The sequence below is a fragment of the Cavia porcellus genome, unplaced genomic scaffold (assembly GCF_034190915.1).
Source record: "Cavia porcellus strain 051 isolate PalLab524CR breed Dunkin Hartley unplaced genomic scaffold, mCavPor4.1 scaffold_19, whole genome shotgun sequence".
Lineage (NCBI taxonomy): Eukaryota > Metazoa > Chordata > Mammalia > Rodentia > Caviidae > Cavia > Cavia porcellus.
Window position 1 is genome coordinate 62,803,723 of NW_026947502.1, and position 72,089 is coordinate 62,875,811.

At 35.5% G+C, this 72,089-nt stretch overlaps 1 protein-coding gene across 1 annotated transcript; it reads right to left on the reverse strand.

Annotated features, from left to right (window-relative positions):
• Positions 1–9,294: 9,294 nt before the first annotated feature.
• Positions 9,295–32,215, reverse strand: LOC100721959 (vomeronasal type-2 receptor 116-like). Its single transcript, XM_003463713.3, has 6 exons — positions 32,139–32,215; positions 25,962–26,250; positions 24,809–25,615; positions 13,726–13,953; positions 13,300–13,423; positions 9,295–10,217 (listed from the first exon to the last, which is right to left on the reverse strand). Exons 1-6 carry the CDS (start codon positions 32,213–32,215, stop codon positions 9,295–9,297), a joined length of 2,448 nt encoding a protein of 815 aa, XP_003463761.3.
• Positions 32,216–72,089: the final 39,874 nt, after the last annotated feature.

Below are 72,089 nucleotides of genomic sequence, written 5' to 3' on the forward strand. Positions count from 1 at the left end.
GGAATGCATGCCTTTGTAACCTATCTAGCTCTCTCCTAATTTTCAAAATTAATACATCTCCATATTAAATTCAGAGTGTTTATAGTAGTTTATGGCTGGACAATTCTAGAATTCTCAAGGCCATGCAAGGTTAATCTGAAAATATCTCCAAAGAAATGGTAAAAAAAATGTAAGAGCAAGAAAAGAAAGTCAACTATTTAAATGCAAACAATCAGAATATGAAAATCATAGCAATTTTAAAAGAGAAAAAATACTCATCAGGGTTTATGACACATCATGGTGAAAATGACCTCATCAAAAATTAGTAAAAATAATTGAGAAAACCAGGATAAGGGACAACATAAAGTAGAATATGTCATCAAAATTAAGCAACAATAACAGAATTGTTGGCAAATTTAGTGAGACGTTAAGAAAAAAATCTCCAAAATAAAATTAAAGTTGGAAAGGTGATTTTTACAGATGGTAGTACCTATAAGAGTAACTATAAGATTATGGAAGTAATTTTCATGCTGTCATCTAATATCTGAATTTAAGGTGCCTCACACCTTATATTTATTTTATATTTATTGTATGTTTCAGGCAGGTTCCTTGGCAGGAAAACTGCAATGAAGCTGAGCAGAGCAAAGGAGCCCAGATATCCCAGGACACAGCAGAAGGTAGTGAGGGAGCCCTTGTTGCACACAATGATGATGTGATCATGCTCAGAGAGTATGTCTGTGTCAATGTAGGGTGGATTTGTTCCCATCCAGATGCCACAGAGAGTGAGTTGCATCAGGGAGCAGATGGAAATGATGTAGTTTGGTGCCCCGCATACCAGCAACTACTTCATCCTTCTGCCTGGGGAAGCCATCTTAAAGGCCAGAATCACAGTTAAAGTTTTGGCCAACACAGTGGAAACAGCCTCACTGAAGACAACTGCAAATATGCTCTTCTGCAGGATACAGGTGGCTGGGTTGGCATGGCTAATGAAGAGAAAATATCAGAGGAAATAGAAGGTGAGGGAGATAACCAGGTTATAACTGAGAGCCCAGCTGTTGGCCTTAATGGGAGTGTCTTGGTGCTTCACAAAGAGCTCAATGATTACATCAGTGAGAATAGAGAAGTACGCAGCCATGCAGACCAGTGCCATCACCCAGGGATCTTCAAAAGCCAGAAAAGTGACATATTTTTGGAAGTACGGTTTCCATTGTTTGTTGGGATACTGAAGATGTGAACACCTGAGCGCTGATTCATATCTGGAGAGCAATGTAAAATGTCATCAGACCAGATTCAGCAATTCTCTGTTGCTCACTTGTACCTTAGAAAAATATATGTCTTCTTTTAGTTACTTAGCTGAATTTTCCTTCATTGTTCTTGTGGACAGCAAGTAAAGTTATGCTCGATGGTGCCAGACATCATGGTACATGCTTGTCATCAACCAACTCTGAGGCTGAGTCTGGAGAATTGCAAGTTTTAACTCATCCTGAACAAATTAGCAACTTTGTGAGGCTCAATTTCAAAATAAAAAAAACATGAATGAATCTGTGTATAAACCTTGTCATGGCACCACACACTCTGTCTTGTTTAATTGTTTTGGTGAACATTTCCAGAACTCTGTTCAACAGAAATGATGATAATGACCATCCTTGTCTTGTTCCTGATTTTAGGTTGAATGTTTTAAGTGTCTGTCCATTTATTATGATGATGGTAATTAGTATATATGGCTTTCATCATATTGAGGAAAAGACAATATATTCCAATTTTGTATAGGGTTTTATCATTAATCAGTGTTGAATTTTCTCAAAAGTTTTTTCTGCATGTATTGAGATAATTATGTAATTATTATCTTGGTCTCTATTGATATGGTGTATTGCATTTATTGAGTTGAATACACTGAACCATCTCTGCATTCATGGGATGAATTCCACTTGGTTGTGGGTTATAATTTTAATGATGATTTGCTGTATTCTACTTGCCAGTATTTTATTGAGAATTTTTGCATCTATGTTCCTTAGAGAGATCATTCTGTAGTTGTCTTTTTGGTTGCGTCTTTCTCTGGTTTTGGTATTAGTACAATAATTGCTTCTAGGAATGAGTTCAGGAGACATTCTTCATTTTCAATTTCATTGAAGAGTTTGATGAGTGTTGACATTAAGTCTTCCTTTGCTTCCTTCTTATAAAATTTACCTATGAATGCATCAGGACCTGAGCTTTTCTTTGTCAGTAAGTTTCTAATTAAATTTACAATTTCACTCACTGAAATTGGATTATGCAGCAATTTTATGTTTACAGGGTGGTCTTCCTTAGCTCCACATATGTGATCAATATTCAACTTCAACAACTTCCTACAAATCCCTGTTTTTGTTTTGTTGTAGCAAAGGATGGGTGGTCAGTTGACCTGGAGGAGTTGTATTTGAACTCTGTAGAAGGTCTTTTCATTTTCAAAGTTTTCACTTTAAGTGCAATCCAAGATTTTAGTGCCTGCGTTTCACAACTGAAACCCTGTACAGTCCATTAATTCATAACAGTAGACAGCAATCAGAAGGCGTTACTGAGTTGAGTTTTTAAAATAATATATTACTTTAGCTGTGTTTTACACATTTTGTGGTTATACATTTCTGTTGGATGTTCAAGACCAAGATACAGTGAGACCTGTATTAAATAAAATCAGTTATTTGTTATCTATCAAGGTCAGTTACATTCCATCAGAAATTGGCTTGGAACCATGCATTGTCCTTCTTATCTCTTCTGTCAGTTTTAGCTTTATGAATGAGTCAGGTCCATTGATTGATCACATTGCCATCTATGAAAGTTTGGGAGATCTTTTGTCTTGGTGACTTTCCTTAGGTACACCACACACCAATGATATTTTCCTTAGTGATCTCACAATCTTGCTGATCAGAACACCAAGAACTCACAATCCTTATTGATCTTGAAGTTCTGGAACCAAAATATTGGCAATCTTCTTAGCACATCTATCTCTCTCTTTAAATTTTTTGTTTCTAAACTTCAGGTGATGAATATCCAGAGGAAAAGACTGGTAACAATACAACATGGCAGACAGTAAGTTTAACATTTTATCCTTATAAATTTCAAAAACCTTAGAACATAAATGAAACTTTTTTCCACTATCAATGGGTGTTTTATCATTTGAACACCTGTAGAATGTTAACAGTTACATATTCTACACAGAAAATTAGAAATCAAAACCATATATGGCATTATAGTTTGACAAATATGATGAAATTTTGTAACATACTTGAATTTCCATTTTTGTAATATCCCCTTTTTGATCAATCATCTCTACCTAATATATAAGAAATGTTTACCTAACTTGATTACCTCCTTTATGGGATGTACATATCATAAGTTTTTATTGCAAAAGGCAGTGGTCTGAGTCTGAAGCAATATTTTGTTACCATAAACAATCCCTGATTTACATTTTGCTAGACTTGCCCTTCTGGAGGCATGAATATATGAATATACCATAAGGTTAATAACATAGCCATATACCTACGTTTGCATCAAAACGTCTTTAAAGCAAAAACCTTTTAATGATAGCCAATATAAATTTAGTTATGTTGTCTCCATAAGGCTGTGGAAATCATTGGAGCCTCAGATAAACAAATACTGTTTAAGATTATTGCAGGCAACTGCATTCTTATTAATCAATTGGAATCCTGTCCAACAATCTTCCTCAAGGGATTTTTGTTTAATATCTTACCAATTTTTGATGACTTTTGAGGACCCAATCACAACATCTAACACATTACTTCTGAACAACAAGAGATTTGCAAGTTATGATAAACAACTATACATTACAATTACACAATCAATTTTAGTGACATTTGGATTAACTGGAAATCCATCTGGCAGCACTTTTTAAACCTATGACCCAAATTAAACTTTGATTAGGTGATCCAAAAATGCAAAAGAAAGAAAGGAGAAAAATCATTGAGCTCAAATAAAAAGAAACAGCTGTTCATCGAACACACAAATGAACAAACATTGTTAAATGATCTGTACAGATTCAAAGAGGTGCCAAAACAAGTATATAGCTTATCAGTATCTGTGAGTTCTCTCTAAGATCCTGGGGGTATTTCAGTCTTCTGTTCTTAACTAGCTCACTTCTTATGCTCTCATATTCTTGGGGCTAAGACACCTGTTCACCTCCAGCACCCTCAGGGAGTTTCTCAGATGATCTGTGCCACTTGGGCACTGCTGTACAGGCAATTGTGCTTTTCACTCTGCACATGTGAATAGTCATTGGCTCACCTTACTCATAAGAACTGCTTAACAGCCTGTACAAACAGGCAAACAGATTCACAGGCAGACTGACAATCAACTAATAAAATCAGAGTACAATCAAATATATTATAACCAAATTGAATCATACTAATTTTTTACACTTGCATAATTTGTAACTATATGTATACCAGTCAGATTCATTGCTGGTCAGTTAGCAGAGATTTCTTGTAAAAAGAACTTGAAAAGGATCAAATTTTATCTATATCTAATATATATTTTTTGTCATAGGACATAGCATACACTTCTATAACCTACTTAGACCTTCAGTTTTATTTTTGATTGTCATCTCCCAGGCACCCTGAGTCAGTTAAGGTTGGTTCTGTCTTCATCCATTTCTATTGGTTGAGCCATGGTCTGCGTGGCATCACGGTCATAGAACTGAGTATTGGCTTCTTCAGCAATAGAATCAATTCTTTCTCTGGGTTTAGGTCCATGATACAGCCAGACTGCACACTCTGGCACTCAAATGTGCTGTTCAATATTTTCTGGAAAGACACAAGCATACCCTTGACCCCAAACTGACACTGAACTGGGCCTTTTCTTTGTCTAGTATGAAGATTTTTCTGAAGGATGCTTCCTAGCTTGTTTATTTTACCTGATTGAATTGTCTTGCTGCTTCTCTAATTCAATCCTTAGTGGGATTTAAAACATTAACAGTACATGTTGCCCAATGAAATCTAGGTAAAATGCTTCTTTTTTTGTAATTAAATTTTGAACAATTTTAACAACTTTTACCTTGCATTCAGGTTAATTGGAATTGTTTTCATGAAGCAGAAGCATTTTGATGAAAGGAGGCATGGGAAACAGAAGCCTGTTGGACAGTGTTCGAGGGACTAACAACTCATGGCAGTAGAAGACAGCAAAACTAAGAAGAGCAAAGTAGGGGAAGCATAATCCTCCTTTTCTTCCCTAAGTGGTAAGCAGGATCTCCCTCCAGGATGGGTGCCACAGGCACACAACTTTTCTGTGTTACTCTGTTAAAGTACAAGTATGCTTACAGAATGAGAACCCCACCACCACTCACTCAACCGAACTTCCCCACTTCAAGATGACATAATATATCAACTGTTCCAATCCACTGTTGTCAACTTGGCAACAATACGTATTTCTTTAAACCAGATTCTAGCTACAAAGACATGCTTATTTTCAAAATTTTAACAGATTTAATAATCCTTCAGAACCAATACTATCAACATTACATTATATTAGAATCACTATTTCACATTTGCAGCTCAAACAGGCATTCTTCATCATATGGGCCCACCTCCAGCCTCTGTGGAGTTCACTGGCTTCCTCCTCTGCTTGGAGATAAGTGATGAGAGGAGTAGAAAGCAGCAGTTTCTTCCTGTTAAATAACCCTTTTAAAGTCTGTAGAGGTTCAGATAAGTTTGTATGGTTTGTTTTTTCCTAACCTTGCTTTAAGTTGTTTTCCTATTTCCTCCCAAGTATGTAAATTTATAATTCTTACTTCTGGAAATAAACAAGTTCAAGAAATATAACTAGAAATTTAACAAGAGTAGTGTCAGTATATTGAAAGCTAAACATTTATATAAAAGCAAAAGAATACGCAAATAAATGTAGTGTTACACTAATCATAAACTTGAAGCAAGTTCCCCAAATACAATTTTGATAAATAACAAGTTTGAGAATTTACACTACCAGATAACCAACACTCACTAAAAAGCCATAATGAGACAGTGATATGCTGGAGCTTAACACCAGCTCATGAAAGTGAATTATTGAAGTTTTAGAAGTTTTACAGGTTATCATTGTATTCGTTTTTTGAAATTGTCTTTTTTGAGATTATCTTGTAAACAGAAATCAGCAAATTGCATCTCAGGACCACATTACCCATCTAACTATTAGAAGCTGTCAGTTTAAGCAGAGCTATACTGTCTCAGGGAAACATTCCAAGATGCAGCACCCCTATTTGCTGGCAGTGCTGTGACAGACCTTGTTTGAATTTTTTTCCTGAAACAGAATGACCTTCAATGTCAATACTGAATTTACATCGAGTGTCCCAAAGACACTGTCATCTACACTTTCAACAAATAGAAGACTTTGTTGAAGATACAGATGGTGACTGCATTGCTCCCACAGGTGTAGCAGTACAACTTTTGGAAAAATATTCCTTCTCCCCACAACAAAAACAAGTGACTTTGTTTTTAGTCTTTTCTTAGGCTGAGAACTGATGATTTGAATGGTTATAATTTGACTCAGTCTACTGGTGATTTGAAGTTTGGTAACTGGGTAGACATGCTGAAAGCCCTCCAATATAACCTCCCACCCATCTTTCTTCTTTTAGTGTCAGTTGCAAGGGAGACAGAGAAGATAGCTCTACTTCCTTAGAGGAAGAGTTTTAACTTGTCAAGCAGCAAAACTTCTCTGAGATAAAAATGTGGAGATGGCTGTTTGTGGCTCAGTTAATTTTACTGGGGTGGCTGTCAGTACACCATTGTTTTCCTGCTCAGGACTTAATTTTAAAATAATGCCTCAAGCCAATTCCATTGTTCTTTGTTTCAAGAAGATTATGATTATTAATATCTTGTCCAGTCCAAATCCACAAAATGAATGTTAACACTTGAATCAAGCATGCAACAGTTTTTTTATACATTTGTGATTCTTTTAAATATATTTGTTCCATGGTTAAACAGCTAATGGAATAAATATATTGTTTGTTTTAACTTTAAGCAAGTTTATTTATTTTCTCCATACTCTCCTAAAGAATAATGTCAATTTCAACCCGTCTGCCTAACAACTTGTTTGCCGGCATGGCCTTGGCCCCTTACCTTCTTGGAGCTGGAACAGCTTGTTTATACAGTTTGTTTTGGGCTCTATGTGTCTTCAGGGCTTGTCTGGATTTAGCCCCAAATATGTGATTAATCTTCAAATCCAATGACTCTCCCTACATTTATGTTCTTCTATTTGTTTGTTAACATGTTCTTTAGATACACTCAAAATTTCTTTCATAATGTTCGCCATTTATTTTCTTAACTGAGAGATTATTTCCAATCTGATTTCCTCTATAACTTCATAGAGGTTTTTTTTTTTTTTTACTACAATTGCTATCATTTCAAAAAGCTCATTTGTATGATTTTCAGCATCTTCCATTTCAGTGTCTCCTGAGATTGTTCATGTGCTGGACGACTGAGACTGCATCTTGCTCTTTCATTTTGTCATTTTTCTCTGGGACTTGGTTGGCTGATCAGGCCCTCTTCTGATGGATTGCACCAGGATGCTGGGCTGGGCAGACATTTGATACTCTGATACCCATGTGGCTATCTGGAGTCTGCCTCCAAACTATAGTTCCAGAACCTTGTTCTGTGATGATTAGAGATCAAAATCTCCATCTTGGCTGGTTGCTCCCTGAAGGACAGCTCTGGTGTTCTTGGTTGGATAAACTTTCATACATATGGGACTTGTGTGGTTGACCTGGCATTACTCTGATGGATTGTGCTAGGTAACTGGGCTGTACAGAGCTTTGGTTCTCTATGAAACTAACCAGAATGGACCCTTGTAGTGTGTTGTTGGGGTCTTGTGTCTGGATGGATGGAGTTCAGAACCTCTGAAACAATGTGGTTAGCAGGCAGTACCACCAAACTATGGTATCTTGGCTTTGATGACAATTTTAACCTTGCTTGTCCCACTCAAAATCTTTGCCCCAGTCCCTAGGACATTCCTAAATTATGGTAGACAATTTCTTCTATATAAATCTGTTTAGAGTTAATTTGACTCTCTATATGTGATTTAATGCAATTCATGTAACTAATCATGTAATAACCTGATATCTACCTTGCACTATCGGATTGAAAACTGTATTTAAACTTGATCTGAAGCATCATTTACCACCACACATGTGATTAATCTTCAACTTCAATGACTTCCTAAATTTATGTTCTTCTGTTTGTTTGTTTATCTACATCTTTTTTTGAAACACTCAACATTTCTTGGGCACTGATTTGGACACTGTTAATTTTCCCCCAGCCAGCTGGCATTAAACACAACGCAGTTGCCTTCTAGATTCCTTGGTGCAAAAGTCTTTCATCCAGCTCAACATTGGTTTTTTCTGAATAGTACTGGCAAGTAATTTAATGTTGAATGAGTACAACGATGTTGGGTGACCTTGTTCCAAAGTTGGGCACACACAGTCAGAACTTACATGGACGCATAGATAGCAAACATGGTCCAATAAAAAAGGATGGTATTGTAGCAAGTGGTTAGAGAACCGTTTTTCCTGTAAATATTGTTCACAAATCCTAAAACTATTCAGGAAAATCACAGCATGAAATGGTAAATCACTGCTGGACATGATCTATCTCACTAATTCAAAAATAGGAATTGAATATGTATACACAGGTCTGACACAAATAAAGGATGATTAATTGAGAATGACAAACAAGGTACACCCATTCAGGATAGAAAATCTCGCTTCAAGATAAAATGTTAATCCCAAAATTAATGTGTGATTTTGATAATAGACTGCCTAAATTCAGAGTACTTGCTACAGCAATTCTAGAATCCATATAGTGGAGAAAATGTGCAAAAGTAGCTTCAGGACTATAGCAAAAACCAAATGTGAAACACAAAATTTCAGTCAGGTATTCAAAGATTATATAACAAGCATATAAAATCCATCAAACATTCTAAATAGAAAAAAAACCAAGTATTTAAATTCCTTAGAAGCTCCAGCATTATTTATGGATAGATTAAATTGTGTTAAAAGTTACCAAAATAATTGAGAAGTTGAAGAGAATGGTAAGGAAAAATTTAATAATATAAAACTTGGGCACAAATAACAATATAGAGTGGTGATTTAATGAAATAAGTAATTCAGAATAAAATTAAAATTCAAAATGTGATTATGACAAATAGAAGTGACACAGGTTAACAGAAAAAATAAGAATCTCTTGTCATTAAAATAAATACCACATTATGATATCTGACTGTAAAATGGGTAATTTCTTCAGAAACTGCCACTATTCAAAGAGAAAAATACATGTTTATAGTTTAAAATGGATTCTTTCTCCCAGAATATCTTTGATTTCTAAACTCATGCAGGGAATTTCTCTCTGGTTTTAACAAAATAATGTAGCATTTTGGGAAAAATATACAGCCTAGAAGCCCTGAACTGGAAGCCAAGATGCAGAAGACCTCCATAGTTACCATCACCTTCCCCTTGCTGCTGTGGTACACGGGGAGGAAGGTGACCCACACACTGCAGAACACCAGCATGCTGAACGTCAGGAACTTGGCTTCATTGAAGGCGTCAGGCAGGTTCCTGGCCATGAAAGCCACTATGAAGCTGATTAGGGACAGGGACCCCAGGTATCCCAGGATAAAATAGAAGGCAGTGAGGGAGCCTTTATTACACACGATGATGATGTGGCCATGTTCAGAGTGTGCATTTGTGTCAACGAAAGGAGGACTTGTCCCCATCCAGACTCCACAGATAGTGAGTTGAATAAGCGTGCAGGTGGGGATGATGTAGTTCGGTGCTCCTGACACGAGCAACTGCCTCATCCTGCTACCTGGAACAGTGAACTTAAATGCCAGCATCACAGTAACGGTTTTGGCCAAGACAGTGGAAACAGACACAGTAAACACAACTCCAAACGTGGTCTGCTGCAGGATGCAGCTGATTGTGTTGGGACAGCCAATGAAGAGCAAGGAACAAAGGAAACAGAACATGAGGGAGATGAGCAGGGTGTAGCTGAGAGCCGGGTTGTTGGCCTTGACAATGGGAGTATCTTGGTGCTTCACAAAGAGTACAAGAACAGCTGCTGTGAGACTAGTGAGACTCAAGGCTGTGCCAGTCAGGGTCATACCCATGGAGTCTTCATAAGCCAGAAAAGTGACAGCTTTTGGAAGGCACTGATTTCTCTGAATGCTGGCATACTGATGATCTGGACACTTCATGCAGTTCTTCATATCTAGTAGAAATGCAAATTATCAAATCCATGTTAAGTATTCCTTTGTTGTTTGTTGCCCTCATGTGAAGTAGTTCACTGGATTTGTTAAGCCAATTATAAATATTTAAAGGCAGAAGTAAAACAAAGTTTCATGGGGAATCATTTTTAAGTAATATTACCTATCTTCATTATGGTGTAATGAAAGTATGTTTATGGTATTCACTCAATTATTTGTCATGTTCAAAATAATGTATTTTTGTTTTCACAAAATACTTTAAAAGAACTTCATCTAAACATAACCTCTTTAAATGATGGCTTGGGCATTTATGCAGTCATTGACTAACTGAAAAATCTAGATCATTACCTGTGTTCCAGAAAAAAAAGTTATGAGCACTAATATTTACTTTCTGGTAGAATAAGCCTTCCTTTGTAAAGAAATTTGTAGCTTTATTGTGGGGGAGTAGAGTGAGAAGTCAACAAGAAACTAAGACCTCCCTGTAAGTTGGTGCCATCCATAGGCTGACTGTGGGCTAGCCAGATAGATGTCAGTCCCTTGCAGAGAACAGGCAGGGAGACATGAAAACTAATATTCTCCCTTTCTCTCTAAGTGTCAAGCTGATCTGGAGAAACATAGGCTGTGATGATAGCTAATGTGATAAAATACAACTTAATGCTTGTCGTGTCTAATGTCTCACTGATTTTGCTGGTCAGAAGCTGATAACCTGATCATCTATACAGAGGATACCATATACAATGTGGCACATATAGGGGATCTGCTTCTGTAGGTGGTGGCCATTGTTAATTCTCTATTATTTTGTCTCAAAACCCTGTGTCATTCTCACTGTTTCATTTGGTTGAGTTTTATTCTGTTTTATCTTGCTTGATTTTGTTATACCTCATGGCATGTGCAGCTATTTCAAGGATAGCTAGATGTATCATTTTTTTTTAATCAGTACCAGGGATAGAACTCTTGACCACACACTTGCAAGGCAGGTGCTTATGCCGCTGAGCTAAATCCCCAGCCCCAATAGCTAGATATATTATGGTGGCCATTTTGGATTTATTATTTTTTTCTTTGAAGTCCTATATTGCATTCATTTTTCTGCTTTTACTGATGCTACTGTGTTTCTATTTGATGGATTGTACTATGTCTGAGTTAATGGACAGCTATTTTGAGGACAACAAGAGGCATTTGTTAACTGTTGTTGGTTTTCTATTGCCTTGCTTTGAAATTTTGTATCATTTACATTATCTTGGTCTGCTTAGCTTCATTCTCTTTTAGTTTGATTGTCTCTAAAATAAAATTTAAAAAGTAAAAGTTATCATTTTTAATCACAAGTCATTTGAAAATAATTATTTTCTTGCAAATTGAGTTTTGTTACTTCCTAGCTTATATTTTCTATGTCTTCAATATCATCTTCTTTTTATAGTCAGTAATATTTTCAAAATAAAAGTTTATGCCTTTTTGAATTGAAATATACACAATAAAAACAAGTACAAAATACAGAGGTGTCTTTAAATATAGTTTTTAACTTCAGTAAGCAAGATTTGATAAGTAATATAGTTAATTATCAACATTTTATGCCCTTCATTTTAATCTCCTCTATCAAGTGCATTTTGCTGAGGAGTAAATTTGTCAATGCAAAAGAAGAAGCAATTAATGTTGTAAGTACCATGTTCTCTGTGAACACAGAACACTTACATGTCCAATCAGGATAAGAACATATATCTAACTTAACTACATTGTGTGCTATATAGCCATTATCAGTACACTGCAAAATAAGTTTTTATAAATATGCTAAATATGGTATGAAATCCAAACAAATATCAACCTCAAAAAAAGAAGAAAATATTCCACAGAAAGGTGCTTCTTCTATGTCATTGTTTATTATCATAAATTCAGATATTTTCCATATTGCAATTATCATATTTAGAAATATTTCATAATAGTTGCCGTTACTGATTTTGTACTAGTTTTCAAATCTCATTGTCAGAGTCTCTGTGTATTTTTAAAAAACATTGAATCTCATTTTCAAAATGTGAAGTATTACACAACGTAGGAATGCCTTGTTTTGCTAACTTTGTTAAGTATAATAGAGATTTAACCCAATCTCAGTCTTCTGATACAGTTCAGATGGTACTGTGAAGGAGCTATAGCATTCTCCATCAAGCTGTGACGTCTTTATGAATTCTCCAAATCAATGTCCATGTGATTGATTTAGTTTTCGAGCAAAATTACATATTACATGACTTTATGAATATTCCTGTAGGAAATCAAGGAGTGCAGAGAAAAAGAGCTAATGGCTGATCTCATATCAAGCATGAGCACCTGCACTACGAAGTCAGATCTACTTTTTAAGCCAAAGACAACCTCTCAGTGCACAAGTTCTGTGTCAGACAAATCTAGGTAGTAACTAAGAAGATGCCTGATCCTTTTCTTGTACATCACCTAATTGCATTGTTTTTTTTTTTTTTTTTTTTTTTTTTTTTTTTTTTTTTCTTTTGGTTTTTTATCGGGACCGGGGATTGAACTCAGGACTGCCTGCTTGCAAGGCCGGCGCTTATGCCGCTGAGCTAAATCCCCAGCCCTCTTAATTGTATTTTTAAAACGTATTAGTGTGTTGGAGGCTAATCATCCTTGGTTACATTTCATGACGGTAAAGGAAATTAGAAAATGTAGGGTGGAGTAAAGAGGTTTCTTTAAGAATATAAAAGAAATCAAAGAAACCAAGTGCAGAGTTGCATGCTTGTAATGTTCCGTTTAAAAAGATATAGCAGGAGAGTCATAAATTTGAGGCTAGCTTGAACAACTTAAGGTGATGGAATCTCAAGAGAGAAAAATAAGGATTGCTAGACATGTAGCTCATTTGGCACACATCCCTGGGTACATACTGAGGAGAACAAAAGCTAAGAACAGAGAAAGGCAACAAAAATATCAAAGGAGACAAGATTTATTGTGCATGGGGCAATGGTATTAGGGACAGAAAATAAATCACTAACTAAAATAACAAAGGAATTAGTTTTTCCCATCTTCAAAAGTTTTATTCATCTTTGTGTGAATGAGTAGATGTAAAGGAGAGCTGCCCATAGGTCACACTCATACCTGTGTCATTGGTTATCTCATTCTCTGGACAAGGTGTACAATCAAAGCAGCAGGCAGCCTTTCCCTCCTGAGGACTTTTCCGAAATCCAGGATTGCAACTATCACTGCATACTGAGTGGGGTGTCTGGGGAAGTCAGATACAATTTGGTAACATTTTAGCCTTTCTTTTAATCTTTCATAAATAGATTGTGAATAACTTCTAACTTAACATATATTTAATATCAAATATATATGATAATATGAATGGTTTCCTTTCGCATTCATCAGAGTAGTAGTTAAATAAGAGCATTCTCTCCATTAAAAGGGATATAAGTGTTCATTTTTGACCATTTTATGATGAGTACAAAGGCATTACGTAGTTAGCTTTTAGGTGTTTACATTTATGTTTATATTTACTGAAATGCATTGTGATTGATTTTCACATACCTCTGTATGTCCTGTAGCCCATTGTATCATCTCCTGAAATAGAGACAATTGTTGCCCATGTATAGCATAAGGGGAAAATTCTCCTACTTTCACCTTCAATCTGAGGCCTTCTGGAAAATTCCAAAAGTTGAGAATGTCATACTTTACATCCAATTTTATCTTCTTATCCAAACTCACATGGTGCCCAGCAGGATTGGTAAATTGGATGCTCCTCAGAAAGGGGTGCAGCTGAAAGAGACACATCATAAAACAATAAAGTGGATATCACAGAGGAAACTGGGATACCCAGTGGTAAAGTTTATCAGTGTCTTTCCTCCTGATTTCCTGTTGGAAGTCTGGTACAGAAAGCCAATGAAGTAGAACAAATAAAACCTATGGTGCACTGAAGTGTCACAAGGTTTCTAAACTGTCAGTCATTTTCAAGAGAAAATATTGCATCCAAAATCATCTAAACAGACACTGGACATTAATGTTACATAAATTCCAATTCAGTGAAGTAGTATATAGTAAAAGCTATAATGTAAAGCATCAAATAACACAAACATAAGCTAATAAGAATAATAATACATTTCTCAATAATAACTGTGAAGTAAAATTCTTTCAAACTTATATTTTTCCAATGGTTCCCAAGTTTCCTGTCTTTAAATAAGAGTTTCAGGAGCAAATACAGTTTAACACTTAAACTTGGAAATGTTTTGAATGCATGCACTACAGAGCTTAGACCAGTTAGATGTATAAATATTTTCCCTCTATTTTCTATAAAATCTTCAAGGGGAAGACTTACTTTTTCCTTATAAAACCAGGAACTTGGGCTATTTTTATGTAGTCTTTGCCAGTGGTTCCTTTCTTTGATGCCAATATTTAAATATGACATCAAAAATCAAACTGGGTATAATTCCATTACAACTGGCTAGAAAAACTAACAAGTCACTGGTATGTGGAAATGTGTTTAAATATGACATCAAAAATCAAACTGGGTATAATTCCATCACAACTGGCTAGAAAAACTAACAAGTCACATGTGGACGCACTGGTATGTGGAAATGTGTTGTGGGCTGACAGAGGCTCAACTATGGAAAGACAACATGAAAGAGGAATCCCCTCCCTTTTTCCAGCATCAGGGGCCATCCCTCAGTGAGGGTGAGCTGGCACTGCCATAACCTGATAAAATCAGACTACAAAGAGAGCCACCAATCCAAAAGGGAAGATGATGAGATCCATGTTGACAACTGGTCCACTGTGGTTACTGCATTTCTAGGCAGCTGTCTTTCATGGCTCATGTTTTTGATCTCCATCTTCCCCAGGAGAAATAGTCAAGCAGATGGATATTTGCAGAACAAGATGCAAAGAAATCAAGAGTCAGAAAACAGTTGCCAGGTTGAGAACAGTCAGCCCTGAAACAAATGTGTAGACACATTTAATGGCCCTAAAATAGACTGCAAGAGAGACCTATGTCAGTGATATAAGAGATTCGGATCAGCTGTGCATATTGTTATACAAAAGGAGGCAAACACCTCTAATTGTACACCCATATACCTGCACACTTTGCACCAGTACAAAATCCTGTGTGTTTCTGCTATTCTATTACAGTACAAGATGCTTCTTGTAATGGAAATCCCAACAAAAGAGATGCTATGTTTTTCAATCCCTGGAAACCACTGAATCTGAGAAATGATAGTGATTCTTTGTGAAATTCAGGCAGAGTTTGGCTCCAGTGGATAGCCAGAGAAGAGCAGCAAAACCACAAAATATTGTGCAGTGTGTTTACCCAGAACAGAACAGAACAGAACAGAACAGAACAGAACAGAACAGAAAGAACAAATATAATCAAATGCAGGAATTTTCAAAGTCATAATACAATATAGATTGAGGAGTCATTTGTAGAAACTTGTGGAAGACTGGGATTTGACCAGCAACATTCTACCCCTGTTGACACCCTTGGAGATATCCATTCATAGAACAGAAGCAAAAGGCTTTAGCTAGTCAGCCATGTTCACAGAAGCATAAGCAGAGCCAAGAAAGCATTTAGTGGAGAGAATGTGAGAAGTAGGCTCCCAAGACAATTCAGAACCTCAGGCTCTTCACACAGTGGCAGAAAAGAGAGCAAATTGTATGAACACGCAAGACCCAAAAATACATTGAAGTTCCTGGACCCTTCAACAGAGGACAGAAACTCAGCCACCAACAGATTTAACAAACAAAAATTTCCTCATTTTTGAATGTAGGGGAATTGTGACTGCAGAAATTGAGGCCTAGAAGACTCTAAAGTTTATTGAAGTGTGAGTATGTTTTGGTTTTTATTCCCCTCTGTTCAACAAATTCATAGCAAAAAAAGTTTTTAAATGTGAGCAAACAGCTGAAGTTATAGACACATGTAGAACTCCAATTTATTCAAGATCACAAAGCAAATTCCTAATGCTATATCATAAAATTCACAGAAATTCATCAAAGTAGTATATAGGAAAGCTGTAATGTAAAACATCAAATAACATAAAGGTTAGCTAATAAGAATAATAATACATTTTCTCAATAATAACCTTAAAGTCCAAATGAGTTTGGTGTGAATTAGTTCAAGCATTAAAGAAAACACTTTCCAGGGAAGATTAGTAGATCTTCCAATGCCATCTTTAAAAATCGATGGAGAAACAAATATTTTACATGAGATAGAGATTCTAAAAATTTAGGAACAGAAAACTAATATTGTAGAAAATACAAGAATCCTAGTCAGTGATAAGCAAGCATCAGCAAGAGTCATGAAGGATATAATGCATCAAATGACAGAGTAGTTTTAAAAAAGGAAAGCTAAAAGGAATCAGCATTGGAAAAATAATAGAATGAGAAAATTTAGTAAAAGTCATGCATTCATATCTCTTAAGGGAAATATTCTTCAATCCCTAGTCAAAAAACAGAGGCTGGTATATTAGACATAAAAATAATCATTATCTATTACTTATATAGAAGGGATATATCTTATCCACAAAATAATCTCCCCCTAAAAAACAAACAAGAAATGAGTGTAGACAAAACTGAAAAAAAATGTAATAGAAGCCTACAAGTACAAGGTATAGCTCTCCTAAACTGAGACTAAGTTGACATAAAAATTGCTCAGAAGATACTAAGTTCAATTATTACTGGTAAAAGGAACACGTAAAAAGGAGGAGAAAACATCTGTAGAAGTATATACACCAAACACTTGGATACTTTACTTTGTGAAACAAATTCTACTGGGCATCAAAAATTCCAACAATAAAATGAGTTGAATTCAGCAATTGAAGAAAATGGACTTGACAGGTACCCACAGAGTGTTTAATGCAACAACAGAACCCATACTTTTTGCAGCAGGACAAATACATTTTTCTGACATAAATCACATCTTAGGCTATAAAGAATAATTGAGAAATATGAAATAATTGAAAAAAAACCTATGTATGTTATCAAAACATTCAGCACTGAAACTAGACATCATTGGCTAAGAATTTATTGAAAATCACTCAAGCAACTGGAGATTACTACTCGTAATCAATGGCTCACTGAATTAACAATGGAGGAAGTTGAAAATTTCTAAAATATCTGGGAAAATGTCAGAATGGTGAGCCGCCAGGTAAACCACATGCATCCCACCCACAAGCAACCATAGGAGGCCCTTGCTTTCTTTGGTAAGCCATCACACACCAGAAGATTCAGACAAACACACCCTTTTGTGCCTGGTATCTTTGCAGGAGCCCCAGTGTGGACACACAGGCTGAGAGAAGCAGCCTCGACATCAAGCACCCCTGGCTATTGAGGAAGGGCCAGTGAAGCTGCACAGACTTGCAGAAATCTGCTGCATGTCTTGCTACCTTCTTGTAAAGGAGTTCAGAGGAATACAAGTGCCTGTGCCATTCACCTACACTACATAGTCCTGTGAAAAGTGCCCAAGACACCACAACCAACTTGTTGGGAGGAACCCAGGAGAATGTCAAGATGAAGGTACAAAAGGTAATATTAGATCTCTAGCCAATACAGACTAAGTCTGGAGATACACTCATGGAAAAAATGGAAATGACACACCTGAAACTTATGAGAGGATAATAAATGAACTAAATAAACAAGTTCATGTGACAGTAAAAGTAAACAGAAAGAGTATCTCAAGTAAAAGAAGAAATGAAAAACATAATGAAAGACTTGCTCAGCATATCTTTTCCATATGTAAAAAGGAGCAGAGGAAAATGGTAAAAACCTAAATGAACAATATAGAAAGCAATTACCGTGCTGTGGTTTACCTGGCAGCATGTCTCTATTACCACTGGTTATCAACAGGAAGCATCCTATTTATTGTCAGCAGCCAGCAGGCAGGTGTTGATCTAGGGCTTTCTCTGTCTGTGCTGGCTGCCTGCAGGAAGCATCCTCCTGGTGGCAAGGGCCAGCAGTTAGATGTGAATCTGCTGCCTCTCTATACCCATACTGACTGCCCACCGGAAGCAGTCTTCTGGTGGCAGTGGCCAGAAGGTGGAGGTGGATCTGTTGGCTCTCTCTGTTCATGCTGGCTACCTGCAGGATGCAGCCTCTTAGTGGCATGAACATCAGGTGTATGTCTCTGCATCTGTTTCTTAAAGTTGGTGTGGTCTTCCTGTGTTGTTTACCTTGCTTCTAACCTCTTCCTCATCTATTTCTCAATATCCCCTCTAACCCCTCCTAAATTTTCTTCCCTGATGGTAAAATTGCTATATTGAAGGCTTACTGACTGGATAGACTTTTCTGATTTCATTTAGACTTTGGCATATAACCACAAATCCTGTTCAAATGGTTAAAGGAGGTAAATTATTTTTTACTTCAGTTTGTTAATTTGTAGACTCCATTTGATGCTGTTGTTATTGTAGACTGTTCAACTTTATCCGAAGTGACATAATCAGCAGTTACCTAACCGGTAGTTTTTCCTGTTGTACCAAGACTGAGAATGAATAAGGGTCCTAGAAAATACTGTGGGCCAGTAACAAAGACCTAGGAGCTGGGCCAAGCAGGCAGGAACTTCTCATCAAGGCAGTAACATCTCACCCCCCAATAGATTGAGAGGTAGAATCTTAGAATTGTCGCAATAATCAAAAGTCAGCTACACGGGAAGACACATATGAGAGGTATTCATTTCCTAAGATTTTAAATAGCATCAATAAAACTACTCATCATGAGCAATTCACAAGCATTTACCCAGGACTTAAAGTAAATATAAAAAGAAAATGAGAAGACACTTAAACAAGGTGCAACTGCAGGCATGCAGGTCAGTATAGTCAAATTGAAAGGGGTGATGATGTGAAACAAATTGCAAGCCAGTCACCTAGCTTCTCCTAAACAGCAACTAGAAATAATCAAGTGATTGAATGAGGCTTTAGGAAAAATCAAATAATAAACAATTTTTCAAATAAATTCAAAGTTGATAACCATAATGAAAGACATACTTAGTGATTTTAAAGCATATACACATTTAATAAATAGTATAGGACCATACAAAAATGATAGAAACTTTAAATGCCACACATAAGAAAGAAAGGGAATCCATAAAAAAGACTAAAATACATATGTAGGAGTTTGAAAATTCCATTGAAATTGTATATAGCAGAATGAACTAATACAAAGATAGAATCTTAGGTAAAGAAAACAGATCTAGGTTAGTGATCATGAAAAAAAGGTTTACTAAAAATAGTGAGGGACCATGAGAAGTCAATACAACAAATGCTAGATGATGCTAAGAAGAAGAACATAAAGTCAATATGGGTCAATAAAAAAGCAAAAGATATCACAAATTATGCAAAAAATTCTGTTCACAGATGTCACAGCAGAAATTTTCTTGAGCAGGAAAAAATGACGTATAGATAAGTTGCATGATTTATGTCACTGGCTCCAAGCCTCATGCAATTATGCACTTGTGATTGGCTCATTGTCTAGCACTTGGATTGGTGGTGTGAGTGCTACACCAGCCTAAGGGTGGAGCCAGGATATGATGTAATGGCAGGATGAAAGTGTGTCTCTCCCTCTCTTGTCAGTTTCAGCCTTGCAGTTTGTGGCCGTCATGGACTGTGGCCCTGCCATGCCCCATTTTCTTGGAGCCAATTGAGTATGGACTGAAAGTTCCAAAAACTGTAATAAATAAAGCTTTCCTCCCTCCATTTTGGGTATCAGGTGTTTTGCCTCAGCAACAAGTAAAAAGGGACTAAGACAATAAGTGAGGCAAATAGAATTCCAATTAGCCATTATCAAAAATAACTAAAGGAAGGCATATATTAGTGAATATTTAAGAAAAGTGGCAAAAAACAATAGTGTCAAAATGTATAAGGAAAACCATTAAATAAAAGCCCATCAGGATCATAGAAGACTACTCAACACAAACCTGCAATGGATATGTGGAGTAAAGTATGTCAACCCCTAAAAGAAAACAATGTCTGACCCATATGGATAAACCCCACAAAATGTTCTTTCAAAGTTGATGGTAAAATATAATACTTACATGAAAAATAACAGTGGAAGTAATTCACGAATACCAACACTCCAAAATGTTTACAAGGATGTTGAAAGACGAGCTAACAAGGATTAATGCTCAGTCAACCCCAGAAAAATAAATTCAACAGGCAAAGTAAACAATTAGACAGTGGGGGACAAGGGGAGCCAACAACTAGAAAATCATATAACAAAAATAAATCAAAACATATGAGTTATGGCTATAAATATTAGTGGTCTCTGTTCACCAACCAAAACAAACCAACTGTCAGAATAGATGGAGAATCAAGATCCAGCAATATTCTGCATAAAGAAAACATATTTACCCAAAGAAGAAATTCATACACTGAAAACAATGCTCCAAGTGACAGGAACACAGAAAAAAGCAGAGATAGCTATTCTATTTGCACATGAACTGAGCTCCAATATAAATCTGAAAAAGAGATGAAGTTCAGTGCATCCTTAGAAAGGGGACAACACAAGAAGAAGATATTACAATCACAAATATATATGCACCAAAAACCAGTGCACCCAACTATATTAAACAAATTTTAACACACATGAAAAATCAAATAAGCACTGCTATAATTGTATTGGTGAATCCAATACCCTAATTGGATGATAAAAATAACAACTAGACACATTTTTAAAAATGATACATTAGAAATAAATCAAACTTTTGAAACAGTGAAATTAGTAGATGTCCACAGAATGTTTCCACAACATCATGTACACATTCTTCTTGGTCACACATGGGACCACATACCAATTCATGGATCATGTGTAAATAGTTGTAAAGGAATTGAAATTACCCCATGTAAGGTAACTGAATGTATTTTGATAAAATTAAAAATCAATGCAATAGATAGCACAAGAATGTCATAAACACATGGAAATTAAAGAACATTCTCCCAAGCAACCAATGGGCCATGGATTAATTAAATAAGAAATTAAATAGTTTCTGTAATGAAATTATAATCCAGTAGCATATACTAGAACTTATGGGACACAAAGAACATGCACAGTGGACAATACCCATATCAGGAATACATATACATACAATACCCATATCAGGAATACTTCAAGCTTCTAGAAAGAAGTAAGCCAGTTCCAAAATTTATATAAAGGAGGAAATTGTGGAGATGAGAACATCAATTAATGCTATGGGATAAGAAAACTACAAAGAATCAATGAAACGAAGAATTCATTCTTTGAAAAATTAAGTAAATAGAGAAATTCTTAGCCAAATATATTTTTTAAAAGGATAAAAATCACTCAGATCCATCCAAGTATTAATTAAATCGGTGAAATCATGACAGATTGTATAAAAATCCAGAAGGTCATCTGCAACTACTTTGAGAATTTGGGTTTTCTAAATAGAAAGTGCAAAACAAATGAACAGATTTCCAGATACATATGAATTACCAAAATGGAAACAAGCAAATATATAAGTTTGCAATAAACCAATGAGTCAATGAAATTGAAGACATAATAAAAAACCTACCAAAAAATTGCCAAAGTCCTAACAAATTTACTGTTGAATACTACAAAAAATTTAAATAAGACTTGATACTGCTACTACTTAACTCTAATGAAATAGAAAGGAAAACAAAACTCCAAAATTTATTCATGAAAGAGAGCAATACCCTGATAACAATACCACAGAAATACTTATTAAAACAAAACTACAAATCAATATCCCTAATGAAAATGCATATAAAACCTTTAAAATACTGGCACAGAATACAGCAAATGAATAAGAAGTTTATACACCATCACCAAGATGTATTCATCCTAGGGTTGCAGGACTGGTTCAACATATGAAAATTAACAAATATAACACACCATATGAATAGAGAAAAGGACAAAAATGCATGATCATCTCAATAGAGGTAAAAATGCATTCCACAAAATCCAGCACCTGTTAAATATTTTAAAAATACAGAAGACTGGAATATATTGCATTTATCTCAACTTGATAAAAGTTATGTATGAAAAACCAACAGTCAATGTCATATTAAATGGCCAAAAACTGGAAGATTTCACTTTAAATTCAAGAAAAATGCACACTCTCACTACTCTTAGCATTACAGATCTTGGAACTTTAGCAAAATCAAATGTACAAGAGAAATAAATAAAAATATTAAGGATGGTAAAGGAAGATGCTAAATTGCCAATATTTGCACATTAGATAGTATTCTATATAGAAGATGCAAAAAAAAGTTTAACAAAAATTCTTCTATATTTAAAACCAAATTCAGTAGTGAAGCTCTGAACAAAGTCAACACAGAAAAATCAATAGTCATACTGCACACTAATAACAAACTCAGTGAGAGAGAACTTTCAAAGCACTACAAAAAAATGAAATAGTGGGGCTCAGCCTAACAAATGAAGTAAAAGAGCTCTACAGTGAAAACTGCACTATCCTAAAAAAATGAGTTCAAAGAGAATATTAGAAAATGCAAGGATTTGCTCTTGCATAAGAACTATCATACTGCCAAAATTGTTATTCAGATTTAATGGAATCCCATTCTAAACGTCAATATCCTATCTTATAAAGTTATAGAAAACAGTCCTGCTATTTATTTTCTACAAAATGCATAAAAACAAGGGGAATTCTGTACAACAAACTCAAAGTGGGGCATATCAAAATCCCTGTTGTAAAATTATACTAAAGAATTCCTATAGTGTAAACAGCATGACAATGGGAATAAACAAAGCAGAGGATCAATGGAAAAGATTAGAAAAGATTACAAGTCACAGAACCAACTCCAGTACTTATTTTTCAACAAAATTGCCTAAAAATTCACTAGAAAAAGACTAATAAATTGTGCTGGAAAAACTGACTTTGGACATGTCAAAGACTAACACCTATTACAGCCATATATTTTACCATCCAGTGAAATTGAAGTGGACCAAAAATCTAAATGTTAAAGAGAATCAGTAAATGTACTGGAAGGCAGACTATGTAGAACACTTCTAGATATTGGTTTAGGTGAGCATCTTACAAGAAGTAAGTTGACTTCCAAAGAAATACAACAAAGAACATACCACTCGGATCTCACATTATTAAAAAGCTTTTTCAGAACAAGAAAAATTATCCAAAGAGTGATGAGGTAGACCACAGCTTAGGAAAAAAAATTTTGCCGTGTGTTCTGCATACAAAGGACTACTATCTAGAAACTCTTAAAAACTCAGAAAAATCAGATTTCTCAAATTTAAAGATCCAGTCAAAAAAATGAGCATCTGAAATAAATAAACACTCTCATATGAAGAAGCAGAAATGGTAAATATTCAATCGTTGATTATTCAAAAAATGCAAATTGAATTAATACTGAAGTTGCAATTCATTCCAGAAAGAATAGTAGTTATCAAGAAATCAATGAATAACAAATGGCTGGTGAGGAAATGTGGAGAAAGGAAACAGTCACTACTTGTGACAGTGTATACTTGTGCAACCATAGAGGAAATCAGTGGAGAGATTCCTCAAAAAACTAGAACTAGAAGTTCCATTTGACCAACTTATTCTTCTTCTTGGTATCTTCCTGAAAGATTTAAAGGCATCATATCACAGTGATATGTGCACATCAATTTTTATAGTGAAAAAATTTTAAAAGTTAAATCTTGGAAACAACCCAAATGTCTATCAACTGATGAATGAACAAATACCATTTGTTTTTATACACTGTAGTAATATACTCTCATAAAGAATGATAAGCTTGAGATTTCTAGGTAAATTAATATATCTTGAGACAACAGTCTCAAATGAAATAAATGGAGCACATATGTGTAAATACTGCATTTTTAACTTATAATACATAGTGTCAAATAGAAAGTATACAAATGAGCAAGGAAACAGGAGAGGCAGATAGTGGGAAAAATGAAGGGAAAAGAAAAAATGAGAAAATATGGAAAGAATGAAATGAAACTTTCATAAAGAAGGAGAGGTCAGGGGTTAAATGGAGAGTAGAAGGAGAAATAATAGAACTGATCTATATTATGTAGAGGTACAAGCTCCCTATGATGAAGGCATTCAATGTTTATTTAAAATGTACCAATAAAATTAATTAATAAAAACTAATTCATAGAATCAAACCACAATTCTGGCACAATGTAAAAGAAAAAATGATTTATATACACACAATAAAAGTACTTAGCCACAAAGATTCTAAATTTGAGTTATTTGTAACTAAACAGATAAATCTTAAAACTCTAATCCTAGATTAAATAAATTAGACACAGAATGTTACATATTAAATGGTTTATGTAATATAAGAGACCAAAAATCTAAGGAATAAAAAGAGCAAAAGAGAGTTAGTCATAAAAAGTGAGGCAGACTCTGTGAACATAGGAGAAACACCTGGGAATGAAAGAAGGAAGATCAGAAGGTGAAGGGGAGTGATAATGCTCAAGACGTAAAACATGGATGAATCAGTTTAAAAGATGACTATAACTTTTGTGTGTCAGAAACCCATAGTAATGAGAAAAAATACAGTGAAACTACTGGAGAATCCCTTGGTTTTGAAAAAGGGCTCTAAAATATTTGGAATACAATTAGAGTGCTTAAGAAAGGACTTAGATAACAATGCTCACCATCCAGTGGAAGACAGATTACCTGCCAGGGGGAGAATGTCCTCCTTTCCCCACTTCCTGTATTCTGCATTTGAACTTGTTGTAGAGTCATCTCATGGAGGGCGTGGGCCACAGCGTACACAGCGTTGTATATGTTGTAACTCACATCACTCATAGCAGGGTCAAAACGATTTGCAGGCAACTGTGCCAAAGAGGCATTTGGTGTACAGTTCTTCAATGAACAATCAGACTCTGATATCAAGCAATTGAAATTCCAGTACCAAAATTGATAAAGGAAAATATCTTCTGGGTACATGGAGAGATTCACTGTCTGAACAAAGTGTTTGAAACCAGAAATTTCCTCATGGTGATTGGAAAAAATGATTGTCCCATGGAATGAGTCAAGCAAGAACTTTTTCCCAGTCAAATCTGCATGCCATTGCGAGTTTGTTACCCAGACCCTCCATGTCACTAAATGGAGACTTATGCTATAGTTTATATCATTTAAACTGTCAGCATCATAGTAAATGATAACCACATTTACAGCAGAGGATTCTCCCACCAGCAATTCATGTTGTTCGGTATGTGTCATGTATGATACAGGATCAACTGGGATCATTTTCACAAATGCCATGCAGACTCTGTTCCTGTCCATTTCTTTTGTCACATCTGCCAGGAAACGAAGTCCTTTTGGACCTTCTGTAATGGCCACTCCCACCCAAATCCAGCTGAAATGAAGCATTAAGGACACCATGCCTTGGGCCAGAGCTGTCTCCTCTGAAGCCATTTGATACAGAGAAGAGAACTGGTCACTTTCACTCAGGATAGGATCAAAAGAGCCGAAGGTCAGCTACAATGAAAATTGGAACTGATGTGAACAGAATTTAAACAAACCAGAATCATGAGTATAAATGGTAATAAAAAAAGGAGATATTTTCCTGCCCATTTTTTAACTGATCTCACTTCCTCAGAGCTTTAAGCTTTGAATAACTGATTAGACTATGACATTGTGGAAATATCTTTCTTTTCACTTCCCTTCTTCTTACTATAGATGAAGAAAGTTAGGATACCACATAAATTCCTATGTCCTTACTCTTTGAAACTGACAGGTAAAAATAGTCTTTCCTTTTTGCATTTGGAAGGAACCTGAGTCAGGCAACAAACACACCCAGATTCTTCTCATCCATACCCCTCACCTGAGGAAACTTGTAGAGTTCCAGCAGTGGTCCAGATTGAGCAGCTGTTGCCATGGACGTTCCTGTTAGTAATGCTAGAGACTTGCTTTCTCTCCCACACATGTAGTTAGGGATCCTATCCTGTCCTGTCTGCACAATGAGGATATTCTGCACTATATTCCCATGACTGTGCAGTGAGTTATGAGATTCATAGCCCAGAGTTATGTTGGGTAAAAGATGAGGATTCCTGTTGATCTCTTCAATGGCAAAAATGAAAGCAAGAACATTTTGATAACTTTTTAGTATAGGCCTGCATAGAAAGCACAGAGATGCTTATGGAAACGACATGACTCTTGATTGTCCTCAAACCCAGTGCAGTACTCACTTATGTACAGAATTGCTTGTGCTCCACCTTCAAATTTGTACATTAAAACACTAAACCTGGACATGGTGTGTGTAGAAGGTTGGATTTTTGAAGGTAAGTAGTAATAGATGGTTAGGTAAGTCAAAAGGGTGTCTTATGAATGGGACTAAAGTCTACTGAAAACAACAAAAGTTTCATCCTTTTTTTATGTGACAGCATGTTGACTTGACCACCATTAATAAACTAGAATGCATATAGTCTCTTAATCCTCATAACATCTGAAATTTTAGCATAAATGATCATTATTTTGAACGTGCAATTCACAATACATTTATGTGCAGAAAGCTAAGTTTAAGCAATATTTGAAATCAAGAGAAACATTGCAATTTAAATCTGTTCTTGTGAAAGAGCTGGCTCACGTATTTTATTTCATTTAATATGTAAAGCTAACTACACAAATTAGATCATGGAGGCTTGACTCAATTCTTTCTGCATAGAAGAATGGGTCCCAGTTTCCAATGGAATTGGAAGAATGAAAAAGAGATCATATTTATGAGGGGTTTCGTAAATATTCTCTTGTATAACCAGTTAGAATTAATGCACATATTACTTTAAAATTAGATCATTAATTCTTTAAATGTTATACATATGAAGTGTAAAAACCCACAAAGAAGAAGGAGGAGGAGCAAAAGGAGGAGGAGAAGGAGCAGGAGGATGAGAAGAAGTAGAAGAAAGAAGATTTGGAGAAGCCTCTGAATCCAAAGGAAAGACTTGGAACAGCCAGAACAATATGGCATCCAGGAGTAGCTTCTGTTGTAGCAGAAGCCTGGAAATTAAGATGCCTAAGCCTCTGTCCTGTGAAAGTTAACGTATCTGCCACCATCAAAATTCGGGAAGCTCACACTCATTTCAGAGCCCTAACAGAGATGGAATATCAGAAAAGAAAACACGCTTATGAGAAGAACAAAAGAGAGACTTGAATGAAAAAGCTTAAGACACTAAGAAGCAACAAACTGAATGGTTTTAAATTTCTCACTTTTTAAGTACAGGGGTTGGCCTAGGGCTGTCACATGAGTTAGATGACCAAGATATTGTATGTCATATTAATTGAGGAGGAGTTTCACTAAATCACTGAGATTCCTCTTCTCAAATCTGTAATTATCATGCCTCAGACTTTGTGAGTGTTGGGATTTCAGGCATGCATCACTATGTTTGGCTTTATCATTCTTTCTAATTTTACATAAATGCATAGTACCAAGTCAAAAATTACCTTTATGGTGGTGCTTGTTCTATACAGCATAATTTCGTATGGCCTACTTCTTGTGGTCTAAGGCCAATCAGAAGTTCTTACTAGATATCTAATTTTAGCTGTAGGATCTCCTTGTATGATTTTGAATCATCTTTTATGTTGAGGCTTGCTTAATAACTCATTTCAGCGTCACATCTTGATAATGAGTGTTTAAGAATTACTTTTGCCATTTTTTTATTCTCATATTCCAAAGAGAAGCCAGGATCTTTTACCTACAAGATAAGTGTTCTACCACAGAATACATTCCAAGCACTGAACATGTACTCTTTCACTGAGAGAGCACGATTGCCCATGGAAGTGGACAGAGAAGGCTGTGCAAGGACATGGGAAAGTGAACTGTAAATGGGACTGGGAGCATCCTTGGACCGTTTGATTCTGCCATAGCAACTGAGAGAAACAGCGCACTCAACTGCTACACCATCAAAAAAGTTTCAGACTGAACCTTCATCAGAAGAATGATAATCTTCTTAATAAATGATCCAGGGAATGTTGGCTTTCCACATTCCAAGGATAAAAAATTAGAGTCATATCTATCACTGTGCTAAACTATTGTCAAAATGAATCAAATATCTAATTATTAAAACAGAAATGATAAATTCTGCTGAATGAAAGAATAGGTAGTGTTCTGGAATATGTGCAAGCAAAGACTTTATGAACAAAAACCCTGATAACACAGGAACTTGTCACAAAGAATCAGCAATTGGAATCTCATTTTATTAAAATGCTTTTTAATGGTAAAATGAATCATCAGTAGAATGAAGAGATAGCCTATTCTGGGAAAAATCTTGTGCCAGCTATGCATCATGGGAAAGACTAATGTATGGTACACACAAAGAACTAAAAAAAGATACGGCTCCTAGAAATTTAGAGACCCAATCCAAAAATGGGCATCTGAAATGAATACAAACTTTTCAGATGAAGAAATAGAAATGATAATAAGTACATATAACAATGTTCAATATCATTGCTCAGTGAAAGAAGCAAATTAAATCCATCTAGTGATTCCATTTCATCCCAGAAAGAATGACAATTATTAAGAAATAAACCAATTAGAACCCTTGGTGGACTGTCTTTCCCTTTAATGTTCACAATGTATACTGTACATTTTTTATCTTAGTTACACTTTTTTCACTAGAGTGACGTAACTACATTTATACACGTGATTCTGAAAGTGCTCTAAAAGAAGTAAACAATGGGATATGGGGCAGGAGAAAATGAAGGAAAAAGATTTACACACTTATATACATACTTATATGTATGTAAATATGTACAAAATAGATAACTATACTATTCATCACTGTTCATCAAAAAGAACAGTTGTGTTTTCCTTGCCTGATTGATCATTTTTTCTTACCCAAATCTTGTAATCTGAACAAATACTTTCAAGATTACAATATGGAATATATTAACTAGTATTAATTTTTATTTATTTTGTCATGAAATACTGTTTCATATAATCCTTTTTTGTTTGTTTATTTTTTAAATTTAAAAATATGCTGATGAGTATTTTGGAGGAAAAGGAATCCTTTTCCACTGTTGGTGGTAGTGCAGATTGTTGCAACCACTGTGGAAATCAATATGGAGATTACTCAAAAACAACAACTAGAGGTGTCATTCACCTCATATATTCCCCTTATTTGTATCCGCCTGAAAGGATAAAAAATATTATACCACAATGACATATGCACATTCATGTGTATAGCAGCACAGTTTGTAATATCTGGATCTTAGAAACAACCCAAATGTCAATCAACTGATGAATGGATAAAGAAAAAGTGGTCTTTTTACAATACAGTACTATTCAGCCATACAGAAAGGTAAACAAGACATTTCTAGGTGAATAGATCCAAATATTGAGATCATATTTATAAGTGAAACATATAAAACATGCAAAAATACTGCACTCTTTCTCCAGTGTGACAAACCAAATGTGAAAATAACGACCAGAATGTGTGTTAATATTAAGAAATAGATAGGATATGATCAATTGGGAAGGGGAACTAGGTGTAGGGAGGGAAAATGAGGGAAGGGAAAAGAAAAAATGAGGAAAATGAAAAATTGAGCCAAATGTTTTCTAAATGGGAATATGAAGAATTGAAGGGAGCATAAAAAATGGAGGAAAACCCAGAGATAGTTCATGTACAAGTGCCAAGTCTGTATAATCAATATGACCCTTTGTATTTTTAGAGTACCAATGAGTAAACAATTTTGAAAAATAAAAGTGAATTGTGCAAATCAAATATGTTAAGTTAGAGGTTTGTTTTAAGAGGAGAGTGAAAGAGAAAGTGAGACAGAGACAGAAAGAGAGACAGAGAGAGATAGAGAGAGAGAGAGAGAGAGAGAGAGGGGGGGGGGGGGAGGGAGAAAAAAAGAGAGAACTACAGAGAGAAAGAACTATCAAGCTTGCACATTTCACACTTGGCAAGGGAAAAAACAGGAGAAGCACAAGTAGGTAAAAAATCCTTCCTGAACATGACATGGAGGTCATGGTGAATAAGTAAAACTGCACACGGAATCCAACAATTCCGCAGCTTCAGTTAACTCACCATGGGATGCTGCTTCGTGATGAAGTTTGAAATTTTAGCAAAATGCTATGATACATAAAACAAATGCAAACTCAGGAAAAAAAAGTGCATATATACTTTGTGTCAATATGGCCTTCAAAATTTCTGGCAATACAAATTAGTTGAAAGCTAGAACAGAAACTGTATGAAAGTTGAGATTTTAAAATGTAAATCATAGTTAGTTCAGAGAGCTAACAAAGAATAGAAAGCATAAAAAAGATTCACCTATCTTTGGGAGTCAATAAGACATGACTTAGATTGCAGGCTTGTGGTGGCTGTTTCCTTAAAACTGAAAAATTTAAAGATGACCCACCTATAGTTATAGTAGCCTGCTGTTTACCAACACAACTCCAGGCATCACTGCTATGGAAGACAAACATGGTAATTGGCTAAGAAACATGGATGATTGTATAGTGCTCTGTGTTTCAACATTTCGTAGTACAATGTGATGAATTAATAAACCATTTTAAGGTCTATGATAGTAAATTCTCTCAGCCTCTAAACAAAAATATCTGTGTAGAAATTGTGTGTTAACTCTAATTAATCACATACTGGCAAATGACATACAATTGATTACTTAATAATCACAAATTATCTTACCTTGAAAGCAAAGAAAACCAATTATCTTAAGTTTGAAACGATTTTTGAAATCCACATGAGTTCTTAATAATAACTACAACCTAAAATGTCCAAAACTGATCCTTTCATCAGTCAGAAACATTCTGATAGAATGACACTTTAGATAATATGATGTATTTCTAATTCAGTTTTGTAAATCACACACATGCACACATTGTAATTTAAAACATTATATAGATATTTAGTTTCTTTCTGAAGAGGGTCTGTGATAATACACAATATAAATGCTTTAAAATATCAACAAATTTGAACTCAGGAAGTCATTTTATTTGTTTGAATTCACTGACTTTAATTAGAGAGCATATATTTATATACTAAAATCCTGTCTGCAACAAGTAGGTATCTCTTGTACTCCTACTTATGGAAACATGGAAGTAGAACCCATTAGAGAATACATATATCCATATTTTAGTGAGAGTAAAATTCTTAAACTGAAAAGTTGTAATTTGATGTACACAGAAAAATTATCAGTATGGTATTGTATTTTTGTTTGTTTGTTTTGATACTATGGATCGAACTCACAATCTTGCACTTGCCAAGCAGGCACTTACACCATTGAGCCAAATCCCCAGCTTATCAAGATAATATTGATACAAATAGGAATATACATTGCTATCTAAAATTACGTTAAGCCAACACAGGGAAATAATAACACTATTATTGTAATGTACTGATATGTATGTGGAGATACACAGGATGTTGTGAAAATTACCTTAAAACTATTGTACCCATTATAGTTACATACAGTGAGCAGCATCCATCTTTAAAAATATTATATTTATGTTTGAAACAAAGTGTTACTACAAAGAGGCGTATATTTATGTATATACAAGTTTTCATAGAGTTGTTTTCCTTTTCCTTCTGAAGTCAGGAGTGCTATAAGCATTTCCATGAGCATCTAAAGATGTTTTCCTAGTGGCTAAGTCAGTCTGGGCAAAAAGACTTCCTGGAATACCAAGGATATTTTTCTCAGGTATTTATAGGAGTATAGTATCTGCTTCTGGAAAAGCCAGCCTGCTATGGCAGAGCTGTTCTCTGAGCTGGGGGAGGAGTGGCAGCAGTGGACCAGAGAGAGGAAGAGTAGACAGCCGCTTCTCTCCTCTCCTCTCCTCTGAACTCTCCCTCCAGAACATTTGGAATTGCCTTGAACTTGGACATCACTTGATAACAACCAGTTCTTCATTCTCTACTCTTTCTATAGGTTACCTAGCCACATTGTGCTTCCTCTAGCTGGAATCCTCTCAGGACAGTGTAGCCAAAATCCTTCAATAGCCCACTGCTGGACCTTGTAAATATGTTTGTCAGTAACTGCCATGCCTTACTTCGCTTGGCCTGTGAACTCATTACCTGTGCAGAATTCAGAGTCGACATAGATCACCTTCCCAATGCAAAGCCCCATTGTGTGGCCCCTATGCTAAAGCAATGCCATGGTTAGACAAAATTCTTCTTTCCATTTTCAAAATATAATTTTAGCACATTTCATTGGCTTGAGAGCACATTTACCTTTCCTAATCCCATTAAAGAACCCGCGGTTTATGTGCTAGCTAAGAAACAATAATCAGCACCGAACATCAATATCAAAGTTTATATGTTAAACAAATGACAATATCACACATATTTTGGACAATTATGGAGCAATAAGCATCCCAGTTGTAGTGCACATATCTGTATAGGTTTAAACTCACATTTCATTTGAAGATACTGATGTGGTCATTGCTTGTGTCCTATACATTGCTGCCAATCTATGCAAATATATAGGTACTAGTAACCTATCTAAGAACTAAAGTTTAATCACAATAAAAGACATGAGATAAATATAGAAATCAGTATCATAAAGATACTATAAACAAACACTCTGTAAACTCTAATTCCAAATGTAGTCAAACCCCACAGTGTTTCTGAGTTTTGTCATCAGTATGCATTATATCACTGATATCCTCTTTTTTAACAGGAGAATAATCAAGAAATATTCTGACACATTCCAATTCCCATTTGTTAATAACACTTTTAGCTATAGACCTAATTTTATAGCAACTACAAACAGAGACAATGCCTGGAAAATTGATTAAAATTGGCACATACAATCTCACACAATATGGATTTTTTTTACCTTAGTTGCAGCTGTTGGAGTTGTAAATCACCACTGGTATGAAAGCCTTATTAATAGATCAATCATAAGTGTAAATGGATATCTATAGTGAGCAGTCTGCTGATGCAGGTGGGGGCATAAACATCAGTGAGGATGTAAGAAATTTTAGGCATAATTAAATGAATTATTAATGGGCCGTGGTCTTAATGAAATGAGCATTTGACTTCAGCCACATGATACTAAACTTAATCTAGTGATTGTGATTGTTCCTCTAGCAGTCATGGATTTACACTGTGGAGCGGCAGCTCAGGTGTGAGGAGGTGCATGTGCAATATACTAAGGTGGAAGATGATGTCTTCCCCTTTCTAAAGATGAAATCTGAGAAGAGAAAAAAATGGAGTTCTGTTGGGCTGTGAGTGGAAGAGAGATCAGAAGGGATTTAACTATCCAATACAGGACACCTCCAGAATTGTCCACCTGTACAATGAAGCAGAAAATGAATAAATGAAAATCTCACTTACAGCATGACAATGAAGTCCTTTCTAGGTCCTATGTGACTTATACTAGAGAAGTATACACAGAAGAAAAGGGAGAAAAAACCTCCAATCACCACATCTCCATCCTTGTGCACACTGATGTTCCTGTGAAAAATGCAGTCTTCTTTTTCAAAGCAGCACACAAAAAAAGAATGCTGAAAGAGGAAGATGATGAGACTCAAGAGGAACATCATAGAAATGCCTGCACCAGCGTAAGTCTGAGTGAAGAGAGAACCGCAGTCTCAGCCACATAAATGCTTGGACTCAGGTGGATGCTTTAATGACCCGGACTGTTTCTCAGCCAAGCCACCCTGATGTCTTTGGAGGACTTTTCCAACTTATTTCCCTGAAGCTATGCACCTGTGGTCTGGTGTCCAGGTGCAAACCACAAGTTTGAAATTAAATTTGAGAGTCATCTTGTCCCTCTAAGGCACCATTATTTCATACAACTTCATGGATAGGAATGGCCAGGAATCACTTTTTCTTAAGACAAATTTCCATCAACTTAGTGTCTATGGGATAATTTGTATGGATGCCACATGAGATGTTACAAGTGGCTTGAAACAGGGAACCCAACATTAGGTGTTCAAATGATTTGGAAAGACACATGCTCAGACAAGTATATTTAAGAATTACATCATCCAAAGATCAAGTCAGAAAGTTCTGTCCATACCCCCCCAACCAGGTTTCCATGCAGCTCCAGTCATTTCTTGTATGGCCCACACATGCCTATGTCCAACTGACATGTTCTAAAATTTGAAGCTATACGTATCCCCGTTGTCCATGAAAGCAACAACACAATGAAGTTGCAAATTCCCAATTAGCAAGGCAAGATAAATGGAAAAATCAGGTGCGTTTCTGAAGCCTAATTATGACATCTTCTCTATTGTTAAGTTTTTTGAAGCATTTTAAGTCTGTGTTTAACAGATCATGATAATATATTTACCTACCAAACACATGGTATTTCCACATTGGTTAGGCTTCTATGAAAAAAAGGTCACATAAAGAAAATTGCCTTCTTTCTTCATCCTTATGAAAAGCTGAACACTGTGCACAAGATATTATTTTTTAAATGGCACACTTTCTTTAGTTTGATTCATATCAAAAATGGGGTCCTTAATTTTAAGGTTTTTGAGAAGTTTATCTTATTATACATATCAGTAGATAGAATCATAATGTATGTATAGGTCCCTGTGCTCTAAACTGCGTACTTCTGCAGTGATCTACAAATATTTGTTTTACTAAACTATCAGCCACTAGTTTTCCATTTCATTTCAAGCTCCCAGAAAATGTCAACCGTGCAACTCTTAGACTAAGGTTTTAATATTGGTACTAATTCTTCATGTAAGTAAGTAAAAGTAAAGGGACATCAGAAAGGGCGTTATTTCTCAAATATTTTTACATAGAACCTCAAAATTTATTGTTATGTTGACTGTACATTACCTATTAAATAAAATGCAAATATATTTACATCTTCACTGAAATGCAGAGTCAATATTTGTGTGTAGGACCCATAAATCTGCATTTGAGACAGCAATGGAGATTTTGCACTAAGTTGAAAGGGTAAAATGATGTGGTTTACTGTTTCTTGCAAAGTTACCCCTTGCTCACTACATAAACACCAACCTATATATTTGCATTTAAGAAATCATTAAAATTACAATTCAGATCATTTCACCTTATTCTAACTTAGTGGTGTTGAAGCTATGGCACTTGCTTTGTTTTTCTTTTAAGACAAAAGATATTAAGGTATTAATTATTTTTCTAGAACTAAAACCTCAATATTGAATGAGTGAAGTGTTGGTTCTTTGCAATAAATAAGTAGGCTTTGAATTGTAGTTTTGGCACTGATATTTAAAGGATTGCTATCACTGGTCTAACCTATTTCACATGAAGTTGCGTTTTGAAGGGCTAATTAACTTCAAAAGTACTTTTGTTGCAAATATGAAGTCACAACTTGGAATAAAAATGTCTGGGTTCCAAGTTTTATACAAATATATTAAGACATTTAAATCAGGGTGTTCTTTGTTTAAAAAAAACACTATTATGCATTATGGATTATGGTACACATGATAAAATATACTATTTACATATTATTTAAGTAGAATTCTCTGATCAACTGTTTAAACAAGAGGGTCAGAGGTCTGTAAGATAAACACTGGGCTGGGTCATTACTCCATTGCAGATTTCTGAAAGTATATATTGCCACTTTAGATAAAAATACCGACAATGATGATAAAACCACTCCAATCTGGCACTAAAAAATATGATGAGAGGTGTGAGATGATTCCCTATGTAAGAACAGTCATTTCAATTTTGATATTTAAGGTGACAGCATGATATGCATTAAATATTAGAATATTTTTTATGATTTAAACTCAAAATTGAAAAATTATGTCATCTTAGTAACTAATTCTGACCTATTTAAAATGGAAATTTTTTTCTGTTTCCTAAAAAAAACTGAATTAGCCTATATATTATGAAAACTTGCACTTTCTGTTACCATAAACACATAAAGGAATAGTGTTTTGCAATAGAAATGATGCCCAATATACATTTCAGAGTCCTGACTTTTGTGGGCTCTATATCTATTATAATATGTTGGAAGACTGTCTTTCTATACTTTGACAAGTAGCACTGAATACTTTTATTTTACAACTTACAGATTTTTGGGTTGGGAGGGTGAGTCAGACTGTCTCAGAAACTCCAGGTGTATGATTCCCAATCTCTTTCATGTCTTCATCTCCTGAACATGCTCTGCTTCAGTTGGAGTACATGGACGGCCCCCTCATGCATACAAGTAGCCATTGGAAGACATAGATAGCCAATAACCAGCTTGATGTGGTGGCAGCAGGTAGCCCTGGCCTGTGTGCACTACAGCAGTCTTATGGAACTTCCACCCTAGGTAACCACCATGGGTTACAAAAACAGTACCTAGCCCTGTACCAGTATGTTCAGTGGCAAACATTGGATATCCATAGCCATCACTGGCCAGGAGAACCCAGTAGGACCACACAGTTATACTCTAGAGAAATTTTAGCCAATGTGGTAACCACCTAGGACCTGACTGCCTGCTTGTTTGGAAAATTCCAAGAAAATGTCAAGAGGAGGAAGCAAAAAGCAGTCCATGGATTCCAACTCAAGCAGAGCAAGTGTAGGTGATAAAAACATGGAAGAACTTGGGAGTTGTGCATCTGAAGTTTCTGAAGTAATGGCAACCAAAGTAAAGAGATTTCATGAGGCTATAAGGAAACGAAAAGGAAATAGAACAGAAATTCTACCTCAGGGAGAAGAAATAAAATCCATAATAAAAGACTTGTTAAGCATCTCGAAAGAAAACATAGATTAAAAAATAGATGAGCATAGGAAAATGTGGAAAACCTTGGAGGAATAATGTAAGAGAGGTTTAGAATGCAAGAAACAGATTCAAAGAGATATCCCAGAATTTAAATACTCCACTGAAATTTGGCAAAACCACTTAAAAGAAACTCAAGTTAGACTTTCAGACCTTGAAGACATGTGTGCAAGTAGCAATAATGAAAGGAGATATCTCTTAAGAATAACAAGGAAGCAGAAAATAACATTTCAACAATTGCAGAACTACTCAAAACAAAATAACTTAAGAATAACAGGTGTCATTGAAAAATCAAGGGTCGGAGGCTGGGGATTTAGCTCAGCGGCATAAGTGCCTGCCTTGCAAGCAGGCAGTTGTGAGTTTGATCCCTGGTACCAATAAAAACGAAAAAGACAAAAAAAAAAAAAAATCAAGGGTCAACACAAATGACATTAAAATCCTAGTTACAGAAGTAATAAAAGAAAACTTTCAAACATGGCAATAGGACCTGATATACAGATATGTGAAGCATATAGAATTCCAGCTAGCCATATCAAAATAAATCTATATCAAGACATATAATATTCAAGATCCAAGAAATGCAACACAAGAAAAGAATTTTAAAAGCTGTTAGGAAAAAGAAACAGATCACCTGTAAAATAAAACCAATCAGAATCCCAACAGACTCCTCAACACAAGTCATCACATCAAGAAGATCTTGGAGTGAAGTATTTCAACTCCTGACAGAAAAGATCTTCCCTCCTAGGGTGATGTAACCTGAAAAGCTTTCTTTCAAAATTAATGAAGAAGGATGATACTTCCATAACAAAGAACAACTGAAGCAATTCAAGACTACCAAACAAAGCCTACAAAGAAAACTGAAGGATATTCAAGAGAAATAAAAATGACCATGTTTCCAGGGACAGTGGCAGAGTGGGATCACTGAGCATGGTAGAAAACTGAATGGAGGGGAAAAGTATATAGCCAATAGCAGGAAAATACTGTGGCAGAGATGAGCCAGTATGTGGCTATAAATATTAATGAAGATGGCCTCTAATTGACAGAGAATCAGAAAAAAAGTGAGTAGTTTGCCCACCCATCACAAAATGGACAAGAAATATATGGCATTTATACACAATGAAAAGCTATTCAGCTATAAAGAAAATTAATTTCAAGGTTCTTGTATGTAAATGGATTCAACTTGAGATCATGCTCATGGATGAAGTGGCTCAGAGGCATGTCCTCTCTGTAGTATAAAAAACTAAAGGAGTTGATGGAATCCAAAATGCAGAATAGGTGGTGTGAGGGTGAAAGTAGAGGAAATGTCTGGAGGAGGAAGGTCATGTTAATCTATATGCTGATTTTAACCACTGTATTGTTTTCATTGTTCTGTTTAGTTTGGTTTTATTTTATTTTGCTTTGTTTGATTTAGTCATATTTGATGGTATGAATAGATTTTTTAAAAAAAAAACTGCAAAATATATTACAGTAACCATTATTGACTTCCAACTATCGCTTTTGAAGCCATGTGTTGCTTCAGTTATTTTCTTTTGATTTGATATTATTCTATTTTGTTTTGTTTGATTTTTATTATGTCTAATGGTATAAGCAACTACTGGAGGACAACAAGACGCATTATGGTACCCACTGTTGTGTTGTCTCGTTTTGAAGTCCTGTATTGCTTTCTTTTTTTTTTTTTTTCAGATGTCAAAAAAAATTTTTTTATTATTTTGAAGGTAGTAAAACACAATATAAAAAGACAGAAAAAGCCAATTAAGGCAGTGTAGTGAAATTGGTACAAAACTCCACAGCAGGTTACTGGGATAACAGTAATATGTATCACAGTATATCTCGTTATCTTCACAATAGTTGTTCTTTCAATCATGTATAGCAAAATAACATGAATTACAGAACATTATAGAACTTATCAAAGCAGAATATTTAATAGGGAAGTACAGTTAATCAGAATAAAGCAAAACAGTAGCAAAAATATTGCCTTCAAAGAGATGGTACAAGGAAATCCCCCTTATTTGCTATATCGCATATGGTCAAGCTCCCAACATATGCTCAGATCTCTGGTTCCCATTTGCTAATGAGGGGCAGAGGAAGTCGGATATTTGACTCTCAGCCCATGCACCGGTATGCTCACTATTGCTTAGCAGGGAGGCAGGCTGATTGCTTGCTTCCCAGTGCCCTAAGTTCCAACATGTCGCGGATCTCAGGAGAAGCTGGTGATTCTACCCCTGGAGGGCCAAAGCTGGCCACACCATAGCTGCCTACCAGGGAGGCGAGCTGGTTGCTTGCTTTCCCAGTGTCCTAAGTTCCAATGTGGTGTGGAATTCAGGAGTCGCTGGTGGTTCTCCCCATAGAAGGGCTGCAGCTTGCCACACCACAGCAGCTTACCAGGGAGGCAAAGCTGGCTGCTTGTTTTCCCAGCACCCTAAGTTCCAACATGGTGTGGCCCTCAGGAGATGCTGGTCATTCTCCCCCTGGAGGGGCTGCAGCCTTGTATTTGCTTTCGTTGTTTTGTTTTGATTGGTTTTATTCTGTTTGATTTTATTATGCCTGATGATATAGGCAGTATTTTGAAGATAAAAAGAGGCATTATGGTAGCCATTATTGATTTGAAGCCTTGTATCATGTTCATTGTTTTATTTTGATTGACTGTTATATTTTGTTTTGTTTGATTTTATTATGTCCAATGGTATAAGCAGCAGTTTGAAGATAAGATGCATTACAGTATATACTCTTGTATTGTTACTGTCTTGTTTTGAAGCCCTGCATTGCTTTCATTGTTTTGATTTTATTGGTTTTATTTTGTGCTGTTTTGTTTGATTTTAATGTACCTTGTGGTATAGGAAGTTCTTTTGAAGACAGCAAGAGGCATCATGTAGTCTTTGTTGGTTCCTTTTATCTTGTTTTGAAGTCTTTTGTCACGCTAATTGTTTTGTTTTGATTATCTCTATTTTCTTTTATTTCACTTGGTTTTATTCTCTTCCAGATAAAAAAATAAAATGCAAACAAAAAGAAACCCAACAAAAATACTTACAGATTTTCCTAACAAGTTGTCTACTAAATTTACTTGTTTAAATATACCAGCTGAGTAACAGTGGTTGTACTGAAGGGACAAAGTCATGCAATTTTATTTCTTACTTTTTTATGCATTTGCCCTTCAAGTAAGCAAGTGGATTCTGTTTGCCATAATCTCCAAGGACTTGGAGTAGCAGCTATTGCCCCTCAGTGTTTCTCCAACCTTCACAGCAACTGGAGGAATTGTGATAACTTGTCATGTGGATTGGGGGCTCATACGTTATTAGTTAAAATTTCCCTAAGTGTAAAAACATACACACCTTTAGTAGATGGTTTGGATCTCAGTATGAAGACCACTTCACATTACCACAAACACCAGTGATAGAAAAGAAGGTGAAACAGAATCAGGTACTTCCATTTCTGCTGTAATTGTGCTGCAGAATTCAAGAGACCAAGGAGACCATGGAAGAAAAGGAGAATTTATTGTAAGTTTATGCTAGCTCAGTTGACTCGTGTCTAAATGGCTGACTCCTGACCAAAAAAAAAAGGGCTGTAATTTTACTCTTGTTTTGTTGGGGGATTTGGTCTACTCAGTGCCATGAAACTTGTAGGTTTCTGTAAGCAAGCAGACTTTCAAAAGCCAGACTAAGATAGTTTGTCAAGTTGTCAGTGTTTACAACTTAACATATCCCAGTGGCCGTGGTCAGGTAAATACATGATATTGGGAGAAAAAGAGGTCATAAAATCTTATATAAGGGAAATTTACTGCTTTTATCTGTATTACAACAGATAACAACAGATGTTAAGAGATGCAAATCTAAAGTCAAAATGTTTAGGATAGGGAAAATTATTTTTTCTCCTTTTAAATCCTGCATTGTTTCCCATTTAATGCTCTCTATAACTGGGTTTTAATAGACATCATTGCTATCACTATTTATCTCATTGCATGTGGGGATTTATCTTCCTATTGTGTAGAGGGATTATTATAACAAAAAAGGCAAAGAAATGTATGTTGAAACTTCATGTTGACTCTCCAGGTTCAGCTATGTATAGACTACTTAGCTCCTGGAGTGACAAGAGAAGGGCTGCCCCTTCTAGTGTTGGCCTCATGTCATCACAGTATCAAGTAGTTCAGAAGGTCTGGGTCCTGTGGGCTGGTCCACCTATATTTGGGTGTCAGTTTTAACTCACCATGATGAATTCAGGACACAATTCTTTCAATTTAACAATAGTGGTGGTGAACAAGATTAGTGTACAAAGGCCCATTACATATGGGTTCTAAGGTGGTGGAATTCTAGTTTTTATTTTTTTTTAGCTTTTTTTAAAATTTTATTTAATAGGAAAAAGAGAAAAACACAAAACAAAACAAAGGGGTGTAAGGGTACACGTAATACACAACTACAAAAAAAAAACATAACAGTAAGAAATCACCTTTTAATAGATTACATATTATCATCTTGAGAATTCTAGTTTTTAAATAAACAGAATCTCAGGGTATGAAGATGTGCATTGGATCTGTCAGAATTATGGGTACCCTTTGCTGTATCCAGCCATGGATATATTGAATGGCTATCCACAAAATGTGTATCACTCTTTTTTGGGTGACTTGCTGTACTTCACAGAGTTAATACTTGATTTCATCAAGGATAGGTTGGGGAGGGCTGGTCAAACAAGATCTCCAAAGTAGAATATCCAGTACATTTGTTGAGATGCACCTGAGTTGAAGGAGGATTGTGGATAGGACAGGATCTCATTTTAAGTTTCTTGGTAATATTTTTTTAACAATTGTTTGAGTGTCTACTCTCTGTGCTCCCTTTTTAGTTCTTTGTATGGCAGGCTCTATATAGTCTCATTTTATTTTAACATCTTTATGAACACCTGGACTGTCTTAGCCGTGAATGCCATCATTCATCTCATCACACACTCAGAAGTAATCCATACCTTGGGATGATGTGTCTTAGCAGTACTTTTGCACCAATCATGTCTATTTTGTTTGGGTGGGGAGGGATTTTCCCTATCCTGATAGGATACAGATAAGCACCAACATATATCAATAGCCTCCTGCTAAGGGGATTTCAGTAAATTTCATGAGTGATTCTTCACCTGGGCAGTACTTATAGCCTGAGAACCTGGGCATGAAATGATCCATTGTCTTGGTTTGCTTTAAGCATTGCTTGCAAACAGCTTGAATGCTGGCATTAGGTTATATTGCATAAAAAGTACAACCTAGCAACATGCCTTGTCCTGTTTTTCTCATGTAAGACACTTAATGGAACTATCTTACAAGCATTGGGAACAGGCTTAACTGCAGCCATATGAATTTTAAAGTGTTCTCATTTGCCCCATTTTGGTTTCAGATTACTATATTTTATCTTTAACTGGCTAATAATAGAGTTCTAAGTAACTTCTGTCATTGTTATTTTAAAACAGCAGGAAGTGAAGTATAGGTTTACCATGTTAATTGTCATTTAAGAATTCACAGCATACAAGACATATTCTAAGAATATTAATTCAATGATATCTCGTTAATTTGGAAAGAAAAAGAAAATTTATAGGTTAGCTCTGTTTTGTAATTTGATTTTTGTTTGTTCAGAGGAACTTTTCTCATGGGGAAGAGGAATTAAGTTCCCCTTTTTCCCCCCTTCTTTGCTTTTTGGGGAAGTAGAAACTTCTGAACATTTGTTTGGCATATTTTATTTACTTTTTTAGAACAAAGGATATGACATTGTTGCTTAACATTTTCTTTTTTAATTTAAAAATGAATAAAAAATTATGAAACAGGATTTTAAAACAAAATAAGAAGTCAACAGTGGGTAATATATTGTGTACTGTTATCTTCAAAATAGTTGCTTAGATTTCAAGATAGAGGCAGGAGAAAATCTTCAAAATACGAAAAGACAAAACTTTTTTCATTAAACTAATAGAGGCAATAGAGATTACTTGTGTAATTAAGCTGTGCTTTTCCTTTGCTTTTCTTCTTTCCCCCTTTGCAATTGTTCTTTTTGGAGAACTTTCTTTCCCTTTTGTTTTCACTTTTGAGTGTACATTGTGGATCTTACTACTATTTTAGTTATTTAATATATATTTAATATTTAATATATTTAATATGTACATCACATATACTGTGATGGGTGGAGCTCAAAATCTCCAGGTCCTGTGAGTTAGGCTGGGCAGAGTTCAGAGCCTCAGTGACCAACACCACCAGCCAGGGTGCACCCCCAAACTATGGTGCCTGGGCTTTAATGGCACTTTTAACTTTTCTTGTTCCACTAAAAATATATACCTTAGTCTCCAGGCTATTTGTAAATTATGGTGAATAATTTCATTTATTTAAATCTTTCTAGAGTTAACATGCCTGACTATATATGATTTTATGCAATTCATATATTAAATCATGAAATAACCTGCTATATGCATTGCACTTACTGCTTATAAATTATATTTAAACTTGACCTAAGCTGGCTCAAGGCCTTAAATCCACCAACACAGTAATAGTTTTGGCCATCTCAGTGGAAATAGCCACAGTGAAGACAACTGCAAGTGTGGTTTGCCCAAGTATACAAGTGGCTGTTTTGGGAAGACCATTGAAGAAGCAGAATGAGGGAGATTACCCCAGTTCTTGGAGTGTCTTGATGCTTCACAAACAGCACAAGTACATTACAGCTGCTGTGAGAATAGTGAGACTCAGGACCACGCCAGCCACAGCCATACCATAGAGTCTTCATAATCCAGAAAAGGGACAGATGTTGGAAGGCAATGCTTTCTCTGAATGCTGGCATACTGATGATCTGAACACTTCATGCAGTGCTTCATATCTAGTAGAAATGAAAATTATCCTATCCGTGTTAAGGATTCCTTTGTTGTTTGTAGCCCTCATGTGAAGTAGTTCACTGGATTTGTTAAGTCAAATAAAAAAAAATCAAGGCAGAAGTTTAACAAATTTCCATGAGGAATCATTATCAAGGAATAATGACCTTCTTCATTATGGTGTAATTAAAATGTGTTTATTGTATTGATTAATTTGCTCTATTCAAAATAACATATTTCTGTTTTCACAAAACACTTTTTAAAAATCCTCATCTAAACATACCCTCTGTAAATCATGACCTGGGCATTTATGCAGTCATTGACTAACTGAAAAACCTAGATAATTATCTACATTCCATGAAAAAAAGATATGACGAGTAGTATTTACTGTCCGGAAGAGTAAGCCCTTCCTTTTGTAAAGAAGGCTGTAGTTTTAATGTAGAAGAAGAGAATAAGAAGCTAAGACCACCTGTGAGTTGAAGCCATGCACAGGCTTGCTGGGAGAGAGCCAAATGCTGGCCCCTTCCAGGACATGGACAGAGAGCCATGAAAATCCAGTGTTACCCCTCCCCAATAAGTCAGCTGATCTGGAGAAACATAGGCTGTGATGATAGCTAAAACGATAAAATACAACTTAGTACTTGTAGTGTCTAGTGTTTCACTGATTTTGCTGGTCAGAAGCTGATAATGTGATCATATTCAGAGGATACCATACACAATGTAGCATATATGAGGGTTCTCTCCATGAACGTGGTGGCCATTCTTAGTTCTCTATTATCTTGTTTCAAAATCCTGTGTCATTCTCAATATTTCATTTGGCTGTGTTTTATTCTGTTTTATATTGCTTGATGCCATGGGCAGCTAATTCAAGGATAACTAAATATATTTTGGTAGCAAATTTGCATTTACTATTATCTTGCTTTTAAGTCATGTATTTCATTCATTGTTTTGCCTTTATTTGTGACATTGTGTTTCTATCTTATTTTACTATGTCTAAGTGTATGGGCAGCTCTTTTGGGGACAATAAGAAGCATTTGTTAATCATTGTTTCTTTCTTTTTGCCTTGATTTAAAATTCTGTGTCATTTCCATTGTCTTATTTGATTGGCATTGTTCTGTTGTAATTTTCTTTGTTTTATTGTTTCTACAATAAAATTTTAAATAAAATGAAGGTTGAGTTTTTAATCATGAGTCATTTCAAAATAATAATTATCTTGGGATATGTTACTTCCTAGCTTACATTTTCTATATCTCCAATATCATGTTCTTTTTATAATCAATAATAAATATTTTCACAATAAAATTTTAGGTCTTTTTATTGAAATACACACAATAATAAACAGGTAAAACTTATTGTGTTGTCTTTAAATATATATTTTCACTACATCAAACAAGTTTTAATAAGATAATTATTCACACTATGATTTCCAATTTAATCTCCTCTATCAAATACATTTTCCTGAGGAGTAGAATTCTCAAGACAAAAGCAAGAAGTAATTGATATGTTTGGTTCCATGTTCTCTATGAACACAGAACGCTTACATGTCCAGTCAGGATAAGAACATATATCCAACATCTTATACTGCATAACCAGTCTCAGTATATTGTAAAATAATCTTATTATCATTCTAATTATGGTAGAAAATTGAAACAAATACTAACCTCAAAAACAAATAAGAAAATATTCAGTAGAAAGGTTATTATACTGCGTAATGGTTTATTAAGATAAATTGTTATTTTCCTCATTGTAATTAGGAAATTTAGAAATATTTTGTAATGGTTACCTGTACTGGTTTTGCACTATTTGCCAAACCTCACTGTCATAGTCACTGTATATCTTTAAATAACATTGAACCTCATATTCTAAATGTGAAGTATTATACAATGTAGGAATTCCTTGTTTTGCTAACTTTGCTAACTATAAAGGGATTTAACACAAACTCAGGCTTCTGATACAGTACCGATGGTACTGCTTCTGTGTAGGAGCTACAGCATTGTCCACCAAGCATAGACAAAGTCTTTATGGAATCTCCAAATCAATGCCCATGTGATTGTTTCAGTTTTCCAGCAAAACTCTGCTTTTTTTGTGACTTTATGAATATTCCTGAGGGAAATCAAGGACTGCAGAAAAGAATCTCCAGTAACTGTACTCATACAAAAATGGGGACCTGCACTCCAAAGTTGAACTACTTTTTGAGCCAAAGACACCATTTCAGTGCACAAGTTCTGTGTCTGGGGCAGATCTAGGTAGTGGATAAGTAGTTAGATGCCAGATCCTATTCTTCCCTGTGACCTAATTGTATTTTTTAAAAACATAGAGCATTGGAAGCAAAGGAAATTAGAAATTGTAGGGTAAGTTAAAGAGATTTCCTTGCCAAAATAATTTGTTCACAAGACAGAGTAAAAGAAACAGAAAAATCAGGAGCAGAGTTGTATGCATGCAACCTTTGCTACTTAGAAATATGTAGCAGGAGATTACAAGTGAAGGCAGCTTAGAAAACTTAAGAAGATAAGATCTCAATAAAACAAAGTAAGTACTAGGAATGTACCTCCTTTAGCACACATCGCTGGATACATACCAAGAAAAACAAAAATTAAGGACAGAGGAAGGCAATAAAAGTATCAAAGGGGATAGGTTATATTTTTTATGGGGCTGTAGTATTAGGTATAGAAAATAAATTGCTAATTGAAGGAACAAAGGGGTGCTTTTGCTCTTCTTCAAAAAGTGTTCTTTATCTCTTCATGAATAGGGAGATGCATGACAGTGCTGAACAATTTGCCCACAAGTCAAACTCATGCCTGTGTCACTGACGATCTCATTCTCTAGACAAGGGGTACAACCGCAGCAGCGGCCAGTCTCTCCTTCCTGAAGGCCTTTCCTAAGTCCAGAGTTACAGCTCTCAGTCTATACTGAGCAGGTGGAAGTCAGATAGAAGCTGGTAACTGCTTAGCCACACCCTTAATCTTTCATAATTGAAGTGAAAAATTCATATATATGAATATTTTTATATACACACTCCCACAGATACCTAAATGCATGATTAGCTGCTATATTTAATAATAGAAATATATAAATATTTTAAAATAGTTACATGACTTTTTGTTTTCCATCAGGAAGGTGTAGGAATAAGAGCATTATATTCATTAAAAGCAGATTGACGTGCCCATATGTGACCATTTCCTGTAAGTTACAAAGGTGCCAAACACACAGCTAGCTTTTAGGTATTTATTGAAATACATCACCATCAGATTAGACATACTTCTGTGTTTCCTGTATCTCACTGAGTCATTGCCCACGTGGAGTATCAGGGGAAAACTCTCCTACTTCCACATGCAGTCTGAGGCCTTTTGGAAAATTCCAAAATTTGAGAATGTTTTACTTTGCATCCAATTTTGTTTACTTTTCCAAATTCATTTTGTCCCCAGCACAATTTTTAAACTGGATGCTCCTCAGAAAGGGATGCCACTGAAAGAAAATCATCATGCACTTCTAAAGTGGGTCTCAGAAAAAAGACAGAAAACATCATCATGGGAAAGCTTGTCAGTATCTTTCCTCCTTGTTTTTTGTTGGAACTCTGACAGGAATCAAGTGAAGTAGAACAAAGAAAACTTACAATGCATTAAAAGATCGCCATTTTCCTAAATCTAAATCCTAAAACCATTTTAATGAGAAAATATTCCATTCAAATCCATCTTTATACACAGTGTATGTTAATGTTAGCTAAAACTCAACTGTGAAGGAAAACGTTACTTTCATATTTCCTCTGATGGTTCCCAGAAAGCTTACTTTTAAATAAATCTATAAATAGCAATAGTAAATTTAAAGTTTAAGTGGTAACATGTATCTAATGTATGCGCTACAGTGTTTGGACCATTTTGATATATGAATACACCTTTCTCTATTTTCTTTAAAATATACAAGAAACTATTTACATTATTATTACACCATTGACCTTGACTCATTTTTATTTACTCCTTGCCAGTGGTTCCCTTACTTGATGTCTACACAGGAGTAGAAAATGTCCTTAACAATAAAACTTGATCTCATTCCACTGAAATTCTAGCAAGACTCACATTTGAAAGCACAGGTGCTTGGAAATGCGTTGTGGGCTGGCAAAGACCCAATTGTGGAAAGACAACCTGAAGAGAAATCCCCTCCTTAGTTCTAGTATCAAGAATTATTCCTAGAGGCTGAGCTGGAACTCCCTTTTTGCTGTTGCTGCCAGAATCCAGCAATCTCTGACTATATGGTGAAATTGTAACCCTAAAGGAAGAGACCGAGCTCCACGCCACCAACTGGACTGCTGTGGTCATCACATTTGTAGCCAGCTGCCATTCAATGATAACCTTGTAGTCATCACATTCATAAGTGAATAAATATTTGCAGAACAGAACAGGAAATAAACCAAGAGCCATAAAACAGTTGCTAAGTTGGAACAAGTCAGATCAGAGGAAAGAAATATGGTTTAGCCTTGTTACAAGATCTCTAAACTAGATTCCAGTGAGCAGAATAATTCAGAGTCAGCTGTGACTAGTGTTATCTGAAGGAGAAAACCTTCTCTAGAACCTCTGCACTCTTTGCAGTGATGGGATATCCCTTGTGTTTCTGCCACTCAATTACAGCAGAAGCTGCTGCCTGCATGAGCAACAATAAATAGCTTCAGGAAGTTTAAAGAAGAGAAAAGCATGCAAAGTGAGGAGGATCCTGAAGAAACTGTTGGAAGATTGGGTTTTTGACCAGAGATAATGGGCTCATCTCGATACAGTTGTAAGTATACATTCATAAACAAAGTTAAAAGGCTTTTGCTTGCCAGTGATGCTCATAATAACACAACCAAAGCCAAACAAAGCTCTTTTGGTAAAGGGGGTGAGATGGAGTCTCCCAAGTCAACTTAGACCCCAGGATCATTCACTCACTGGAAAACAAGAGAGAAAACTGCATGAGCAGTAAATACCAATAGGCATCTTGAAGCTCTTGGAAGCATCCATAGCATAAAGAACAGGAACTCAGGCAACCACTGCTACTACAAAAATAGTTGCCCCATTTGTGAATGCAGAGGCAATTCTGACTACAGAAAAATAGTGCATAGAAGACACTTTAATTTGTCTCTTTTAGAGGAAAAAAAAAACAGAAACAGAAGGAAGGTTGGGAATAATATGGAATTTCAAAAAAAGTAAGAAACTACTCATTTTTAAATTATTGCTATCTTAGGAGTAGTTGTTCAAGTTACAAAATCAAAGCATAAAAAGTGGACAGTCAAACAATGACAGTAAAAACTATTCTGTATGATGGAATAAGAAACATTGAGTAGTATGAATATCTATTTGCATAATTAGACATACTACAGATATATCTTTATTTTTGTTGTTTTTATTTTAAAGAGATTAAAACAAATGAGGGCATAACAAAGCAGATCAGATAAGAAAAATGCAAGTAACACAGCATTTAACCACAAGACAACCCATAATTAACAGTAACTACAATAAAGATTTTTTTTGAAATAGTTGAGCATAGCTTCATATACAATAGTATCAAACATAACAAAACAGTATAAAACATTCAAGAGAATGAAAGCATTACAAGGCTTTCAGAATCAAATAGCAGAGAATGAACAATGACTACTGTATTATCTCATTTTCCATAGAAAATTTGTTTATACTATCACACATAGTAAAATCCAATAATATACAACTTGACAGGACTGACAGAGACAGAATAACAAAAGCATGGTAAGATTTCAAAACAAGATGATATTAAACCAGTACTGGCTCGCATAATGTGTTGTTTTTGTTTCAAAATAGCTGTTCATACCATCACAGAAAATGAAATCAAACAATGCAGGATAAACCCATTCCAACTAATGAATGAAAATATTATAAGGGTTCAAAGCAGTGTAATGGAGAATCATGATTACCATATACGTATGTATTTTTACCATTTCTTACACTAAGGAGTCTACACTATTTATACATGTGAGTTTAATTTATCTTCCTTAGGAGTGTGGTCTCAAGTTGCATAAATTTATTTTTAAGCATCTCAATAAAATCATTCTTTATAGCTGAATAGTACTCCATTGTAGAAAAATACCACAACTTGGTCATCCATTCCTCTGTTGATGGACACTTACGTTTTTTCCAAGATCTGGCTATTACAAATTCTGCTGCTATAAACATGGGTGCACATATATCATTGTGGTATGATGTTTTCAGTTATTCTGTGAATATGGCTAAAAGTGGAATAGCTGGAACAAATGGGACTTCCAATCCCAGTTTTCTGAGAAATCTCCCAGACTGACCTCCACAATGATTGCACCAGTCTACACTCCCACCAACAGTGCAGGAGAGTCCCTTTTTCCCACAGCTTCTCAAGCATTTGTTGTTTATAGTTTTCTTGATCCTGGCCATTCTTTCAGGAGATGGAATTTCAGTGTGATTTTACTTTGCATTTCTCTAACGACTAATTATGATGAACATTTCTTCATCTATTTACTTGCCCTTTGTATTTCTTCATCTGAGAACTGTGTATTCATCTTGGATGCCACTTTTTGGATTGGGTCTTTGAATTTTGGGGGTCTGATTTTTTTTCATTCTATATATGTTTTGGAGAGAAGTCCCTAGTCTGAGGGATAGATCACCAAGATGTTTTCTCAGTTTGTGGGTTTTCTTTTCACTATGCTGGAGATTTCTCTTGACATGCAGAATCTTTTTAATAAAATGTGATCCCAGCTATTGATTCTGGGAAGTATTTTCCATGTGGTTTGAATCTTGTTCATAAATTCTTTTCCTATCCCTATGTCTTCGATATTTTTACCTAATTTGTCTTCAAATAGATATAGTGTTTATGTTTTAATATTCAGTTCTTTGATCCATTTATATTTTAGTTTACTATATGGTGACAGACATGTGTGTATTTTTAGTTTTTGGCATGTGGAGAGCCAGTATTTCCAGCAACATTTATTAAAGAGTCTGTCGTTCTTCCAGTGAACATGTTTGGATCCTTTATCAAAGATAAGGTTGTTGAATGTGTTGGTATTTGTGGTTGTATTTCTAATCTATTCCATTGATCTTCAGATCTGTTTTTATTCTAATACCATGTTGATTTTATTACATTTGCTTTGTAGTGCAACTTCAAGTCATGGATTGTGATGCCTCCTGCCTTGCCTTTGTTGCTTAGAATTGCCTTTGCTATTCTAGGTCTCTTCTGATTCCAGATGAATTTTAGGATTGATTTCTCTAGATTTATGAGGTATGTTGATGGTATTTTCATTGGAATTGCACTGAATCTGTATAAAAGCTTTGGGAGAATGACCATTTTCACAATATTTATTATTCTTATCAATGAGCAAAGGATGTAGTTCCATTTTCTGAGATCCTCTTAAATTTCTTTTTCCAGGGTATTATAATTTTCCTATATAGATCTTTTACTTCTTTTGTGAGATTAATTTCTAAGTATTTCATTTTTTGGATGTTAGTGTGAAGGGTGTGGATTCTTTTATTTCTCACTCAGTAATTTTGTTGTTAGTGTATAGAAATGCTGTTGAGTTTTGAGTATTGATTTTTTTATCTGGCTACATTACTGAATTTATTTATTATATTTAGGAGCCTTTCAATAGAGTTTTGGGGGTATTCTATGTAGAGTATCATGTCGCCCACAAATAATGTTAATTTTACTTCCTATTTTTCTATCTTTAACCCATCTATTTCTCTCTTGTCTTATTGCTCTGGCTAGTATTTCCAGTATTAAATATATTAAATAGGAGCAGTGATAGGGACATCCTTGTCTTGTCCCTGATTTTAAGGTAATGTCTTTCAGCTTTTGGCAATTTAATATGATAATGGCCATTGGTTTGTCATAGATGGCCTTTATCATATTAAGGTAAAAACTATCTGTTTCAAGTTCTGTAAGGTTCTTAGCATTAATGAGTGTTGGACCTTATCAAAAGCTTTTTCTTCATCTATAGAGATTATTATGTGATTCTTACTTTTGACTTTCTTGATATCGTCGATTAAATTTATAGACTTATGTATGTTGAAACATTCCAGCATGCCTGGGATGAATCTCACTGGGTCATGTTGTATAACCTTCTTGATGATTTGCTGTTCCTGTTTGCCAATATTTTATTGAGGATTTTTTGCATCTGTGTTCATCAGAGAGATTAACTTGTAGTTCTCTTTTTTCATTGAGTCTTTCTCAGGTTTTGTTACTAGAGTAATATTTGCTTCCAGGAATGATGTAGGAAGAATTGTTTACCTTTTGATTTCATTAAAGAATTTGAGGAGTGTCGGCATTAACTTTTCTTTGTGTGTCTTATAGAATTCCACAGTGAATCTGTCTGGGCTCGTGTTCTTCTTTGTATGTAAGAACTTAATTACATTTTCAATTTCATTAATAGAAATTGGATTATTCAGCAGTTTTACATCTTTTTAACCTAGCTTTGGTATTTTATATGTTTCTAGGAATCTGTAAATTTCTTTTGTGTTATTGAACCTATGAGAGTAGAGGTTTTTGTAATAGGTATTAATGATCTTCTGTATTTCCAGAGTCTGTAGTTATTTCAATATTTTTTATCCTTAATGCATGAATTTAAGCTGTTTCTTTCCTTTTTTAAAAACAAGGTTGACTAGGGGCTTATCAATTTTATTTATTCTTTCAAAGAAGCAATTCTTTGATTTATTGATGTTTTGGATTATTTTCTTAGTCTCTATTGTATTAATTGCTTCTCTGATTTTTATAATTTCCTCCATAATTTTGTCTTTGTGGTTGACTTGCTCTTCTTTTTCTAAATGTTTGAGGTGCAGCATAAGGTTTTTTATTTGTATTCTTTATATTTTCCTGATGTGGGAACTCAGTGTAATAAATTTTCCTCTGAAGACTTTTTTTATTGTATCTCACAGATTCTGGTGAGTTTTATTTGTACTTTTGTTTCCTAGGTCTGCTTTAATTTCCTTTGTCATCAACTGATTACTCAAGAGTGAATTATTCAATTTCCATGTGTTTGTGGGGTTCTTGCAGTTTCTTTTTTCATTAATTTGTAGTTTCATGGCACTATGATGTGGTAACATATATGGGATAATTTCACTTCTTTTGAATTTATTTAACTATGTTCTGTGAGCTAGTATGTGGTCTATCTTAGAGAATGTCACATGTACCGATGATAAGAATGATATAGTTGGATGGAAGCATCTTGTATGACCATAAAGTCCATTTGTTCACAGGTATTATTCAGTTCTGTTTTTTCTTTGCTGATTTTCTGTCTGATTGATCTGTCCCTTGGTGTCAATGTTGTGTTAAGGTCTCCTGTTATAATTGTGTTATTGCCAATTTGATTTTTCATTTCCATTAATACTTGCTTTTTATAACTGGGTGCTCTGGAATTTGGTGCATATATATTTAAGATAGTTATCTCTTTCTCTTGAAGTTTTCCCCTAACCAGTGTGTAGTGAGGATCTTTATCTCTTAGGATCATTCTTGGTTTGAAGTTCACATTGTCTGCAAACAGAAAAGCTACCCCCACTATTTTTCAGTTTCCATTGCGTGAAGTTTTGTTTTCTATCTTTTGACTTTCAGTCTGTGAGTTTACTTTTGGGTTAAATGGGTTTCTTGCAGACAGCATATAGTCGGATGTTGTTTCTTGATCCATTCTGCCAGTCTGTTTCATTTAATTGGTGAACTGATAACATTTACATTAACGATTATAACTGCTACATAGTGGCTTATTGTTGACTTGTTATCTTTCTGCTGTTTCATCTTTATCTTTCCATTCTGTTTAGTTGTCTACCTCGCTTAGTTGTTTTTTTTTTTTTTCCTATTTGTGTCCAGAATATCTTTCACTATGCTTTGCAGGGTTGGCTTTGTATTCATGAAGTTTTTCAGCTATTCTTTGTCAAAAAAGTATCTTATTTCTCCATCCATTTTGAAGAACAGTTTTGCAGGTTACATCAGTCTAGGTTGAAAATCATTTTCCTTTAGGATCTGAAATACTTCACTCCATGCTCTTCTTGACTTCATTGTTTGTGTTGAGAAGTCTGATGTGATTCTGCTATGCGTTCTTTTATAGGTTATCTGTCTTTTCTCTATGACAGTTTTTAATATTCTACTCTTATGTTGGATTTCTAGGATGGTGATAATTATATATCTGGGTGTAGTTTTATTTTGGTTATGGCTATTTGGTGTTCTATATGCTTCACTAATCCTAATGTCAGTTTCCATTCTCATGTTTTGGAAATTTTCAGCTATTACTTCTGTAAATAGTCTCTTGATATTGTTTGTATTATCCCTGTCTTTTTCATTTATTCTTTTCATCTTGCAGCTGTTGAATAGTTATTTCTTGATTCCTTGTTATTTTTAAAAGATCTTTCCTTTCTTGTTCTCTAGCTGCAATCTTGTCTTTGTGGTCTGAAACTCTGTCTTCACTTTCATTGAATCTGTTTTGACAACTTTTGATGGAATTTTTGATTTCCTGTACATCTCTTTCAATCTACTTCATGTATTCTGTTTATTTCTTAAACTATCCATCCACAGATTCTATCTTTTTGTTTATCTGTCTCTAATTTTTTATCTGTGTCTTCTTTAGATGTGTTAAGCATCTCTTTTATTACTTTTGTCATTTCTTCTTTACTTGGGAGATTATTTCTAGTTTGAATTCCTTTAAAGCTTCCTGGAGTTGCTTCTTTATTTCAGTTGCTGTTATTACTGGTTTTTCAGGTGTATGGCATATATTTTCTTCTATGTACATGACTCCGAGGCTTTCTTGGGATGTGCTGTAGGTTGCATTTTGGTCTTTCATTTTGTCATTTTACTTTATTTCTCTGTTTCAAGGTTTCCTCTGGATGTGTTGGAAATCGTCTCTGATGTCCTATGTTCCTGGGACTGAGTGGAGGTTTCTGAGCATTGCCCAGTCAGGCCTTCAAGCCCTTCCATACCACCTTCAGTGTTCCAGGTAGCTGAGCAGCCACCTAACCACTGTGGATGATCAGCTAAAGCTCTCCCTGAGCAAAGACCAATACCATGGAACTCACTTTACCTGATGTCAACTCCTCGTAATTGAAGAAGGTTACTGGGCATAATATAGTCAGTTCAAAAATCCTCCAAAGGCTAGTCAGTGTGGCTGGGAGCTGGGCAGGCCCTTGAGCTCTAGGAGCTACGATCTTAAAGTTTCCTGGGACTCAGGATGCCACATGGACTCACATACAGTTATATCTTTAGAGTGCTTTCCCATTTGTTTTAAATTTTTATAAAAAAATTTGTTTGAAGATAATAAAAGCAAGCAGAAAAAAGGGTAAAAAGAATACAGAATTTTTTAAAAACTAAGAAATCAGTAGCTTGATAAATCACATACCATAATCTTAGAAACAGTTGTTTAAGTTACAAAATTAAAGCACACAAAGTAGACTTTCAAACAGTGACACTGTGAAAAGTTCTGTTCCATGATCAAAAAATATGGTTAGCAATATGGTTATCTATTTACACACTTAAGCATATATGAGTTTTATCCTTTAGGGGTTAGAGAAAGTCTTTGAATTTAGGGGGCTTGATGTTTTTCAGTTCTTTATATGTTCTGGATATAAGTCCTTTGAAGGATTGCTGGCTAATATTCTTATTGTGTGGGTTTTGTTTTCACTCTGTTGCTTTAGAGGACTGTCTTTTCCTCTTTTTAACAACAGAAATTATACATTTTAGTTTTGTTACTCCCACAGTTCTTATCATTTTTTACACTAGAGACACAATGTGATATTTATAAATACGATTTTTGTTTATTTCACTTATGAGCACAACTTCAAGTTGTCTCCATTTACCTATGACAGCCTCAAGATATCCTTTTCTATAGCAGAGTAATATTCCATTGTATAAAAATACCACATCATTTTCATCCACTGTGCAGTTGATGGGCATTTTGGTTGTTTCCAAGGTTTAGCTCTTACTAATTATGCTGCTAAGAACATGGGTGCATATATATCACTGTGACATGACCTTTTCAGTTTTTCTGGGAAGATTCCCAGAAGTGGTATAGCTGGATTGAATTGGAACTTCCAAGCCTAGACTTCTGAGTATTCTCCATATTGATTTCCATCCTGGCTGCACCAGTCTACCATCCCATCAGTGGAGCAGTGTTCCTTTATCCTTGCAGCCTTGCCAATATTTGATATCATTTGATTTCTTGATGGCAAGTATTTTTTCTGGAGTGAGATGAAATCTCAATGGTGATTTAATTTGCATTTCTTAAATGACCAGTGATGGTGAACATTTCTTCATATATTTATTTGCCATTTGTATATCTTCATCTAAGAAATGTGTGTTCATCTCAGGTGTTCATTTCTGAGAAAGTCTTTGAATTTAGGGGGCTTGATGTTTTTCAGTTCTTCATATGTTCTGGATATAAATCCTTTATCTGAAGGATTGCTGGCAAAAATTCTTTCTTATTGTGTGGGTTTTGTTTTCACTCTGTTGCTGATATGTTTTGAATTTCAGAAACTTTTCACTAATATGAGATCCTGGTTGTTGATTCCTTGAAGTGTATCCTGTGCAATTTATGTTTTGTTCATGAGTTCTCTGCCTACCCTTATGGCTCCAAGATTTCTACCTACTTTGTTTTCCAGTATTTAGTGTTTCTGTTTTAATATTTAGATCATTGATTCATTTAGATTTTAGTTTTGTGCATGGTGATAGTTATGCATCTAGTTTCAGTCTTTCGCATGTGGCAAGCCTATTTTTCTAACACCATTTTTAAAGAGGCTATCCTTCCAATGAATATGTCTAACCCCTTTGTCAAATATCAGGTGGCTGACTGTGTTTGTATTTGTGTTTGCATCTTCTAATCAGTTCCATTGATCTTGAATTCTATTTCTTTTCTATTACCGTGTTGATTTTATCATTATGGCTTTGCAGTATAGTTTCAAGTCAGAAATTGAGATTTCTCCAGTGTTGCATTTGTTGCCTAGAATTACCTTTGCCATTCTAGGTTTCTTCTGTTTCCATATTACTTTTAGGAGTATTTTCTCTAGATCTGTGAGTTACATTAGTGGTATTTTGATTGGGATTGCATTAAATTTGTATAAAAGTTTTGGAAGTATGGCCATTTTCCCCAATGTTGGTTATTCCTAGCCAATAGCAAAGAATATGCTTCCATTTTGAGTATCCTCCTCAATTTCCTTTTTTACTGTAGCATAATTTTCAGGATATGTTCTTTTACATTCTTAGGTTGATTCCTATGTATTACATTTTTTCAATGCTATTGTGAAAGGTGATATTTCAATAATTTCTCTCTCAGTGAATTTTTTGTTTGTGTATAGGAATGCAATTGATTTTTATTGAGCATTAACTTTGTATCCAACTACATTGCTAAATTTTTTATTACCTATAGGTGTCTTTTACTGGAGTTTTTTGAACCTTGTCATCTGCAAATAATATCATGTCATCCACAAGTAGTGACAATTTAATTTCTTTCTTTGCTATCTTTATTCCTGTTATTTCTCTCACTTGTCTGATTACCCTGGCTAGTATTTCCAGAACTGTATTGAATAGGAGTGGTGATAGTGTGCATCCTTGTCTTGTTCCTGATTTTCAGGGAAAGCTTTCAGTATTTGCCCATTTAGTATAATGTTAGCTGTTGGCTTGTCATAGTTGGCCTTTATGAGATTGGGACAGATAGTGTATGCCACGTTTCTGAAGAGTTTTTATCATGAACAAGTGTTTGATTTTATCAAAAGCTTTTTCTGCATCTATTGAGATGACCATGTAGTTTTTTATTTTGGCTATGTTGATGTGGTATATTACATTTATTGATTTGTGTATGTTAAACCATCCCTGCATTCCTGTAATGAATCCCACTTGGTCTTGATGTATAATCTTCTTGATGATTTGCTGCATTCTACTTGCTAATATTTTATTGAGAATCTTTGCATTAATGTTCATTAGTGGGACTGGCCTATAGTTCTCCTTTTTGTTTAGGTCTTTCTTGGTTTTGGTATCAGAGAAATAGTTGTCTCCAGGAATGATTTAGGGAGGATTGCTGCCTTTTCAATTACATTGAAGGTTTTAAGCAGTATTGGCATCAATTCTTCTCTAAATTTCTTGTAGAATTCATCCTCGGATGCATCACAACCTGGGCTTTTCTTTGTTAGTATGTTTTAATTACATTTTCAATTTCAATTGCAGATATTATGTTATTTAAAATTGCTACATCTTTTTGGTTGAGCTTTGGTAGTTCACATGTTTCTCGAAATCTGTCGATTCCCTGTATGTTTTCCACTCTATGTGAGTCGAGATGTTCAAAATAGGTACCCATGACGTATTGAATTTCCATGCGCTCTGTAGTAATTTCCCTCTTTTCAGTCCTTATTGCATAAATTTGGTTTTTTTCCTTGATAAGGTTACCTAGAGGTTTGCCAATTTTATTTATTCTCTTAGAAATCCAGCTTTTTGATTCATTAATCCTTTGTATTCTTATTTTAGTTTCAATTGCATTGATTTCTGCTCTAATTTTTACAATCTCCTCTATCCTATAAGCTTTGTGTTTAACTTACTATTCATTTTCTAGAAGCTTGAGATGCAGCAGTAGGTGCTCATTCTGTGCTCATTCTGTTTTCTTGACATGACAATTTACTGCTTTATATTTTCCTTAAGACAACTTTCATTCTATCCCACAGATTACAAGATTAAAGTATGTTGTTTCTGCATTTTCATTGAATTGTGGGTATTGTTTTGTCTTTTTAAATTTCATATTTAACCCATTGGGTGTTCAGAAGGTTGTTATAATTTATAATTGTTAATTTTTTCTATTAAATTTTTCCACTACTGAGTATATAGTTACCTTCTTTATCTCTTTTAATCATTTTAGGTTTGAAGTTCACATTGTGTGCAATTAAAATAGTTCCTTCTGGTTTTTTCAGACTTCATGTTGCATGGAATACTGTTTTCCATCCTTTGAATTTGAATCTATGAGTTTCTATTTGGGTTTATGAGTTTCTTGTATACAGCATATTGTGGGATCATGTTTCTTGATCGATTTTGTCAAACTATTTCTTTTGATAGGTGAATTGAGGCAATTTACATTTATGGATACAACTGTTATATACTGGATCGACTTTATCATGTTAGGTTCCAGCGATTTGTTTTCTGCTTTTCCCCCTTGTTTAATTGCTTCTCCGACCTGGTGGTTTCTTTCTGTTGTTCTGGGGATTGTGGTCATTTTATCTCAATCTAATATGTCTTCCAATACACTGTCTAGGATTGGTATGGTGGACATGAATTTCTTTAGTTGTTCTTTGTCATGGAAGTATCTTGTTTCTCCATTAAATTTAAATGACAGTTTTACTGGGTACAACAGTCTGGTTTGGAAGTTGTTTTCTATTAGGGCTTAAAATACCTCACTCAAAGCTCATCTTTTTTTTTTTTATCAGTACCAGGGATCAAACTCATGACCGCCTGCTTCAAAGGCAGGTGCTTATGCCTCAGAGCTAAAGCTTCAGCCCCTTTAAAGCTTATCTTGACTTGAGGATTTGTGTTGAAATGTCTGCTGTGATTCTAATGGGCTTTTCAAGTTGTGTCTTTTCTCTAACAGTTTTCAGTATTCTGTTTTAATGCTGCATGTCTGGGGTATCAATTATTATATGTCTGGATGTAGATTTATGTTGGTTGTGATTGGCATTCTATATGTCTCACTTATCTGCATATCATATTTTTCCCCATGTTTGGGAAATTTTCTGCTATTACTGCTGTGAATGTTTGGAAATATGAGCCTATTGTCTGAACTCCCCTGGAGAATGGTCTGGCTAGAGGACAGTGTGTACCTGATTCATGCCCCTTCATTACATCCTGGAGTGTGGGCTGGCTTGAAGTCAGTGAATTTGTGAGGTTGATCTTATTCATTGTATCTGAGAGAACAAGTCAATTTTAAAACACAAGACTGATGGGAACCCTAAAGACATGGGACAACAGCTTGGTGCACTGATGCACACACATCAATGGAGGGTGAAGAAATCAGTGAGTCCAGTCACATGGAAGCACCTGAAGAAGCAGCAAGGAGTCAGTAGTTGGACTCTAGAGAACATCGTTGAAAAAGCAGCAATCTCAGACCCCACATCCAGAGACCAAGATCAGGTCCTTATCCAGACCATCTCTGGAATGCTACAAAGACATTATCAGAGAACTCTAAACAGAAAAAAAAAACTGAACATAGGCACCCCTAAGGGCCCACCAGCTGCCATCAGGTACTAGTAGCCAATGCCAGTGGCGAGAACCCGCTAGCCAAGCTCGTATGCACCTGCCATCAATGGGAGAGCTTTGATGTACCTATGAATGTATGCAGAAGACAGCCATACTGCACCCTGGGAACCTAGAATAGATGAAATCAAGATACCTGACCCATTCTCATACACTGTGGATGGACACCAAACACAAGTGTCTGAGACCTCCACAACAGACTAGTAGAGGGACCAGGAAAATATCAATAAAAAGAAGCAAAACACAATCTCAGACACCCAGCCCAAACAGTCTAGGAGACATGGAACCAGAATTAATTGGAAGTCACTAACCTGAGTTTTCTTAAAGGATAGCAACCAAAATAAAGAAACAGCTTCATGTCACTATACAAGTATTTTGATCAGAAAAAAAATCTCAGGTAAGATAAAAAATAACACATGCAATGTAATGCTGAGGATATCTGAAGAAGACAGATAAGAAAAGAACATTAAAAATGATTAAAAGAACTACAACACATGAAACATCAGAGAGATATCCAGGAGACTAAAACTCCAGTGAAATCTGCCAAAACCACTTGAAAGAAACTGAAGTTAGATTTTCAGTGCTTGAAACTGGGATGGCAGCTATTGATATGAAAGCAAAGATGTCTTAAAGAAGAAACCAGGAAATTACAATTCAGTGGCTTCAAGATAATCTAAGGTAAAATAATTTAAGAGTAATAGGTATCAGTGAAGAAGCAGGGGTCAACACAAATGCCATAAAAACTTTATTTACAGAAGTAAATAAAGAAGTAGAAAATTTCACAAGCACAGGAAAAGGACCTGATATGCAGATAACTGACCATGTAGAACTTCAACTCACCCTAAACAAAACATATCCACACTATCTACTCCTAGACATATAATAATCAAGGTTCCAGAAATTTAGCAGAAGAACTATGAAAGGCTACTAGAGAAAAGAAACAGATCAACAATGAAGGAAACCCCATGAAAACCATGGAAGACTTCTCAACACAAATCAATATGTCAAGGAGAGCTTGCAGTGAAGTGTTTCAAGTCCTGGAAAAAAGCAACTTCCAACCCAGATTGACACATCCTGCAAAATTATCTTTCAAAATTAGTGGAGAAAAAAGATACCTTCATGATAAAGAAAAACCAAGAAATTCATGACCACCAAACCAAAAATACCAAGAGTGCTTAAGGATATTCTATAGAGAGATAAAAAGACCATGGTTCCAGAAACAGTATCAGAGTGGAATCTAGGTAAAGTTTGGGGACCAATGGCCAGATAGCATGTTAGAGATGATCCAGTTCATGTCAATCATAACCATTATTGTAGATGGCCTCAACTCACCAATTAAAAATGGGTAGATTGGATCAGAAGACAGGATTAATCAATTTTCTGCATACAAGAAATGTATGCGATTTGAAAGAAAATTCATGCATTGAAAGTCAGAAGAGACAAGAAAAATGCTCCAAGTGACAGGGACCCAGAAACAAACAGGGATAGCATATCTATCAGCTATGGAATGTTTAGGAAAGATGGTTATACAACGGAAAACTACATAGATATAAAGAAGGTTAGCCTCAAGGCTTTTGTAGGTAAATGGATGCAACTTGAGATTATCCTCATGAGTGAAATGGTTTGGACTCACATGAGTGAACAACATGTTGTCTCCCCAGTATAAAATGTTTAAGGAGTTATTTAGATTGAAAATGTACAATAGACGGGCCAGGGAGAGAACAAGTCAGCATTCCCAAGAACCAAACATATTGGAATTTCGGGGGTAGATATCATTCCTCCTAGTAAGCAATGGCATGAGTGGGTCATGGATGGACCAGGGAAAGAATAGGTCAGTGTCTACTATGTGCCTACCAGCATACGGGCTGAGAATCAAATGTCCTGTGCCACCCCTGTGGCAACTCTTGGTTAGTAACTAGATGGTTTTGAAGCCAGCCAGAGTTAATAGTCACTAAGGCACATAAAGCAACTAAATGTTTGTATAGTTGGGTTGATTATGCTGATATGGGTCAAGAGTTCTAAGCATCTCTTGGGAGGATGACCATAAGCAATATAGCAAATATGGGGAACTTCCTTCTATTTTCTCTTTGAAGGAAAATATGGTTTTCACTGTTTTGCTTTATTTGAATTCAATGGTTTGTTCTATTCAATAGTTTGTTTTGATTGGTTTTATAGTGTTATTTTTCTGTTCTGATTTTGCTATAACTGACGGAATGGAAAAGTTTTGTGAAGTCAAAATATATCTATTCTTACTTATTCTTGTACTAACAAAAGTACCATAGATTCTGTGAAGATGAAAGTGGAGAAAATGTGTAAAAAGGGAAGGTGGTAGCCATTGTTAATTTCCTGTTGCTTTTTAAAAGTCCTGTATCATTTTCATTGTTTTGTTTGGTTTGATTTTATTCTTTTTTTTTCTTGTTTATTTAAAGAGAAAAAAGAAAGGACATAAAAAGCAAAGCAGTAAAAGGGTACAAGTAACACAGAATTTCAAGAAAAAAATATACAGTAAGATATCACTATTTAATAGGTTACATATTGTCTTCCTAGAAGCAGTTGTCCAAATTATAAAATTAAAGCATAGAAAGTGGACATTCATACAGTAATATTGGAGGCAGTTCCGTTCAATGATCCAACAAAAGCTCAGTAATATGGTTTTCCATCCTACACACTCAAACATACCTGCAGTTATATCCCTTAGTCAACCTTCCTTTCCTCTCTTTTTACACTTTTTAGGTTTTATTACTCCCACAGTTATTATTACTTTTTTTGAAGAGAATAAAGCCAAATGTGACTAAGCAAAACAGGGTCAATTAGAACAAAAGTGTAGGCATAGTACATGATGCAAAAATAGAATGCCAGGTGATCAAAAGTGGTTATCATTGCGCCTCTGGCAATTTTTAAATTGAGTTGCCTATATCATCAGGTATAATAGAATTGATCAAAACACTACAGAACAAGACCAATAAAACCTACACTGGAGACCTTACAGGACTTCAAAAAAAAAAAAAAAAAAAAAGATAAAAGTCAAACCATAATGGGCATCATAGTATATCTTGTTGCCTTCAAAGCAGTTGCCTATACCCTCAAACTTGATACTATCAAACAAAATAGGATCTAGAATAATCAGACAGTACAAGATGGGGAGAGTAATACTGGGGTTCAAATCAGGTTAATAGGAAAACACAAAAGTTACTAAAATGTGTTCCGCTATTTTTTTAATTTAGTTTTCCCTTAATTATAAAATGAGAGAAAATAGATTAATTTTAAAAAAGGGAGGGGATTCAGATAAAATATGACATTGTAACAGAACAATACAGGTCAGAACTGAACAATTTAAGCATCATTGTGTTTCAACACCAGATAATCTAACATCATAGTAGTCGCCATAGTGCCTCTTTCCTTGAATTATTTGAGTGTAACTTTGTATGCTATAGCATCAAGCATATCAAGACAATGTGAAGCTATTCAAGAGAGTAAAAGAATTGCAAGATATTTCGAACCAGCTAAAAGAAAATGAACAATGGTTTCTATATTATCTCTTTGCCTATAAAAATTTTTGTTTATACTATTTCATATAGTGAAATACAGTAAGATACAACATGTTAAAACCAGTGGAAACAGATGTACCAGAGCTTGATGGGACTTCAAAACAAGATGATATTACATCAGAACTAGCTTTTATGTTGTGTTGTTTTCTTAAAAATAGCTATTTGTACTGTCACAGATACGAAAATCGAACAACCCAGGTTAAAACCATTGCAATTAATGAGTGAAAATATTATATGTCTTCAAATCAATATGATTGGGAATCATGAATACAACATACTTCTATGTATTCTTATCATTTCTTATACTAGGGAAACTATTTGGTATTTATACATGTGAGTTTGATTTATTTCACTTATGAGTATGGTCTCAAGCTGCATCCATTTTTTATAAATGTCTCAATGTGATCATTCTTTATAGCTGAATAGTACTCCATTGTATAAAAATACCACATTTTTTTATCCATTCTTCAGTTGATGGACACTTAGGTTGTTTCCAAGATCTGGCTATTACAAATTATGCTGTTATAAACATAGGTGCACATATATCACTGTGGTGTGATGCTTTCAGTTCTTCTGAGAATATGCCTAGAAGTGGTATAGCAGGGTCAAATGGGGCTTCCAGTCCCAGTTTTCTGATAAATCTCCACACTGACCTCCATAATGGTTGCACTAGTCTACCCTCCCACAAACAGTGCAAGAGAGTTCCTTTTTCCCCACAGCCTGTCCAGCATTTGTTGTTGTTGGTTTTCTTGATCTTGGCCATTCTTTCAGGAGTGAGATGAAATCTCAGTATGGTTTTAATTTGCATTTCTTTAATGACTAATGATGGTGAACATTTTTTCATATATTTAATTGCCATTTGTATTTCTTCATCTGAGAATTGTTTATTCATCTCAGATACCCACTTTTGGATTGGGTCTTTGAATTTTGGGAGTCTGATTTTTTTTTAATTCTTTATATGTTTTAGACAGAAGTCCTTTGTCTGAGGGACAGTTCACTAAGATTTTTTCCCAGTTTGTGGGTTTTCTTTTCACTATGCTGGAGATTTCTTTTTATGTGCAGAAACTTATTTAATAAGAAGTGATCCCAGTTACTGACTCTGGGAAGTATTTCCCGTGCGGTTTGAGTCCTATTCATGAATTCTCCACCTACTCCTATGTCTTCAAGGTTTTTACCCGATTTGTCTTCCAAAAGATTTAGTGTTTCTGTTTTAATATTTAGATCTTTGATACATTTAGGTTTTAATTTAGTACATGGTGATAGGCATGGGTATAGTTTTAGTTTTCAGCATATGGAGAACCAGTTTTTCCAACACCATTTATTAAAGAGACTGTCGTCCTTCCAGTGAACTTCTTTGGCCCCTTTATCGAAGATAAGGGTCATTGAGTGTGTTTTTAGTTGTGGTTGTATCTTCTAATCTATTACACTGATCTTCAGCTCTGTTTTGGTTCCAGTACCATGTTGGATTTACTATGGTTGCTTTGTAGTATAACTTCAAGTCAGGGATTGTAATACCTCCTGCCTTGACTTTGCTGCTTAGAACTGTCCTTGCTATTCTAGGTCTCTTCTTGACCCAGATGAATTTTAGGAGTGATTTCTCATGTTCTATGAGGTATGTTGATGGTATTTTTTTTTATTTAAGAGGAAAAAGAGAAAAACACAAAACAAACCAAAGCGGCGTAAGGGTACACGCAATACAGAACTACAAAACAAAACAAAACAAAACAGAACAAAACAAAAAACCATAACAGTAAGAAATTACCTGCTAGTAGATTACACACTATTTTCTTGAAAATAGTTCCTCAAATCACAGTATCAAAGAACACAAGGTGGACATTCAAACAGGGAGACTGCAAACAGCTGTGTTCAATGTTCCAAAAACATTGATAAAGTCAGCTATTTAACACCCCCAAACACACTTGCTGTTATATCCGTTAGAGCTCTTTTTCTTTTTTTTTCCCCTCTCTTTTTTACAACAAAATTTACACATCTTGGATTTTATTACTCCTTAGTGCTTATTACTTTCTTTGGGGGGGGGAAGAATACAGTCAAATATGGCAAAACAAAGCTGTCAGTCAATACCAAGGATAGACATAGCACATGGTGTAGAACAGAGTACAAGTTTATCAACAATGGTTATCAACGTTGTCCCTTGTTTCCTTAAAAAGAATTGTCTATCTTATTCGATATTATAAAGTTTGACAAAACAGTAGAGAACAAGACCAATAAAACTTAGGCATTGTAAACATTACAGGACTTCCAAAGAAGACAATAGTCAAACCAGAATGGGTATCTTAGTGAATCTTATTGTCTTCAAAGTAGTTGCCTATGTCTTCAAACTTGATACTATCATATAGAATGGAACAGAGTCTAATCAGTCAAAACAAGATCATGGGAGTACTACAGGACTTCAAAACAAGTTAATAGGAAATCGAAAAGAGTTACTATTTATATATCCTAATTTTTTGAATTTTTTCTTTAATTAAGACAAACATAAGAAATGACTAAATATTTTTTTTGAAACAATAAGGGGGAGATTGAGATAAAACAGGACATAACAATATAACAATAGAGGTCACAGCATGACTGTTTCAATAACCTAGTACTTCACCACCTTATAACCTGACTTAATAGTAGTTACCATAGTGTCTTTTTCCTTGAAATATTTGGGTAAAACTTCATATACTCTAGCTTCAAATATTTTCATATCAAGAAGACAAGAATAAAGCCTTTCTAATTAATGAGTGAAAACTTTATAAGGCTTCAAGGCCACCTAATGGGGAATCATGATTACCACATATTTTTATATATTTGAATCATTACTTACATTAGGGAAACTATTTGGTATTCACACATGCGAGATTGATTTATTTCACTTATGAGTATGGTCTCAAGCTGTGCCCATTTATTGATAAATATCTCAATGTGATCCTTCTTTATAGCTGAATAATACTCCATTGTATAGAAATACCACAACTTTTTTATCCATTCCTCAGTTGATGGGCACTTGGGTTGTTTCCAAGATCTGGCGATTACAAATTGTGCTGCTATAAACATAGGTGCACATATATCACTGTGGTATGATGCTTTCAGCTCTTCTGGGAATATGCCCAGAAGTGGAGTAGCTGGAATAAATGGGATTTCCAGTCCCAACTTTTTGAGAAATCTCCAGACAGTTCTCCACAAAGGCTGTACCAGTCTACACTCCCACCAGCAGTGCAGGAGAGTTCCTTTTTCCCCACAGCCTCTCCAGCATTTGTTGTCGGTTTTCTTGATCCTGGCCATTCTTTCAGGAGTGAGATGGTATCTCAGTGTGGTTTTAATTTGCATTTCTCTAATGACCAATGATGATGAGCATTTTTTCATGTATTTATTTGCCATTTGCATTTCTTCATCTGAGAATTGCATATTCATCTCAGATGCCCATTTTTGGATTGGATCTTTGAATTTCAGAGGTCTGAGTTTCTTTAATTCTTTGTATGTTTTAGACAAGAGGCCCTTGTCTGAGAGAGAGTTCACTAAAATCTTTTCCCAGTTTGTGGGTTTTCTTTTCACTATGCTGGAGATTTCTTTTGACATGCAGAAACTTTTTAATAAGAAGTGGTCCCAGTTATTGATTCTGGGAAGTATTTCCCGTGCGGTTTGAGTCCTGTTCATGAATTCTTTACCTACTCCTATGTCTCCAAGGTTTCTACCTATTTTGTCTTCCAATAGATTTAGTGTTTCTGTTTTAATATTCAGATCTTTGACCCATTTAGATTTTAATTTAGTACATGGTGATAGACATGGGTCTAGCTTTAGTTTTCGGCAAATGGAGAGCCAGTTTTTCCAGCACCATTTATTAAAGAGACTGTCGTTCTTCCAGTGAACCTGCTTGGCTCCTTTATCAAAAATAAGGTGGTTGAGTGTGTTCGTAGTTGTGGTTGTATCTTCTAATCTATTCCACTGATCTTCAGCTCTGTTTTGATTCCAATACCATGTTGATTTTACTACTGTTGCTTTGTAGTATAACTTCAAGTCAGGGATTGTGATGCCTCCTGCTTTGTCTTTGCTGCTTAGAATTGCCTTTGCGATTCTAGGTCTCTTCTGGTTCCAGATGAAATTTAGGAGTGATTTCTCTAGATCTATAAGGTATGTTGATGGTATTTCTATTGGGATTGCATTGATTCTGTATAACAGTTTTGGGAGAATGGCCATTTTCACAATGTTTGTTCTTCCTATCCATGAGCAAGGGATGTCTTTCCATTTTCTGAGATCATCTTCAATTTCCTTTTTCAGTGTATTATAATTTTCACTGTATAAGTCTTTCACTTCTTTCATAAGAGTAATTCCTAAATATTTCATTTTTTTGCTTGCTAATGTGAATAGTCCAGTTTCTCTTATTTCCCTCTCTGTAATTTTGTTGTTCGTGTATAGGAATGCTATTGATTTCTGAGTATTGATTTTGTATCCAGCCACATTACTGAATTTATTTATTGTATCTAAGAGTATTTCAATGGAGTTTAGGGGGTCTTCTATGTAGAGTATCATGTCATCTGCAAACAATGATAATTTAACTTCTTCTTTTCCTATCTTTACCCCTTTTATTTCTCTTTCTTGCCTAATTGCTCTGGCTAGTACTTCCAGTACTATATTAAATAGGAGTGGTGATAAAGGACATCCTTGTCTTGTACCCGATTTTAAAGTAAAGGCTTTCAATTTTTGGCCATTTAGTATGATGCTGGCTGTTGGTTTGTCATAAATGGCCTTTATTATATTGAGGTAAAGACCATTTATTCCAATTTTCTGTAAAGTTCTTATCATGAATAAGTGTTGGACCTTATCGAAGGCTTTTTCTGCATCTATAGAGATGATCATGTGATTCTTATTTTTGGCTTTATTGATATGGTGGATTACATTTATCGATTTGCGTATGTTGAACCATCCTTGCATTCCTGGGATGAATCCCACCTGGTCATGGTGTATAATCTTCTTGATGATTTTCTGGATCCTATTTGCCAATATTTTATTGAGGATTTTTGCATCTGTGTTCATTAGGGAGATCGGTCTATAGTTCTCTTTTATAGTTGGGTCTTTCTCAGGTTTTGGTACTAGAGAAATATTTGCTTACAGGAATGACTTAGGAAGGATTGCTTCCCTTTCAATTTCATTGAATAGTTTGAGGAGTGTCGGCATTAGGTGTTCTTTGTATTTCTTGTAGAATTCTGCAGTGAATCCATCTGGGCCTGGGCTCTTCTTGGTGGGCAAGGACCCAATTACATTCTCAATTTCATTAGCAGAGATTGGGTTATTCAACAGTTTTATATCCTCTTGATCTAGCTTTGGTACTTCATATGCTTCTAAGAATCTGTCTATTTCTTCTGTGTTATCAAACTTTTGAGAGTAGAGGTTTTCGAAATAGGTGTTGATGATCCTCTGTATTTCTATTGGGTCTGTAGTGATTTCTCCTTTTTCATTTCTTATTGCATGAATTTGAGCTTTTTCTTTCCTTTCTTTAATAAGGTTGGCTAGGGGCTTATCGATTTTATTTATTCTTTCAAAGAACCAACTCTTTGATTCGTTGATTCTTTGGATTGTTTTCTTAGTCTCTATTGCATTGATTTCTGCTCTGATTTTTATAATTTCCTCTCTTCTTTTGGCTTTGGGCTTGACTTGCTCTTCTTTTTCTAGCTGTTTGAGGTGTAGCATCAAGTTATTTATTTGTATTCGTTCTGTTTTCCTGATGTGGGTACTCAGTGCAATAAATTTTCCTCTCAGAACGGCTTTCATTGCATCCCACAGATTCCGGTAAGTTGTATCTGCATTTTCATTTTCTTTTAGGTATTGTTTAATTTCTTCTTTAATTTCTTCTGTGACCCACTGATTACTCAAGAGTGTGTTATTTAGTTTCCATGTGTTTGCGGAATTTTTGCAGTATCCTTTGTCATTAATTTCTAATTTCAGAGCGCTATGATCCGATAATATGCAAGGGATGATTTCAACTCTTTTGCATTTGCTTAAATATGTTCTGTGAGCTAATATATGGTCTATTTTAGAAAATGATCCATGTACTGCTAAGAAGAATGTGTATTCTGATGTTGTTGGGTGGAACATTCTGTATATGTCTATCAAACCCATTTGTTCACAGGTGTGATTCAGTTCTGTTATTTCTTTGCTCATTTTCTGTCTGGTTGATCTGTCCCTTGGTGTCAGTGGTGTATTAAGGTCTCCTGTTACAATTGTGTTACTGATAATTTGAGTTTTCATTTCTGTTAATAATTGTTTTATATAACTGGGTGCTCTGGAGTTTGGTGCGTATATATTTAAGATAGTTATCTCTTCCTCTTGGAGTTTTCCCCTTACGAGTATGTAGTGACCTTCTTGGTCCTTTATGGTCATTGTTGGTTTAAAGTTCACGTTGTCTGCAAACAGAATGGCTACTCCTGCCTTTTTTTGGATTCCTGCTGCATGAAGAATTGTTTTCCATCCTTTGACTTTCAGTCTGTGAGTATCTTTCTGGGTTAGATGGGTTTCCTGTAAACAGCATATGGTTGGATTTTGTTTCTTGATCCATTCTGCTAGTCTGTTTCTTTTGATTGGTGCATTGAGACCATTTACATTAATGGTTATTACTGTTAAATGCTGGTTAATTGTAGGAATGTTATCTCTCTGCTGTTGCATCTTTATCTTTCGGTTCTGTTTAATTATTTGCTTTGCTTAGTGGTTTTTTCCTTTGTGTATCTAAACTGTCTTTCAATATTTTTTGCAGGGTTGGTTTGGTGTTCATGAAGTTCTTCAGCTGTTCTTTGTCATGGAAGTATCGTATTGCACCATCTATTTTGAATGATAGTTTTGCAGGATATATCAGTCTCGGTTGGAAATCATTTTGCTTTAGGATCTGGAATACTTCACTCCATGCTCTTCTTGACTTTATCGTTTGTGCTGAGAAGTCTGCTGTGATTCTGATAGGTTTTCCTTTATAAGTGATTTGTCTTTTCTCTCTGACAGCTTTTAATAATCTATTCTTGTGTTGGATTTCTGGGATGGTGACTATTATATGTCTGGGTGTAGTTTTATTTTGGTTATGACTGTTTGGAGTTCTATATGCTTCACTGATCCTGATGTCAGTTTCTGATCTCATGCTTGGGAAATTTTCAGCTATTACTTCTCTAAATATCCTCCTGACATCCTTCATGTTGTCTCCCTCTCTTTCATTAATCCCTATCATTCTTATGTTATTCTTCTTTGCATCGTCTTGCAGTTGTTGAATTGTTGTTTCCTGGTTCCTTGTTATTTTCAAAAGATCTTTCCTTTCCTGTTCACTAGCTGCAATCCTGTCTTCAAGGTCTGAAATTCTATCTTCACTTTCATTAAGGTGGTTTTTACAACTTTCAGTGGAGTTTTTTATTTCCTGTATATCTCTGTGCATCTGCATTATGTATTCTGTTTGTTTCTTATATTGCTCATCTAGGGATTCTATCTTTTTGTTTAGTTCCTCCAATTTTTTATCTGTGTTTTCTTTAGATATATTTAGAATCTCTTTCATTTCTTTTATCATTTCTTCTTTTATCTGGAAGATTATTTCGAGTTTGAATTTCTTTAAAGCTTCCTGGAGTTGCTTGTCAATTTCAGTGGCTATTGTGTCCGATATATGAGGTGGATGGGATATATTTTCTTCTATATACATCGCTCCTAGGGTTTCTTGAGATGGGCTGGAGGTTTGAGGTTGTAATTTGGTCTTTCGTTTTGTCATTTTCCTATATTTCTGTGTTTCAAGTGTTATTTGAAAGCTTCCTCAGGATCTGTTGAAAATCCCCTTCTATGTTTGGAGCTACTGGGACTCTGGCGCCACGCTACTCCAAGCCATTAGGCCTACAGAACCAGTGGCCCTCCTCTGCCTGCTCAGAACTCCGCAGTTCCAGACAAGCTGATCCTCAGGGACACTGTGCGCCCACCTGCCCTTTGGAAGCTCCACAGTTCTTCAATCGCAGCCGGGTTAGGGTACTCACCACAGGCCACAGTGCTTCAGGAACCTGTGGACCCTCCCTGGTTGCAGAGATATCCACAGTCCTCCAGACACGCAGAGAGGCCAGTGAGGGCACCCCAGATCTGCCCAGCTCCTCCTCTGCAGACCTATGGCCAGGCGCGGCAGCTAAACAGGCTGGGCTAGGCTGGTAGTGTGGGCCAGCCCACCTATCGGGCGCTCAGCAGGTCTCCAAATGAAGCCGGGAATGGGGAGGCTGATGTGGGAGCCTCAAACCCACCTCTCTCCTTCACTGCACCTGGAAGCCTGAGGGAACTCCAGCAGTCTGGGCGCAGAAATCCAGAGTTCTCCAGACACGCACAGAGGCCAGTGAGGGCACCCCAGATCTACCCAGCTCCTCCTCTGCAGACCTATGGCCAGGCACGGCAGCTAAACAGGCTGGGCTAGGCTGGTAGTGTGGGCCAGCCCACCTATCGGGAGCTCAGCAGGTCTCCAAATGAAGCCGGGAATGGGGAGGCTGATGTGGAAGCCTCAAACCCACCTGTCTCCTTCACTGCACCTGGAAGCCTGAGCGAACTCCAGCAGTCTGGGCGCAGAAATTCAGAGTCCTCCAGACACGCAGAGAGGCCAGTGAGGGCACCCCAGATCTGCCCAGCTCCTCCTCTGCAGACCTGATGGTATTTTTATCGGGATTGTATTGAATCTGTATAAAAGTTTTGGGAGAATGGCCATGTTCAAAATATTT

Excerpts from the sequence above, each read along its gene's own strand:
- LOC100721959 (XM_003463713.3), bottom strand. The coding sequence starts at position 32,215 with ATGGGGCTTTGCATTGGGAAGGTGATCTATGTCGACTCTGAATTCTGC. Across the intron at positions 25,616-25,961 it reads AACTCTACAAGTTTCCTCAG|CTGACCTTCGGCTCTTTTGA; the intron begins GTGAGGGGTATG and ends TTTTCATTGTAG. Across the intron at positions 13,424-13,725 it reads GGGCTACAGGACATACAGAG|ACACCCCACTCAGTATGCAG; the intron begins GTATGTGAAAAT and ends TGACTTCCCCAG.